The sequence below is a fragment of the Protopterus annectens genome, chromosome 2.part2 (assembly GCF_019279795.1).
Source record: "Protopterus annectens isolate FY-2018-M chromosome 2.part2, PAN1.0, whole genome shotgun sequence".
Classification (NCBI taxonomy): domain Eukaryota; kingdom Metazoa; phylum Chordata; order Ceratodontiformes; family Protopteridae; genus Protopterus; species Protopterus annectens.
The window spans coordinates 164,711,311-164,783,399 of record NC_056730.1 but is presented as its reverse complement, the minus strand read 5'-3'; positions in this window follow the sequence as shown (position 1 = coordinate 164,783,399).

Here is a 72,089-nt window from a genome sequence, read left to right as displayed (position 1 = left end):
CATGTTGTTTAAATAAAGAATGTAGCTGGGAAAGTGTGTTATATGTAAGTTTTACTTTAAATGTTTTAGTTGATTATTTTTCCTGAATTGTTATTGGATAGTTGTATTTGTTTTATCTGTACTTATGGCTTTGTAATTTTTGTTTAAGTTATTCTCCTTTGAAGGCACTAGGCAAGGCACTAGGGTGTATGCATATTTTACTATAAATTAGTGCTTGAACTATAGTCATTTTATTCATTATTTTCCATATTATTGTGAAATCAACCAAAACATCTATGGGTGTTTAATACACCAAACTGGATATCTATCTTTCTATATATAAATATATATATACATATATATATATATATATATATATATATATATATATATATATACGGATTCACTTCATAACACGGAAATACCAAAACACCGAAAATGAGAAAACTTCATAATATGGAAGCCCAAAATACTGAAAACTCAAAATACTGAATGTCAGAATACTGAAAACAGATAACATACATATACTGACTGTAAACAACACAAAACCTAATGACATTCCTTCAAATATAAGCACTTAGTGTAGTGAAGTGTAATCTTGTAGTTGATATATTTAAGTAGCAGGGGGTGTGGGGGTGCAGGGGGGCTTGTCACCTTCTTATATTTGGTGGAAAGTCATATGATTTATCTTGTTTAAACTCAGTATATGTATGCTGTGTGTTTTCATTATTCTGAGTTTCCGTATTGTGAGTTTTCAAGATTTTGAACTTTCAGGATGTTGGTTTCAGTATTCTGAGTTTCAGTATTGTGATATTTCAGTGTTATGAAGTGAATCCATATATATATATATATATATATATATATATATATATATATATATATATTTTTTTTTTTAAGTAGTGGATTCTAAAATTACAAAGATTAGCTTATTATTGTAAGATAGACTCCTGTTGGACCCTCATTTGGGTGCAAGTTTATTCTCTGAAGTGTTCCAATAAGGCTATATGCTCCAGTGCTCTAATCCACAGAAGTCTTTCAATGTTACAAAAAGTGTATATTCCAAATGTTATTTGTCACTGTTGCTGTTTTTTTAACAATAGTTTCCATTACAATTAAATGCATATCTTAGTATGTTTCAGAAAGGATCATCCCATTATCAATAATCCCAACTTCACGTTAAGCAATGGCACTGATACTTCTAAATTTATTAAGCTTTTTGATTGTATTTGTTTTATATTATTAATGTTTTTTGTTAACCAGCTTTGTCCTACTAGACCTATGATCTTATTTAGGAAATTCCCCTTCTCTTTTCAGTAAGTGACATGGGACCTTTTACATCCACTTGAGCTTCTAGCAACTCAGGTAGATGAATGCTTAGTGCTTAGTTTAAAATAACATCCAAGGGATAGCACCCTCAGTAGTGCATCACCCCTTTATGTTCCTCTGTAGTATCAGTGCTGGAAAATAAATCCAAGTACCAGGAATGGGAGTAGAAATGTTTCTATCCCAAAAAAGATCTTTTGATACCCTCTGCCACTGAATGAGATATCACATTCTGAGACATCATCGGGCACAGCACCACAGTTGGTTTGACATTCTGCATACAAGCATTCAAGTCTTTTGGTTGTTTTGGTAATTGAGCATTTTTTTAAAGTAAAACAGAACAAAAGTTGGTTTTCTATCCAGCATGATGTATTTAGGGTTCTAGATGGTTATTTTGATAGCTTCCATGGACATGGAATCCATTGTTCGCTGTAAAGGTACTGTATTCAAGTGTTATGATCATATATTACAAGATTCAAGTTATTTCCACTATATGAATTTTGCTGATACAGCTTTCATTATGTACACCTGGTAATCTTTGTTGTGCACACTATTCTACTTAGATGGCACATTAGTTTACTTAGTAATTAGTATTAAATTAATGTAAGGAAATCAAGGTTTGATGCTGATATAATACATCTTTCCTGCATTCAATCTGGTCTGTTTTTAATAAAATGGTTTGCTATTCTTCTTCACATATATAGTTATCCTTATTGTTTCTAAATTTCAACTTTAAGTGGTCACTAGTAAATAAAACCTTTTTTGCAATTCCCGTTTGAGGGAGAGAATATAAGTAACAGAGTGCAAACCATCTCAGCCTAAAATAGTTTTGCTATATATATATATATATATATATATATATATATATATATATATATATATATATATATATATTCCTGAAAAATGTGCAGTCTGCCTTTCAAAAAGTGCATGAAGATGACATTCAACGATTTGCTAATGAAAACCCTAGAGGATAAGAGAATAACTGTTCAAGGCTTGAAAGAGTAGGTCTGTGTCTTAGTTCAAGAAAAATGCCAAGACTGTCATATGGCAAGCAGATTGGGAAATTTATAGTAGTAACAGATGCAATGCTTTATTTAAATTAGATGAATGTGATGCTCTCTGCTTTTAATACATATTGTTAGTGCATTCTTGATACTATGCATAGTAGCAAGAAGAACTAGTATCTAATGGATGCATTTCCTCAAATATTTGCAAAAAGTTTTCATATGGACAAAACGTGTGTGGAATTTTATAAGTTTTGCCTAAGACTGAAAGAATGTGCTGGCTCCATCAATGACACATAATCAGCCTGAAAGGGATACTGTAGTGAACCATTAGCTAAATGGAATGATAGACAAATGAAGTCCATCTTATTGAAGACCTGTACTACTTTAAGTGGCAGCAAGTGGCTGTTAAATGGACACAGAAATGTTGCTATTGACAGTCACATCTGCTTTTGTGACTCTGGATGACTACTTTACTTTATTTATACTAGCAAATGCCTTAAATGGGGCATTGAGGAGCTGAGGTGGATGTTGTCTGATTTTCTATCAAGGTCACCAAAAAATCTATAACATCTGTATAATGTATGGTCTAATACTTGAGAATGATGCCTGCTATTTTGCTGGTGCATTCTAGAAAAATGTGGCATTGCTATGGGGGCAGCTGTAGCCTCATGTACGTCTTTGCATTCATGATTTTGGAAGCTACAGTATGTTTTTTTTATGAAAAAAAGTCAAGGAGTATTAACAAATGATATATGCAGACTGTTTTGTGTGTAGAGGTACATGGACATAGATGGAAGAATGTTTTGCTTGTTTGCATAGTAGTGATAGGAACATCCAATGGTGACTGTTTACTTTAGGGTACACCGCAGTACTTTGTGCAGGTGTGGGTGGTACCAACTTGATTGACAGCCCAATGGGGTTGTCAGTTAAGTGTTTGGCCCATTTTTTTAATTCTGTATTTTTTTGAACATTAAAAAGTTTTCAAAGGTTGAAGAATATAAATTGAAACTCTAATGGGCATTACTGACTTAATTTCAGTGAAAGACTTCCACCCCCTGCATCCCCTGCTTTAGACAGTTTTATGTGCCTTACAGTCCTTTGGGGGGGTGCAGGGAGCATAGCTATCAATGGATGTTAAGCTGTTTTTTTATCACATCTTCTTTACAACTTGATTTACAAGAACATTTATTTCTTGATAAACAATTCTGGTATTATAAGGCCAGATGTCACACCATGAGTGGAGTTTGCTACTGCCCATCATGGTGTGTCTTAATATAAACAATCTCTCATCCAGTTATGCACAAATTATAGTTTGAATTAAGTCAGTTTTTTAGACATCGAATTGTAAAAGGTTGATTTGCATATTATATTTAGATATAGGGAGCAGGCTGAATGAGCCACATATGTACATTTTCAAAGTGATGATCCTAGATTTATGGCAGTAATATACTTGTTAGAGCTTCTAGAAAAACAACTCTTGGTAATGATTTTGATGAAACATTAGGCTATGCAGGTATATTATTTTCATTGTTCATTTATCCTAATAACGTATCCGGGATACAGTATTATAAATCAAATCAGAATAATATTATCATGGAAAGTGCAAGCCTTAGTTGACCTAACCGGAACAGTTTAGCAGGATTCAGGTGTTGACCATTTTGGTTCAGGTCATGATTGAAAATGTCCTTGGACCAGTTCATTTATACAGTTCACAAAAGGTAAATAAAAATATATACAATTACATGATTTTGTACCTTTCAGCATGTCATGAAATATACCACTAAATCATAAAATATCAGCAGGGTTATTTCAAAACATCTAACACCATAAAGAAGAACAGGATATTGCAGAATGTCTTGGCCCATAGCCAAAATTTCTATACATAAAACAGCATAACCTCTTATGTAGTTCCACAGAGTCAAGTCAAATTTATGCTTCCAAAATGCAAAACTTTAAATCCAGATCATTTGAACAGTTGAGTTTATTGACTAAATCACAAAAAATAAAAAGACTGTTAAGCACTTTCATCCCTCAACAACAAGCAAGGGGACTTCATCAGAACAGCCATTACACTTCAGAACCTTCCTTTTATACTGAATCAATTAATTGGTTGTTACACCCATAACAACATTTAAAGTGACCAGTACTTTTTACAAGAAACATCACACATAAATTTGAATGCAATGTAAAAAAATCACTTAAAAAGTATGTTACTATAAAATGTTACTAAAAATGTTACTAAAAACCTAATAAAAGAAGCATATGCTGTTAAGATATAAAAATAAAATGTTAACACAATGTTGAAATGTGTAATATATTAATAAAATATGTTATAAAATATAAAATAACATTTTATTAATATATTATTTGTTGTTGAGGGACAAAAGCACTTAACAGTCTTTTTATTTTTTGTGATTTAGTCAATAAACTCAGCTGTTCAAATGATCTGGATTTAAAGTTTTGCATTTTGGAAGAATGAATTCAACTTGACTCTGTGGAGCTACACAAGAGGTTTTGCAGTTTTATGAGTATTTCCGTTTATCTCTTTATTTGCTGGTAAAATTTCTATACAGGTAGAAAAATATTCATAATGTTGTAGCCTCCATTGACACGGGTACATGAAGTAAACTTGAGGTGAGAGCATTAGCCACCAGGGGATGCATGACACTGATGTAGGTTTGAATCCTACAACTTCCAAACAAAATACCATTGAGTATGAAATGAACTGGAACTATGATCTTTGAATCCTTCCCACTTTCCAAATGATATCTGCAGACCACCAGAGGAATGTTCTGTATTTTCAAGTCACATCACTGGTGTTTAACAGGTTAAAGTAAAAAAGAAAAGGGCACATAAATCTAATTTAGTAACCAGTTCACTAAAGGCAACATGTCCACAACAGCATAAAGGAAATATGCTCCCAATATACACACCTACACTACGACTACACAATCATCACTTACAGAGATGAGTCTTTAGCTTAGCACCGGGTCCCTTTTCTCACCACTCTTTCTGTAAATCAACACTTCTTTACAGATAAATTATTTTCACACACACACACACACACACACACACACACACACACACACACACACACACACACACACACACACACACACACACACACACACACACACACACACACACAATTCCTAGAGAAGGCTGACAATTCAATTTTCACTGAAGATTTATTTTGTGACAACCTTTCCCCAGAACCTGGGAATTTAACCCAGCTAATTCAGCAGTTATCACAGGGGATCTCCCAACTGAACCAGGGCTTGAAGGAGTTGAGTTCCCCTTATCATTTCAAGAGCAGGGAGAGAGTGGCAGCTGTTGGTAATGTAACTGATCCAGTAAGACCTGTGGTTAACAATACTGAGGATTGTAGTGATGATTTCTCTTCTTCAACTAAAGTGGTTTCATGGCTAGAAAGGACTGAACTTCCTTTGGTGAACAATTATGTATGTTCAGAAGATGGGCATTATTTAAAACTGAAAGAGCAGTTATCACACTTCTACAAAAATTTATTCAAGTTTAAATGTTTACAATTGGATAATTATTTTTTGTGGACAGCTTAAAGAGATAACATGTTCCCAAGGGGTTACAGATTTGGAAGTTTCCTCAAGACTTGAGCCTGGCTCAGTGTTTCACCATGAACTACTTGCGTTTTTTGATGGAGCGGGCTTGGAGCTCACCCAGCTATTAGTGAAAGAGAATGAAAGACGTGTGGCAAGGTACAAGGAAGACAGTTCAAAACTGGTGGAATCTATTACAAATGACTTGGAGTTTTTTTACGTACAAGGTGGAGTTTAACAAACTTTTTTTGTCCATTGATAAAAAGTTGGTGTCTATCAAACAGAGGAAGGACAAACACTTCTAAGTGATGACAATGATTATCAGAGAAAATGTGTATATCTGACCACACCCAGTTCCCTTTCTATATTTAAAGAGCAAGGTGGCATTAGTAACGGCAATTAGGAAAATCAAGTAGATGATGAAATCCCTTTAGACGCAACAATGGTGAAAAGATCACAGAGAATAGCCAACAGGTGGGGTCAACAACAACAACCAATGAAACAAACTGTAACAAAGAAACCGAACAAAAGGAAGGTTACGATGAGGCAACAAGTTTAGACCAGAGTTCTGATTTTGTTAGTGTTTTTGGATCTCCCAACCACTTGTACACTCAGACTCACCTTGTATAATAATTTCAATATTTACAATTACACTGGATTAAACATTGGTCCACAGCATCATAGTTTATTTTTAAAGGGTTTCAATTTTATTCCACTCTATGGTCAGAGTGGAAGACGTTATTCTAGACTTAAAAAATGTTTACCTGGAAATTGAATCTTCAAGTCATAAATGGTAATAGCAACAATGACAACATCGGGAACATGCTTCATAGAAGAAGTACTTTGAATTGTGTCCTGCCATCAGTATATTTAAGAGACAATGTGAAAAGGAGATACATAATATCTTAGCTGGCAAATCTAAGAGATGCTACAATCTAACAATATTGGAAAAACAGTTGTTGAATGAAATTAGGGCTAATAAGGAAATAAGATACATGAAACTGGATAAGGGTGGTGATCGTGTCATCATGAATAGTGTGGACTATTTGGGACAAATACATTTTGTTGTATGATTACCAGGTTTATGATATAGTTTCTCTTAATGAGATCAGTATCGCCAACAGGAAAATTAAGCTGGTTTTGGATGAGCTGTTTGCATCAGATGCTATTTGTCGAGATTTAGATGACTTCTTGAGAGTTGATCATCTGGTCATCACTAAGATTTTTGGAATCCCCAAGATCCACACAGATGTTCATGATCCCCCCTTAGACTGATTATGTCAGCCAGAGAATCTGTCACGGGACCAATTGTGAAGTATATTGATTTGAAACTTAAGCATTTGTTTCACCCCTTTATACATATTCTTAAGGATTCGTGGGATCTATTAGATGAATTAAAATCCATCCCTTTTCTTGACAAATATTCGTTCATTCCTTGTGATGTTAAAGAGTCTGATCACTGTAATCCCACATGATTTGGGATTAATTAGGTATGAGGAGGTGATCATAAACATAAATGGTTAGCAGACACTGAAGTCGGTATGGCATGTGATTTCATGGAACTTCTTTTAAGTAACAACTTTTTGTTTTTTGAAGGGGAGTACTTCCATCAGAAAATAGGGGGTGCCATTGGTGCCGCCTGTGCACCATTATTTTCAAATGCTGTTATGCTAAAAAGGGAGGACGATTTTTTTTATTTAAATTTCCCTTATTTAAGCATTGCAAAGCTTATTTTAGGTTCCTTGATGACCTTTTATTTATCTGGGAAGAAACATCCAATCAGTTTAAAGTGCTGTTTGATCAGATTCAGACCAGTACAGGGTTTCTCAAGTTTGCTTTCCACATGGACGAGAAGTCTATAGCCTGTTTGGACGTAAACATTAGTAAAGGTGAAAACCATCAGTTTAGCACCAGTATGTTTAGAAAGCTAGCATTTTACAATTCCTTTTTGTATTTTTCCAGCTGTCACCCCTTTCATTAAAAAAGAGTGGTGGTCAAAAGTCAGCTGATTCATACATCTAGACTGACATCGGATGATGATGAATGTCTACATCAGTTTGAGGTGTTCAAGCAGATGTTTTATGAATGTGGGTATCCACGGGAATTGCTGGATTGTTAAATCATGAGGTTTTTGAAGCTAGAAAGGATAAATTTGCTCCCATTATAACATGCAGATTGCAGCAGATGAACTGAAGGGACAACGGTGGAGTTCATTTTCAAAACAACATGATACTACATTTTACTTTGGACATGAAGAAGATTGAGGACATTGTTTGGAGAAATTGGTCACTTCTACAATGTGATGACAATATTAAATGGTTTACCTTTATTTTGTTAAAAGCCGTATGTGTGACATTCAAAATGTCGAACGTAGCTGCAAAGAACTACAATGCCGATTTACCATGTGTTTGAATGGCAAATAAGCGAATGCTTTTTTCCCATGCAAACACATGGATCAAATGTCAGAAATGGTTTTCCAGCAAACCATTTTCAACATTTGATCCTTCAATGTTGTCTGTATTTTGGCATTATGGTTCGCAGAAATGACCGTTCGCATAAATGCAATTCAGTCATTCAAAGGTAAACCTATTAAACATTTGTTTTGTGCAACACCTTCTTTTATCCATAATAATAAAAAAAAAACTTTACTCAGCTGCTTATATTTTTCTGTATTTGTGTTTCTTCCTACTACTCTGTTACTTCATCTTGCTTTTTCCTGCTACTTGCTGCTTGTTCTATAAAGTGTTCAACTGCATTTTTTCTGTTGCATTTATTGCTGCTTGTTTATAGCCTGTCTAAATTGTTAAGTGTTATTCTAAGCCTCTTAGTTTTGATTTAAGCTCTTGGGCTTTAGGTCCACCCTTTACCTCTCCGTGGCCTTTCTCCCTCAGATTCTGACAAATATTGATGGACAATTTCCTACAGTTTCTCCTGCCAGTCTGGCTGATATGGGCATCCTGAGACAGTGCAGCAACTGCCTCATGTACATGGACAACAATCTACTACTACCACCTAGGAACACAATTTGTGAGAGATGCAATTACATTAGGAACCTAGAGTCCATGAAGTTCTGTACTTCTTCCTGGTGGGTACAGCTGCCTGTATGCAGTTATTAACATGCTTGTATTGGGTTTCTGTGAACAATTCCATGTAGGTAGCAGTATTCTCAGGGTTTATGGGGGCTTGAAAATGTTGCTAGGTTATCATTTAATAGTAGGAAATTAGCTTTACAGTAGTTTCTGAATATTCTAGGGCTAGTTGGGGTTCCAAGTTTTAGTTTTACTTCAAATGAGACCATTTTGTGGTCTAACCTTACCAAAGAAGACATTACACTAGGGGGTGTGCAGCACTCTCCCATATTAGTGAGGATCAGATCCAGTATGACTGCACCCCTGGTTGGTGTATTGATAACCTTGTTCAGAGAGTTTATGTTTATAAAATCCAGGAATCTCTCTGCCTTTAATTTGGTGTTGTATATAATTCACAGTTAATAGTGGGGTAATTAAAGTCACCTATAAATATGGTATTGTGTTGGAGGGTGAGGGTTCCCAATAAATACATGGTATGGGTTTTCTGTGTCAAAGAGGAGGACCTATAGCTTGCAATGACGTGGTATGGGATTTTGCCTATGGTGATTTGAACATAGAGAAGCTCAGATCGATCATCCTGTTTGACCAGCCTTGAAGTATGTTTATTTTTCATGTAAATTGAGTCACCTCTACTTTTAGTCCCTGTCTGTGTAGTAGCTGGTCTAAATGTATGGAAGGCATTATTACCTTTCACTGTCAGTGTGCTCTCTGTGGCTTTAAACCATGTCTCAGTGACTGCACGTAAATCAGCATTCTCCAGGGTGAAGAAATCTTACAGGCAGTGGAGTTTTTTTGTTTAGACTCCTAGCATTGAGCAATAAAACTTTTAGATTTTCTTTTTTTTTTTTATTTGCTATGTAGGAAGTGCTTTCATTTTGGCATTGCCTGAAAAAGGCACAGTGGAAGAGGATTAGGTTCTAGTTAATATCTGAAAGCCTAGAGGGGGAGAGGTGCAGATCATTCCTGCCAAAGCAATGTGGTCTGTTAACCATCTCCTTCAATGCTGACAAATATTGAACCTCCTGAGAATGACACCAGAAACTTAAGTCAATTATAAAGGTCAATCATTTTTGCTCATATTGTGGCATCATTCTTGGTGAAGGTAATATGCTGCTCAATGCTACACTCATACCAGCCTGGACCACATATTCCAAGAGCTTCACAATGTCTCTTTTCATATATTTTAGGGAGGTATGTCTCAGGTCATGTACCCTAATGGGCTATGACTGTGTTATACTGGTACCTATGGTCCAGTGACCTGAGTGCATGTGTAATGTGGCAGATGATGGCCCCTGATAAGCCACTGACTGTGACTTTCTCCTTACTCACCCTAGTGAGAGTGATATCAGAGTGCCTCACAATGGAGTCTCTAATGACCAGAATGTTGGATTGTGTGGTGGCTTGACTTATTAGCTTAGATGTGGCTGTATGTGTTGATGTGAGTGCTGTTTTTGCATTCGGGGCTGCTGAGGGTATTTGTTATGTGTACTTTGTCTAGGAGGTCTTTGAGGTTTAGGAAGGTTACATTTAAGTGCATCAGCAAATGTGCGTCTTGTGTCTGCTTTAGACTGTGTGTGATGGGTGCAGAATGTGTACTGCTGACAACCTTATTGAGAGCTTTGCCTCCAGTGACATTGTGTAAAAGCTTGTTTGACAATTAACTGGTTATCAGTAAACATGAGGCAATTTCTTTATCGGCTCATGATGCCCATATTCTCCAAGCTGGTAACTGAGGTAGTGGGAAAGTTTATGTCCGTGGCAACAGACCCTTTTTTAATGATTAGACAGTTGGAGTGAGAATGTAAAGTAATGTCAGGAGTATCAGGTTTGCAACTCTGGGGGCAGTGCTTGTCACTGAAACCTAGTTGTGCTGTGTGCAGCTAGGTATTGGAGAAATTGTAGTGGTGCAAGGAAAATTGTTAACTCATGGTGTCTGTGCCTATAAAGGGCACTGCCAAACATTTGAAGTAAACTAATAAGTAGACCCTAATAATTTATGGATGAAGTATTTAGGCAGCTATACCGAACTTAGGTTAGGCACCAGGAAATCAAGTAGTATTTACAGAAAATAAAGAATTAGCTTGTCAAGAATGATAAAAAGAGAGGAGTTGCCTGAATGGCTACTTCCTGGCTAGTGCTAGTGCTGGTCTCACCACAGCAGATGCCTCCATTCCTGTAGACAGGACAGAATATCAGGGACAAGGGCTTCTTAGGAATATGAATTGGGGCATGAACCCAAATATTTTATGGGTGCAGAAAGAAGTATAACAGCAGACTTTAGCAAAAACAAGGTGAATATATTTTTAGAATACCAACCCCCAAGGCTGGAAATCCTGTTTCTTTGTCCTAAGGGATGGAGGAACACAATGGGAAACAAGAGACAGAGAAAGAGAGCAAGGCACTTAATGTTAGTCACTATTACCAAAGGTCTGATTATTATGGAATGGAAAACAAGTATTTCTACCCTAACTGTTTCAAAGTATGCCATGTCTTTGAGATTCGTAGGTAAAATGCTAATTTTACTCAAGGAGAAAGATTTATTAGGAAATCTAACAAAAAAACAGGGTAATGTTTTTGAAATTAAACTTCTTATGGGATGGTATGAGAGCTCGGAGTGTAATGGAAAAGTGAAATGGAAGTACATAAGTCAAACCCAGTCCTTAAGGGCAGGGTTTGACTTCCGTACTTCTTCAGCTTTTCACACACACACACACACACACACACACACACACACACACACACACACACACACACACACACACACACACACACACACACAGTGAAGAGTTAGAGCGAGGGAACATACACACACACACACACACACACACACACACACACACACACACACACACACACACACACACACATGTGCACTCACACACTGAAGAGTGAACGAGCAATCCCATGCACACACACTGAAAATATGGCTTTGCCTTCGACTAATTTTATTTTTAAAAATTTAAAGGGTGTTTGTGAGTGTGTGTGTGTGGTGGGGGGTAGTTCTTTTTTTCAACAGAAATGCTCAAACATTTTTGCCAAAATCAGAACGTAATGAAGAAAGACTTAACAAAAAAAAAAAAAAAGGAATATCCATGGTCGCCACGCACGGTAGAGGTGAAACTTGTGTAAGGAAGTGCAAAGGAGCTTATACTGCCCTTTGCATTTCCTTAAAGAATTTTCATTTCTACCGCACGTTGCAACCATGCACATATTTTTTTTGTTAACTTAAAATATGGATGAAGTTATAATGGTATGCAGTTAATTATTTTATAGCAACATTAACTAGCAACACATGCAGTAAGTCTTTTGCATATGAAACTGAGTGTATTTATAAGTTCCTTATGCTAGGCATTCATCATGGATGAAGTTGTAATTTTACATATATCCAATAACCCTATACCAGCATTATTAATGACCTTTCATGAGTATAAATAGAAGGATCTCTCTCTCTCTGTATATAATATATATCTACTGTATATATATATATATATATATATATATATATATATATATATAGATATATTTATGTTCTTTCATCGAAAGTACTGTTCATCGAACTGTACTTCTGCAAACTGACTTCCATAAAAGTGCATTTTGTTAAAAATAAACTTTCGCAGAATAAATAAAACAAAAACAAACATTAAAATAAAAACACAGAAAACATTAATATGCAAGCCCCCTGCACCCCACACCCCCCTACTTTAATATTCTCACTCCGAGATTGCACTACAGTGGGGAAAAGGGAATATGAAATTATCATATGAAATGTTCAAAATTTGAAATTGTGATCGGTGACTTCATAGTTATGCACAATAATACCATATCCATGAGACTGGATAAAAGCAGGGTGACAGTGAGCTGTCTCTCAGGAGCCAAGACTGCTAACATTACAAGGACCCCAATGACTCTTAAACCAGATAGATATGATTACAACATGGTGGCAGTCCATACTGAAGTATACAACCTGGCCTGCAAAATTCTGAGGGATATACAGAGAGACCTTAGTTTTGAGTGGAATACTTCCTTCACCAAGAATGATATCAAAGTATAAGGAAACGATGACTGGCTTTAACAATTGGCTAAATACATGCTATTATTCTAGGGGGATCAGTATGCATCAGCATGGGATGAGATGCTTGACTTATTTAGACCTGATGGAAACTGTGGTGATGGATCAGTATTTGTTAGAAACCACATTATGTCAAGACAGATACACAAAGACCCACAAGCAGAGCTTATAGAGATTCAGATCACATTAAATATGATTAAAACAAGGTACAGAACCCTTTTCATCTGAAGAAAAATCATACAATATTCCTACATATTCCTGATGACCTCCGTATAAGTATGAATGCTGTTACCCTCGGTGATTTTACCTAACAAATGATAATAGGGAGATTTATACCACCAACACAGGCTAGAAACAATTTTTGGATTATACAGACAATAAATCACTGAATTGGATTGTTATGGAACACACTAGAGGACATAATATACTTGGATCTGGTCCTCACAAACTTAACATATGTATGTTTCATCCACAAAGTGTTTCCAGACCCAAATTGGTAAAGTCAGGCCACAAACAAGTACTCATCTTCATCAAAATCTTCAAGTTGTCAGAAGGAAATGTCACAGAATTCAAACACTTCAAACCTATAAATTTCCTGCAATGCTATAATGAAGTTTCCAAAATTGAGTATAACAGTATCACCCAAAATGTTGATATTGCAAAGAGTAATGCAAAAAGTCCTACTCGCATATTGACAGAGGTATTAACATGGCAGTTCCAACAAGATGTAAGAAAATAAGAAAGCTTAAAAGCAAACATGCATGGTGGTTTACAAGCATTAATAAATTGCATAATAAAAGGAACAAATCCTTAACCTATATAGCACAACAAAAGACCCCAAAATTAAGGAGAACATCAAACAGCTAGATAAGAAATTAAAAAAGGATATCAGAAAAACAAGGCTGCCTAATTAACAGCACTACACAAGAAATGGCAGCTCCACTCCTTAACATCTTTCACCAGAACCTAGCAAATGGCTTTGTCCCACAGACATGGTGTACAGCTGTTGTAATGCCACTCTACAAGTGCGACCCAAGTACTAACTCCAGGAATTACAGATCCATCAGTCTAATCATTTTTGCATGCAAAGTAGTAGAATGTATCATAACTAACCTAATTAATTATGATATCAAACATCTCATCAGACTAGAACCCCAACAGTTTGGCTTTCTCAAGGGTTAATCTTGTCTGATGAATCTAGTGAACATCTTAAAAAGTGTTCCTTAGGCTCTATATTGTAGGCAAACTGTTCACACAGCACACCTAGACTGCACCAAGGCATTCAATACCATACTACATGTTAGTATGATAAACAAGAGGAATAAGCTCCAAACTGACATGCATGTAGTTAGGTAGACAGGCAACTGACATAGTGACAAATAGTGGGGTGTGCATCCTCCCACAGCATGAAGGTGACTGGTGGAGTTTCTCTGGGACTTCTGTTATTCAGATCTCCATATATCAAATGACGCTCTCTGGATTTACAAAGTTTGTAGATGTTTGTAAGCTGGGAGTCATTATCATGACCCCCCCCCCCGGCATGCAGGCACTCAGTAAGCAATCACTAGCTCCATCTTATAGTATAGACAACACACTACTTCAAAATGAAAAGGTAATCACAGGGTCATAGTATCATACGAAGTTACTAAGCTATCGACCTGGAGGTAATTTCAAGCCTAGCCATTTCATCCCAATGTAATACCAATAATACTGTAGTCAATACCCAGGATTGTAATTAGTAATGACTGCCCATGTCCAGGAGGGTTGTGGGCACTATCCCCAGTAAGAAGTTATGGTGCTCCATCCACTTACCCAGGGTCCTTTTGAACAGTGTTATAGAGGTGCTCTGCTTCATATGAACTGACAGTCTATTCCAAAGACACAGGGGTTGCTGGGAGACCAATCTGTCTCTCCAGCATGTTCTTTTCAAGTTGCAGTCAATATTTAGGTCCCTGGAACAGGTGTCTCTAGCTCCGTTTGATTTACGGATTTGCAGCAAATTCATTAGGTTTCGGTCAGAGATTGCTCTATAAGCCAGGCATAAGTCACTCTTGGTAGCTCAGATCATTAAACTCTAAGATTGTATTAGTTAAAAACCTAGGTCCTTGGGTAGATAACTCCTTTGCATTTGACCATCATGTTGTGATGGGGTGGTTAGGAAATTCTTTTACCTTGCACAGCTCATAGCAAAAGGTGTTTCCTCTAGAGCAAAATAAGTCATCATCTGCTTGTACTCAGCACTGATTAGACCCATCATTGTATAACGCCCACTTTGGGATGTGCCTTAATAAGCATATCAAGCAATTAGAAAGACCCCAAATGTTTTTAACTAAAATGATCTTAGGCTTAAATGATCTGAGCTACCAAGAGTGACTGGAAGATTTATCTCTTTATTCATTATCATATAGACTCCTTGGGGTGATCTGTACCACACCAAAGAGCTATAAGGCATCTGTCCAAGAGCTCATAACTCCAAAATCAGACAATTTGACTAACATTAGGGCCAGAGATCCAAATTTACAACAACAAATAAATAGGACAAGATGGTGGGATAGATTTGTCATGCAGTGCCTACTCTTTCTCTGGAACAAACTTCATCTCCATATTAAGTAGGGTGACATGGTGTCTATCTTTAAAGAAGAGATGGACAACTGGATGAGTACTCATAAATCACCCCTGGTATGGCTGGCCTGAGGCCTATTGAAAATGGAGCATGACTTAATCACGGGTACTGGCAAGGTGATAATGGCCTCAGGGCTCAGTTGCCTTGTAACTCCCATGATCCTATTAATAGGACTTTTCTTTCACTAGCTGAGTATCTATCTCCTTCATGCATTGCTCAGCTTCCTGTTGATACACCACACGTGATGCTCCTCACCTTGATTGTCTTGAAGTGGCACTGCCTGCAAACCTACCTCTGACACTTCAGTATATAAAACCAAATAAAATAAAACAGTCAAGAACAGATAAAGGCATTTAAAAATATTTCTAACCAAAACAAAGTTATGCCAGTATTTTTAGAACAGTATTGTTGTCTTCATTGTTAAGTAGTTTTGTTCATTACCTGAACAAAGACTTCATCAGAGCAATCAGCAAACTATAAAACCAAGTTTGTTTAAACTATTGCAGCAATCATATTACCAGCATCAGATGTTAGATATTATGATACATCCTGTCAATTCATTCATTAATAAATATGTGTGATTTTTTGACTATGGCACATAAAAACATAAAATACTTATATAGTAAAAAATATAAACACTATCAATAGATATAATTTAATCTTGGAAAATGCATAGCATTCAGCATCAGTTGCCAGATAGTCTCTCTCTACATTTTAATTTATTCTGGCATCTACTTCCTCTGATCATTGGTTGTATATCTCCAATAACAACGAACAAAAAGTTATCAAAATGTTCACATAACAGAGAATGTCTGTTTAGCACATTAAACTGTCTTTTTAGCACTGTTAAGTTCATATATCCAGGAATGCAACAGATGTTTCATTTTTTCTACGTAAAAAACATGACAGGTCATAGATATAAATCAAGATCGACTTCTCTACCTTGTGACCCAAGTGAACTCCGCTCCATCCGGCTGCTTCATTCTATGATGTGTACTGAGCACATAGTATGTATGACAGTTGTTGATGAAAAAAGTTAACATAACCACACTACCAAAGGAATTTCTACAGCTGAATGTCACCTCTAGTTAAAAAGGCTCAACATATATAATACCTTCAGTCATCAAACTAAACTTGTTTTCCTTTTCTTCTGCATTAGTGTGTTCTGTACTGTAGTGTTGAATCTGCTGAAGGGACACCCCACCCAGACCCACAGGCCTTATACTACTGAAGGTGAAGCTAAATTAACACTTTAGCATATTTACTAGCAGTGTAAAGATCTCTGGAAAGGCAATACAAGCCCATAAAATTAAATGCTGAGACACAATTCAAGTATTTAGAGTACAAAGACCTTATCTTTGTATTCATACACATTGTGCCTCACTGACTATTTGTTTTTGGTGGTAAACCATCTGGAGGGAGTAGCTGCATTCCATTGAAGTACATGATTCGCCATCCCTTCATCCCAGCTGCTCTTCATTTTGGCTTCAATTTCAAAATCACTTCTCTAACCCTTGACCTGAGTGAACTTTTCCATATCCATCTGCTTCACTCTACAATAAGGTACATTGCATTTCTGAATTTCTTAACAGATAAGGTCTATTTCATTCTAGTTTAGCCTTGTACTAGAAATAATTACAAACAAGCTTCTACTGTGTTAAACTGCGGCTAAATTTTGTCTTTAGGTTCATAGGGTCATAGGTTCATACTAGGCTATCTGCCCTAGGGCATTTATAAGCCTAGCCAGAGTGTGTTTGGCTTTCGCCACCCATTTTAAATGAATTTTACTATGCCCTTTTTCGAGGTTAGTATACTGTGCCTCTGTCTAACAGTGACACAGAAGTGATACCCGGGGTAAACCTATGATCTCCCATCCACTCATCAAGATTCCTCTTGAAGAGAGTCAATGAGGACTCTGCCTAACCTGGACTGGGATTTTATTCCAGAGTGAAGGGAGCCTCTGGGTTATGAATCTGTCCCTCCAGCATGTCCTATTTATTTCAGTGCTGAGGTTCAAGTCTCTCGAGCGCGTAGCTCGATGGAATTTGGATTTTCTGAGGTGCAGCATGTCCATTAATTCCGGGTTGGACATGGCTTTATACATCAGGCACAGATCGCCAATGAGCAGGCGGTATGCGACTGAGTAGAGCTGGAGTTTCTTTAACCGGGCAGCATACGGCATCTGTTTGAGCCCTTTGATCCTCTTGGTGAGGTACTTTTGGGGTCTTTTCAGTTGCAGGTGTCTGGTAAGGTAGATCCCAAAAGGGGCATTGTACTCAATTATGGGCCTGATGAGGGATGAGTAAAGAGGCACAATGACCTCCCCTGATCTAAATGTGAATCCCTTCATGATTTGGTGGGCTATATAAAATGTTTTTCTAACCACTTTGGCCACGTGGTTTTCAAATGAGAGATTGCTATCAACTTGGGTCCCCAGGTCCCTAATTACTTCTTCCATACTTAATGGATAACCACCCATGTGGTAATTTGTGGGCACTTTGCTTTTGCCAGAGGGGATGACTATAAACTTTTTGGCGTTTAGCTTGAGACCATGGCTCTGGCACCAGTTGTCTGTTTCTATGAGGCCCTTTTGTAGGATGTTTGTGTCGGCTGGAGAGTCGATTATGGCGCCTAGTTTGCAGTCATCTGCGAACTTGGTCAGCCACAGTCCTTCTGTGTTGGCCTGTACCTCAGAGAAATATATACCGAACAAGAGAGGTCCCAGGACTGAGCCTTGTGGGATGCCACTTGTAACTAGTTTGGAGTCTGACATGGCTCCAGCAATTCTAACCATGTGGGTTCTGTCCTTGAGACAGTTTGCAACCCATCTAGTGACATAAGGGTTTATATTTAAGCTGGTGAGCTTATCTATAATGCTCGAGTGGGGTATTGTATCGAAGGCTTTTGCGAGGTCCAGGTAGGCTGTGTGGACCACCTTCCCCTCGTCAATGGCCTTGGTGACTGTTTCAAAGAAATTGACCAGGTTTAAGAGGCAGGATCTGCCCTTAACAAAGCTGAATTGGGTAGGATCCAGTGTCTGTAGGTCCCCAATATCTTTATTTATGAGGTCCATGATGATCCTTTCCATAGCTTTGCAGACCAAGCTAGTCAGGCTTATGGGACAATAGTTTCCAGGATCCGTTGAGGCACCACCTTTGTGGAGAGGGACCACTGTTGCTGTACGCCACTCTTTGGGTACATATCCTGTAGTAAGGCTGAGATTGAACAGTAGTTTTATGTTTGGGTTTAGCTCTTCTTGGAGTTCATGTAGGACAGAGCCTGGGACACAGTCTGGTCCCATTGATGCTGTGTTTTTTCCTTTGGAGAGGGCGGCTCTTACCTGAGCATCTGAGATGTCAGGGGGGCAGCACTCTGCTGGGATAGATATTTGCCCTTTTGGTGGGAGGGAGAGTTTGCGCTGAACATGTCAGCTAGGATGTTGGCAATGTCTGTGGGTTCGGTGTATTTTTTGTCATTTTGGACTAATTCTGAGCATATCTGGGAATTTCCACCCAGGTTCCTAACATAACTAATGAAAGCCTTGTGATTATCCTTAGTGTCCTGTGCAATTTTTCTCTCGAAGCTGGCCTTAGACAATTTTATGAGTGCCCGTAGTTTTTTGCTAATACTGATCAGAGATGCATTCCCTTTTTGAGATTTTGCTCTATCATGTAGTAGCTTCCTCCTTCTATTGTATAGTTTGTTTATGGCTGTGGTCCACCAGACAGGACGCCTGCCATTGGAGGATTGGGTCTTGGTTTTATTTTTGATTGCATGATCCGTGCATTCATGAAGGTGTTCATAGAATGTGTTTATAAAGGATTTTGTGGTCTGGGCCGTATTTTCCACAGGCCCGGGGGCTTTGAAGGATTCCACCTCGGTTTTGAGGAGTGTGAAATTTGCTTTAGAGAAGTTTTTCACTGTGGTTTTCTAGGCAGAGGGTGGGGTTGGGATGTGAATATCCAGTGAGATTAGTTTATGGTCTGATCTTACCAGTGAGGGATACACTTCTGGTCTGGAGCATAGAGCCCCCATGTTGGTGATGATCAGGTCCAGTATGTTTTCCCCTCTTGTGGGAGTGGTATCAAGTTGTTCCATAGAATTTGAGTTTATAAATTCTAGGAACCTTTGGGCTAGGGTATTGGAGCTAGAGTAATGCTCCCAGTCTATGTTTGGGTAGTTGAAGTCGCCCAATATAATGGTGTTTCGAGAGACCTTCATATTTTCCAGTTTTCTCAGGAAGGCGGAGTAGGATTCCTGGGTTTGGGAAAGTGGTCTGTAGCAGGCTATAAACTGGAAGGCAGTTTTACCCACTGTTAGTTGCACATGGATAGTCTCTGATGCTTCATGCTGTGCCACCAACCTGGAGGTGTGGGTATCTTTGACGAATATTGATACTCCCCCTCCTTTTGTGGCTCTGTCCAAGTTTTGGGGCCGAAAAGCATGGTATGAAGTATAACCTGGTTGTGCTAATATATTTCTGCTGTTAACGTGTAGCAAATATATTAGCAAGTTTTTACTGGAATTTTGCTGTAGGATTCAGTGAAAACACCTAATTTTTGCTTTATGTACTGCACAGTTATAGCAAGTAAGTTTGTAGTGTGTTGCCAACAAACCCCCGGATTCTCTATGCATTGCACGGCATGCAAGATCGGTGCAGGAGCTCTAGCAGGCAATATGTCTGCAGTGTGATCCAGGAACAGCCTGCAGGGGTGTGCACAGGTGCTCCAGCATTAGTCCTGCACGGACTAAGCCCCTGTATGCAAATCATCCCATTTGCAGGAAAAATACATGCAAATGAGGTGAATCTGCAATCCAAGACGCTTGCAACTGGCCGTGCAGGACTAGTGCAATCTGCAGAAATGTACTCAGTTAGTAACTGAGTACATTTCTGCAAACTCCAAAACGGAGGTATGACAACTCCAAATAAAGGCTGCATATCATGTAGTAAGCATGCCAATGGTCAAGTATAAGGCCACTGGCACTGCACACAGTGAAAAAAATACAAAAATCAACTTATATTTTTTTTAGCCGAACTCGGCTGTTTAAGCGTAGGGCAGCGGCAAGCAAACGAGATCAGGGGAAAATAACAAAATAAACCTAAATCAAGCATTCTAACTATTTATTTCATTTTTATTTATTTATTTCAGTTTGATTACCAGGGAAGTCCACTGGGCCACAAGGTACCCATTTTCAGTGGAGGCCCGGGGAGAAAAGCTCCAAAGGCAGTACAATCAAGGTTACAAATGAAAGATAAAATATAATAGAGGTACAATAGAAGTGTCTCGTATTAATTATACATAGTAAGAACAGTGCAACAAACTAAAATAATGTTAAAAGTTCTAAAAATGTTCTAAAAACAATCTAAAAGATTTTTTTTTTTTTTTTTTTTGTGCAATGTTTTCCTCTGTACAGTCAACTGAGAGGTAGCTTAGACATTTTGGGAATTAGAAATGAAATCAGAGAGCAGATATGAGAGAGGGTAATTTATGTAGGGTGAAAGCAAGAACATTTCCATTTAGATGATAGGTATGAGTGGAGTTGGGTCTTGAAAAATTCCGTGTTAGGTATAGTCCTAAAATCATCTAAAATCATTATTCTACCAAACTGGCTCAGTCCCTTCCTCCAGTACAGCAGGAGAACGCCTCAAATAGTCACAACTAAGTAATGGTACTCATACGAAATAAACGTAACCAGATGGACAAACTCACTAGACCAGGTCGTAAAAATCTTCCAAATTGCAGTTTTCTAAGTTTAACTAGTTTCTGGTCAAAGGCATTAAGTTTGAAAGAAAGATCATTACCCTCAGGTATATTAGGAGCTGAATCAACTGATTCGTGGCCAATGGACAACTGAAATGGCCGGCTCAGCCATTGGTTCAAGTTGGGGTATGCATATGCTAATACAACTCCTCTGTCCCCATTCATGATTCCATTGGCTTGACCCGTATCAGCTCCTTCCGTCCCCTGGCATTGGAAAATACCTGGAGCACCTGGGTCGTCCATCCTGGAACCTGGTTCCCCACTCAATGGAAAAAGAACCTACGACCCTAAATGGTCAGGGCTAGTGGGCCTAGGGCCCTTCGGAATAGACCCCCTGTAAGGCTGCTATCATCCCATCCAAATGTTGAGATAACATATCCACTTTTTGTGTTAGCAGATTAATGAGCATAGTGAGCTCACTCGGATCCGTGTTGTCTCTGCTGTCTGAGGTGGAGCTAGGCATCACGTGAAAAACAACTGAAAAACCAAAGGGAAAATAAACAAACTGCTACCAAACTGAATCAGTCCCTTCCTCCAGTACAGCAGGCGAACGCCTTAAATAGTCACAACCAAGTAATGGTACTCATACGAGATAAACGTAACCAGATGGACAAACTCACTAGAGCAGGTCGTAAAAATCTTTCAAGGATCAAACAAATCTTTAAAATATTCCAAAAGATAAAAACCAAGACGCCAATAAACAAAACCACAATTTTATTAAGCACAACAATTATTATTTTTGTCGGCACCCTGCACCAATTTCTTCAGATTTAAAACATCGCGTGCTTATGCGCTACCACATTTAAAGCCATTACAAGTAAAATTCAATTCAAACACACGCCCCCTAATTGTTTCCTTAAAGGAAAGGAAACTAAAAACTACATTCTAATGAAAAACACAAATGGAGAATCTTATTCTATTAAATATAAAATGCAACTATACACGTATATATACGACTGCATAAAAAAGCAGTTAAACAAAGATGCAAAATAAAAAATAAAAAACTTTGCTTTTAAACTATGTATACATATTAGAACAATGCATAATAAGTAATAAAACATAATAATAAACAACGCTAAATGTTAAAAATGCTAATAAGAATATATCCATTCTCTCACCATGTGTATGTATATATATATATATATATATATATATATATATATATATATATGGGTCTATATGACATGGTCGACAGTTCAAATGATCGACAGTTTATTTGGTCGACAGTTCATTTGATCGACAAGCATTTTAGGTGGGGGGCTTCGCCACCCCCCCCTAACTATATATATCAACTCCAGGGTTGCACAACATTGGGGAAGGGGGCAAATCTGCTTGTCGACCAAATGAACTGTCAACCAAATGAGTGTTGATCATATGAACTGTCGACCATGTCATATATATATATATATATATATATATATATATATATATATATATACACATAAAAAGACAGATGTATAAATGTACTTATGCACCCAATACCAGAACCGAAATAACTCAGCTGGTCAGACACCCCAAACTATCCCCACTACTAACCCTACCTTTCCAAACTCCTCAACTTGAGGACACAGCTAATAGATAACATGCTATTAAGGCCAGGCTGATGGTAAGCTTCCAGTCTCAACTGCCACAATAACTCCTTCATTTCCAACTTCAGGGATTCTATCCCTCCCCAATTATCATGGCTTAAGTGGTCGATGATCATGAAAGTGAACCCATGTCCAGGATTGTCATAAACATGTTTGGCAAGGGCATTCTCCAGTTTAACCTTCTTCATGGCATACAAGTGTTCATACATGCGTTCATTTAATCTCCTGTCCGTCTTGCCTACATAAAAGGCTGGACATGATGAACATGAAGCGAGATAAACCACATGTGTACAGGCACAATTGTATCTCCCTTTGATGAGGTACTTGATGTCCCTAATCATAAAAAATTTGCCTGATTTCACATGTCCGCAATATTTGCACATATTACACTTGTACATGCCAGATCTGGGAGTTATATTGTTGCCTTTCCACTCTAACATGGTTTTAATATTGAGGCCCCTCCTGAAAATAATCGTCAGGGCCGACCCTAAATCAGCAGGCCCTGTGAGTTCAACTGGCAGCAGACTCCAATCCTTTTGGATGATAGATGCAATGGCCCTAGCATCCAAACTGTAGGTAGTGATAAAACTACAATGATATACTCCTCTGAATGGGCCATCACCCTTCGAGTAACTATTCTCCAAAACAGAGTGACTCAGGATGGGCTGAAAATGACCCTTTACCCTTTTAGCTTTAACTTCTAAACACATGTCCAATAACAGGTCCTCAGGGTAATCTCTGCATAAAAACAAATTCAATATGAATCGACACTCCTCCTGGAAGTCACTATCCCTCAAAACCATCCTAGCCACCCACACAAATTGGCCTTTGACTATAAATCTCTTCTGATAGGCTGGATGTTCACTGTTAAAATGTAGGTAAGAATTGGAAAAGGTGGGCTTGCGGTGAATTCTGCCTAAAAACTGGCTCTGGTTACTGCCCTTAAATAGTTCCACATCCAGATAGGCTATCCTGTCAGTGGCAAAAGTAGAGGTAAATTTCAAAAAATCTGTAGAATTATTAAACATCTCTACCAGCTCATTAGCCACCACTGAGTCGCTATTTAATATAATAAAGATATCGTCCAAAAAGCGAGTATATAGGGGGACTCTTTCTAATATGATCGTGTTGGTAAACACAAATTCCTTCTCCCAATGGGCCATAACCAAGTTGGCCACACTGGCCCCACAAGGTGAGCCCATAGGAACACTACCAACTGGTGGAAGCATCTGTCATTAAAGGAGAAGTAATTACATGTTAAGATTTTTGGCTGTTGGTGAAGCACCCACCAAGAGGAGAAAACGCTGAGAGAAGAAAGGAGCCACTTTTGAGATTTTAAGTATTTTGCTTCAGATTCTTTGTTAAGTTTTTCTGCATTGCCGCCTACTTTTGAGCATTTTCTGGCTTGTTAAACTTGATTTATGTGTTGGTACCTGTATTTAGAACACAACCTAGAGCTGATTACTGAATTTCCTGCCTGCACTTATTTTTAAAATCGTTTTTTTTCTTAAAACTTGCATTTTATCTGTCTCTGGCCTAGCACTCAAGTGTGGGGTCATTTACTGCACTGTTCTAACTTGTTGATACTTGTGAACCTCTACTTTCCTTAAAAAAAAAACAAAAAAATCTTGCTTTTTTCCCACTTTTCTGAGATGTAAAAAAGTTCAGTTACAGATTTGCTGTTCTGAACTGTTTGTAAGTTTCTTGGAGGCCATTGTTTGCTTGGGCTAAAGGGAAGTCTCTGTGTTCATCAGTGGCAGTGATAAACATTGACCAGCCTGCCTGCCCCTGTGGGAGTGGTTACTGCCTTGAAACTGTAGTTTTATTGGCCATTTTGGGTCAATTCCAAACTCCTTGATCTCCCTCTCTTAAAACCCGATTGCCTCGTGGTTTTGGCGTCTTTTTGAACTTGTTGGCTGTTGGTGACGCACCCACCAAGAGGAGAAAACCCTGAGAGAAGAAAGGAGCCACTTTTGAGATTTTAAGTATTTTGCTTCAGATTATTTGTTAAGTTTTTCTGCATTGCTGCCTACTTTTGAGCATTTTCTGGCTTGTTAAATTTGGTTTCTGTGTTGGTAACTGTATTTGGAACACAACCTAGAGCTGATTACTGAATTTCCTGCCTGCACTTATTTTTAAAATCGTTTTTTTTCTTAAAACTTGCATTTTATCTGTCTCTGGCCTAGCACTCAAGTGTGGGGTCATTTACTGCACTGTTCTAACTTGTTGATACTTGTGAACCTCTGCTTTCCTTAAAAAAAAACAAAAAAAAAAAATCTTGCTTTTTTCCCACTTTTCTGAGATTTAAAAAAGTTCAGTTACAGATTTGCTGTTATGAACTGTTTGTAAGTTTCTTGGAGGCCATTGTTTGCTTGGGCTAAAGTGAAGTCTCTGTGTTCATCAGTGGCAGTGATAAACATTGAACAGCCTGCCTGCCCCTGTGGGAGTGGTTACTGCCTTGAAACTGTAGTTCTATTGGCCATTTTGGGTCAATTCCAAACTCCTTGATCTCCCTCTCTTAAAACCCTCTTTTGCGAGGTTTTTCGCGTTTTTGCGCATAGCGCAACATCGGGCAGCACCTCCTAATTGGGTTTAAACTATTCCTGGCTCCACAAAGTCTGCTCTTCACTTTTTCCCTTAGAACTGCTCAATCTCTAAAATTAAACACCATATTCTCATTATAAGGCCCCTCACTGGTCCAAATAAGCAATCTTACAAGTTAGCACTAATAAACCATAAGCACTACTTACTCTTATACTCTCTATGATTACATTGTCCCCTATTGGCCCATTTTAATTCAGTTCCCTATATTACTCTAGCATGTCCAAAGGTCAGTCAATGGTTTCCTCTCCAGTCCAGCTGGTGAATCTGGGAATTTTGAGGCAATGTTACAACTGTCTCATGTACACGGACAACCCTCTCCTCCTCCAAACAGGTTCAAATATATGTGAGAGATGCAACCATATAGCCAAACTGGAGGCTGAGCTCTCTCATCTCAAAACTGGTGTAACCAGTCAGGAGGAGAAGGTAACCTCACGCAACACAATTCCAGTATCACATAGTCCCACCACAATAGCGAACCAAACACATAAAAACACAAAAACATACTCTGAGGCTCTAAATAAAAATCTACCTAAGCAACAGAGACCTCCAAAGCAGACATCCAAGCAACTGCTACCCCAAAACAAAACACGTACATCACATAGCACACAAAGTCAGTGTGCCAAGCAGTCACAGCCCTTAAGGCTGAATAACACACCTGATACCCTTGTAATAGGTGACTCTATTGTCAGACATACTGACGTCCCTCTCACCAGGCTGAATAAAGAGAAGGTCACAGTGAGCTGCCTGTCGGGCGCTAGGATCCGCCACATAACACAAGCACTCAGGTCACTCCAAAGCAAATACAAATATGACTCAGTCATTGTGCATGCTGGCATGAATGACCTGAGATGTACCTTCCTTGACTACATGAAAAGCAACATAGAGGAGCTCTCTGATCATGTAGCCCAGGCCGGTATGACCCTGACCTTGAGCAGCATCTTACCCTCACCTAGAATGATGCCACAGTATAAAGACAAAATTATCGATTTTTAACAATTGGCTAAAATTTTGGTGTCATTCAAAGGGAATCCAGTGTCTGTCAGCCTGGGATGACATGCTCGACAAGCCACGTTGCTTCGCTAGGGACGGCTTGCATCTGTCACCCCTGGGCATTTGGATATTGGCAAAGACTCTTGCCACCCCCATAGTGCCTTTTTTAGGCAAGGCTCAAAAGTCAAACCCACCTCTATAGACAGCACAAGGAACAAGAAACTAAGGGTAATGCTGCTAAATGCCAGAAGTCTTAACCTCAAGATGCATGCACTCGAAGCTCTCCTCAGTATGGAGAACATCGATATCTGTGCAGTGACAGAAACCTGGTTCAAGGCTCCAGAGAGCACCCCAGCACTACCAGGTTATACCTCATATCATGCTTTTTGGCTCCAAAACCTGGACCGAATCAGAAAAGGAGGGGGAGTTTCCATATTTATCAAGGATATCCACAGCTCCAGGTTAGTGGCAGTGCACGAAGTATCGAAGACCATCCATGTGCAACTGACAGTGGGCAAGACTGCTTTTCAGTTTATAGCATCCTACAGACCACCCTCTCAAAGTCAGGAATCCCACTCGGCTTTCCTGAAAACATTGGAGAACACTAAGATCTCTCCAAACACCATTATATTGGGTGACTTCAACTACCCAAACATAGACTGGGAGCATTACTCAAGCCCCAGCACCTTAGCCCAAAGGTTCCTGGAATTTATAAACTCAAATGCTATGGAACAACTAGTCACCACTCCCACAAGAGGGGAAAACATACTAGACCTGATCATTACCAACATGGGGACTCTATGCTCCATACCAGAAGTATATCCCTCATTAGTAAGATCAGACCATAAATTAATTTCACTGGATATCCACATCCCGACCCCACCCCCAGCCCAGAAAACCACAGTGAAAAACCTCTCAAAAGCAAACTTCACACTTTTCAAAACTGAAGTGGAATCCTTCAAGGCCCCAGGGCCAGTGGAAACTATGGCCCAAACTGCAGAATTCTACATAAACGCATTCTACGGACATGTCCAGGAATGCATGGATCATGCTATCCCAAACAAAATCAAGACCCAATCATACAAAGGCAGGCGTCCAGTCTGGTGGACCTCAGCCATAAATAAACTGTACAACAAAAGGAGGAAGCTACTACACGATAGAGCAAAATCCCTAAAAGGGAAGGCATCTCTGATCAGTACTAGCAAAAAATTACAATCCCTCATAAAATCCTCCAAGGCCAGCTTTGAGAGAAACATTGCACAGGACACTAAAGACAATCATAAGGCTTTTTTTAGTTATGTTAGGAACCTGGGTTGAAACTCCCAGACTTGTTCCGAGTTGATTCTAAATGACAAAAAATACACTGAACCCACAGACATCGCCAATATCCTGGCAGACAGGTTCAGTGTAAACTTCTCCACCCCCTCCCCCTCAAAAGAGCAAGTATCTATCCCGGCAGAGTGCAGCCTCCCAAACATCTCTGATGCTCAGGTGAAGGCCACCCTCTCTAAAGCAAAAAACACTGCTTCCATGGGACCAGATGGCGTCCCGGGTTGCGTCCTACATGAACTCCAAGAAGAACTAATCCCTCAAGTAAAACTGCTGTACAATCTCAGCCTCACTACAGGATATGTGCCCAAAGAATGGTGTACAGCAACAGTGGTCCCACTCCACAAAGGTGGCGCCTCTGCGGACCCTGGAAACTATTGCCCCATAAGCCTGACTAGCCTATTATGCAAGGCTATGGAGAGGATCATCATGGAACTCATAAACAAAGACATTGGGGACCTACAGACACTAGATCCTACCCAATTTGGCTTTGTCAAGGGCATATCCTGCCTTTTGAACCTGGTCTACTTCTTTGAAACAGTCACCAAGGCCATAGATGAAGGGAAGGTAGTCCACACAGCCTATCTGGATCTCGCAAAGGCATTTGACACTATACCCCACTCGGGCATTATAGATAAGCTATCCAGCCTAAATATAACCCCCTATGTCACAAGATGGGTCACAAACTGGCTCAAACACAGAACCCACAGAGTCAGAGTTGCTGGAGCCATGTCAGACTCGAAACTGGTTACAAGTGGCGTCCCACAAGGTTCTGTCCTGGGACCTCTCTTGTTCGGTATTTACTTTTCTGAGGTACAGGCCAACGTGGGAGGACTATGGCTCACCAAGTTTGCAGATGACTGCAAACTGGGCGCCATAATCGACTCTCCAGCTGACACAAACATCCTTCAAAAAGGTCTCGCAGAGACGGATAACTGGTGCCAGAGCCATGGTCTAAAGCTAAATGCCAAAAAGTGTATAGTCATACACTTTGGCAAAAACAATGTGCCCACAAATTACCACATAGGTGGTAACCTATTAAGTACAGAGAAAGTAATTAGGGATCTGGGGACCCAAGTTGACAGCAATCTCTCCTTTGACAACCACATTGCCAAAGTGGTTAGAAAGACCTACATAGCCCACCTCATCATGAAAGGATTCACATCTAGATCAAGAGAGGTAATCGTGCCCCTTTATTCATCCTTCATCAGGCCCATCATAGAATACAATGCCCCCTTTGGGATGTACCTTACCCAACACCTGCAGCAATTAGAAAGACCCCAAAAGTACCTCACCAGGAGGATCAAGGGACTCAAACAGATGCCATATGCTGCTCGGTTAAAAAAACTCCAGCTCTACTCAGTTGCATACCGCCTACTTAGATCTATGCCTGACATATAAAGCTATGTCCAACCCAGAATTAATGGACATGCTCCACCTCAGTAAATCTAAATCCCTTAGAGCCACGTGCTCAGCGCTCAAGGGACTTGAACCTCAGCACAGAAATAAATAGAACACGCTGGAGGGACAGATTCATAACCCAGAGGCTCCCTTCACTCTGGAATAGAATTCCAATTCATGTTAGACAGAGTACCTCACTGACTGATGAGAGGATGGGGGATCATAGGTTTGTCCTGGGGATTACTTCCGTGTCACGATTAGACAGAGGCACAGTAAACTAAACTTTAAAAAGGGCACAGTAAACTCAAATCAAGGGGTGGTGTAAGCCAAACACAATTGGGCTAGGCCTATAAATGCCCCAGGGCAGATAGCCTAGTATGAACCTATGAACCTATTATATCCAACAGGTCCTTAAACATTGAAGTCTCACTAGCTGGTGCTTGTTTGGCAGTCATTTCCAACTCAATCCACTCCACTGCCACATCATGTGGAATGGATGAATACAGGTCGATAACATCAACCGTCAGAAAATGGAGATCAGAACTAAATGGGATTTCTTTGACCTCCCCCAAAAAGGACCAAGAATCTTTGGAAATGTTTTTTTCAGTGGCTACATATTTCTTTAGGATGTGGTCTACAACTTTGGCTGCTGCATATGTTACGCTCCCTCTGGCACTGACCAGCTGATGCATGGGAGGGTCTCGGATATTTTTGTGGATTTTCGGGTTCCCAAACAAAACAGGTATTCAAGGTGTTGGACAATGGATAAAGTTGAAAACATCTTGGTCTATAAACCCGTTGATGAACATATCCTCATAGTAGGACCGAACCCTAGCCACATTACCATTCAACTCATACTTAGACACCTCCTGGTAAATTCCTGAAGACAATATTGCTGGCATTCTATTATTGTAGTCATCTGTATCCATAGCAACCAAACCGCCACCCTTGTCTGGCCGCATGAGTCTCACTGAGGAGGAACACAAATCATTCAAATACTCCCTTTCCTCTTTAGTGATGTTGTAACGCATCACAGATCTAGAACGTAATAAATGTCAAATATCCAAGTCGCACATTTGTTCAAATACCCCCACCATGGGGTGTAAAGGTGGGTTGTATGTGCTAGGGACATGGAAAGGGGGCTGATGATAATCTTGGTACCCCATTAACAGAGATATGTTTAATTTCCTAACAAAAAGTTTAAGATCCAGAATGGATCTAGCCACACAGGCTCTCCTAGATGGAACATAGGAAATTCCTTTCGCCAGGAAATCAACCAATAAATGGGGGAATTTGAAACAAGAAAAATTATAAATATGAAAGTCCCTCCCCGAATTGGAGATGACTTCAAATGAAACCAGCTCAGAGCCAAAACACCCTTCACCAATCACATATGGTTCCTTCTGGTCTTGTATCTGAATCTGGTCTTCCGATTCGAAGACTGTTGGGGAGAAGAGGCTGGTTCCTGAAAATTTGCCCCATTTGACCCAGAAATGGGGCTCCCTGGATTGACAGTCGGGGCTGACGAACCTCGTCTCCTCTCAGGGTTGGCAGGTTCAACTCTCCTGCCATCAGCCCCGTCCTCTAAAACTGAGCTACTAGGCAAGGTAAGCTACCCCATCCTTGTATGCCTTCATATCTCGATGTAATTTTTTAATCTTAGTTGAGGTGATTTTGGATATATACTCATCGATACTGCTGTATATCCTCTCATAATCGAATTTATATCTGAGAAAATTATCATTCAATTTGATCATCTCATCCAAGTCTGCAATTTCCCTGGTTAGTGTCGAAATAGCTTCCTGATAGTGTGTGCTGATAAGCTCAATCAAATTGGACCCATGTCTATCAAACATAGTAAGAAGGTCCGAATGGAACTTGGAGCCATCCTCTAAACCCGTAGGGTACTGTCAAGAACGTAGCCCCTTGGATACTATCTTTACACGCCGGCACTCTCCAAAGTACGAAACCTCAAATTGCAGTTTTCTAAGTTTAAGTAGTTTCTGGTCAAAGGCATTAAGTTTGAAAGAAAGATCATTACCCTCAGGTATATTAGGAACTGAACCAACTGATTCATGGCCAATGGACAGCTGAAATGGCCGGCTCAGCCATTGGTTCAAGTTGGGGTGTGCATATGCTGATAATACAACTCTTCTGTCCCCATTCGTGATTCCGTTGGCTTGACCCATATCAGCTTCTTCCGTCCCCTGGCATTGGTGAATACCTGGAGCACCTGGGTCATCCATCCTTGAACCTGGTTCCCCACTCAATGGAAAAAGAACCTGCGACCCTAAATGGTCAGGGCTAGGGGGCCTAGGGCCCTTCGGAATAGACCCCCTGTAAGGCTGCTAAGATTCGGTCATCCCATCCAAACGTTGAGATAACATATCCACTTTTTGTGTTAGCAGATTAATGAGCATAGTGAGCTCACTCGGATCCATGTTGTCTCTGCTGTCTGAGGTGGAGCTAGGCATCACGTGAAAAACAACTGAAAAACCAAAGGGAAAAATAAACAAACTGCTACCAAACTGAATCAGTCCCTTCCTCCAGTACAGCAGGCGAACGCCTCAAATAGTCACAACCAAGTAATGGTACTCATACGAGATAAACGTAACCAGATGGACAAACTCACTAGAGCAGGTCGTAAAAATCTTCCAAGGATCAAACAAATCTTCAAAATATTCCAAAAGATAAAAACCAAGACGCCAATAAATGAAACCGCAATTTTATTAAGCACAACAATTCTGCTTTTTGTCGGCGCCCTGCACCAACTTCTTCAGATTTAAAACATCGCGCACTTATGCGCTACCACATTTAAAGCCATTACAAGTAAAAGTCAATTCAAACACATGCCCCCTGATTGTTTCCTTAAAGGAAAGGAAACTAAAAACTACATTCTAATGAAAAACACGAATGGAGAATCTTATTCTATTAAATATAAAATGCAACTATACACATATATATACGACTGCATAAAAAAGCAGTTAAACAAAGATGCAAAATAAAAAATAAAAAAGAAAAAACACACCAAACAGCCAGTATATCGCAGCAAAAGTCTCCTTTATCTCCACAAGACCTGGTACCTCGGCATTTCGCCTTCAATGGGTCACAGTTCATTACAAAACAGTAACAGTCTTTATATGCACATCAATTGCATCAATTATTCTATTAATTATACAATTCAATTCAAAAAATGAAGGGAAAAAATTTTTTAAAAAAACATATTATTATTTTTTAAATGCATATTTTATAAGATGATATCTCAATATTTTTACTGCAAAATTACTTAAAATTATTATGAAACTTTATGTATGTATATATGTATATATAATAATATATATTAATAATTTATAATATATTTCATAATATAATTTCTTACATATTGTGAAATGTAATGTGAATATTATAATTATATTCAATATATTCAATGATTAATTAATTCGTCAGATACCTAATTCTAAGTTTAAACCAAAAGGCCTTAATGTATTAAACTTCAAGATCATCCTTGTTTCAAGTTCTAATAATTTGTCACAAATGTTGTCACCCCTAGTGCAATAAGGCTTGCCTAATATACTAAATTTTAAACAATCTGCTTTTCCCTCATGTATCTCAAAGAAGTGCTTAGCAACTGGACTTGATAAATTTAAATTTTAATGTCTCTTAAGTGTTCTAAGATTCTTACTCTTACCATTCTTTTGTTTGCCCAATGTACCACATATTATTGCAATTACACCTAGTATGTAAACAACACCAATAGATCTGCAATTGAAATAATGCATAGGGTTATGATTAATGTTATTAATAGATCTAACATTAATAATTCTGTCACATATGCTACAAGAATTGCATCTAAATGAACCCACATTAACAGCATGGTCAGTTCTTTTTATGGAGAGATTATTATTTAATATTTCTTTTAAATTCTTTCCCTTTTTATATGAAAATGTGATTTTGCGTGGAAAAAGCTCACCTATGAGCTCATCCTCACTAACCAAATACCAGAATCTTTTTATTAAAGAAACAAATATTTCAGAAAAGGCTGTGTATTTGGTTACAAAAAATATATTTTCCACATCACTATCTCTTTCAACCAACCCTGAAAATTGCTTATAAGACTTCCTAAAGCTTCCATGCTTGTTCATGACACCATTCATGTTATCCAATAGTAATTTTTTATCATAACCCCTTTTGTACAATCTCAAAAATACCTCATTTAGTTCATGATTTAGTTCAGATTCCATACTGGTATGCTGATGTATTCTTTTAAATTCACCATAGGGCAAAGCTTTTAATAAATGGGGAGGATGCATGCTCGTTGCATGCAAAAACATGTTTACTGAAGTATCCTTTCTATAAGGTCTAAATTCAATGATATTATTATTTATAAATAAGGTTAGGTCCAAAAAATTAATTTGATTTCGATTGACCTCATAAGAAAAAGAAAGATTATGTTCATTAGCATTCAATGATTCAAAAAATTCACAAAATTCATAAATGTCCCCTTTGCATATAAAAATCAGGTCATCAATAAACCGTTTGTATAAGATAACCTTATGTTGAAAAAATAGTGTTGGATATATGAACTTTTTCTCAAAAGAGTCCATATATATCACAGCATAATTGGGAGCATAAGCAGCTCCCATTGCTGTTCCCTTTGTTTGTAAAAAATATTCACCATTGAATGCGAAATAATTATGGGTCAAACAAAATTCTAAAAGAGAAATCAAAAAGTTAGTCCTAGGACCTTCACCTAACATATTTAGAATTGCATCAAGTCCCCATCTAATGTTAATGTTTGTGTATAATGATTTAACATCAATAGTCACCCAATAGCAGTCACTATCCCACGTGACCTTATGTACTTCATTTATTAGCTCTTGGGTGTTACTGATGTGAGCACTAACCCTATTGATGTAAATTTTTAATTGAGAATCCAAGAAAACATTAACATTTTCCAAGAAAGACCCAATCCCCGACACTATAGGCCTACCAGGAGGCTCATTAAGGTCCTTATGAATCTTAGGTAAGGCATATAGTACGGGTGGGACAGGGTCCTTTATGTGCATTTTCTTAACATCAACATCAGAAAAAAATCCTAATCGTTCTCCCCTTTCCAGAAGATTAAGAAGTTCTTCATTATAAGATTTTAATGGGTCCCTACTGAGTTTAATGTATTCTTCACTATTGCGAAGCAATTTGTTAACCATAACACAATAATCAGATTTATTTTGAATAACCCAATTTCCCCCTTTATCAGCACATTTAAATATATAATTATTCTTGAGTTTCCTGAGATCTTGTAAGGCCTGCCACTCTTCTTTTGTAAGATTAAATTGTTTTTTTCTTTCTGAAACTGCTTAAACATTAACTCTGTTTCCTTTAAAAGCACTTTCTGAAACACCGAAATGGCTGGCACTGATATGGTAGGAATAAACCTGTTTTTAACATTTCTAAATTTTGGCATATTTAATCTACCATATCCTGTCAAGAAACTGATATTGGAGGCAATATCGGCATTGCATTCAGTAGAGCAAACATCACTTTCTCCAAAAAGATCATCTTGTTCATCATTTTCATCATACTCATAATTATATATGGACATATTTAATAAACTGTCATCAAATTCAGTGACATTAAGAACTTCATCTTCAATTTCATTTTCAATACAGTTAGAGACATTAGTATTATCATCCGCTTTAGTAAATTTCTTAAAATAAACTCTTAACAACAATTTGCGAATGAATACTTTCACTTCTAAGTAAATGTCAGCAAATGAGGGAAATATGCTGTGATATATATGGACTCTTTTGAGAAAAAGTTCATATATCCAACACTATTTTTTCAACATAAGGTTATCTTATACAAACGGTTTATTGATGACCTGATTTTTATATGCAAAGGGGACATTTATGAATTTTGTGAATTTTTTGAATCATTGAATGCTAATGAACATAATCTTTCTTTTTCTTATGAGGTCAATCGAAATCAAATTAATTTTTTGGACCTAACCTTATTTATAAATAATAATATCATTGAATTTAGACCTTATAGAAAGGATACTTCAGTAAACATGTTTTTGCATGCAACGAGCATGCATCCTCCCCATTTATTAAAAGCTTTGCCCTATGGTGAATTTAAAAGAATACATCAGCATACCAGTATGGAATCTGAACTAAATCATGAACTAAATGAGGTATTTTTGAGATTGTACAAAAGGGGTTATGATAAAAAATTACTATTGGATAACATGAATGGTGTCATGAACAAGCATGGAAGCTTTAGGAAGTCTTATAAGCAATTTTCAGGGTTGGTTGAAAGAGATAGTGATGTGGAAAATATATTTTTTGTAACCAAATACACAGCCTTTTCTGAAATATTTGTTTCTTTAATAAAAAGATTCTGGTATTTGGTTAGTGAGGATGAGCTCATAGGTGAGCTTTTTCCACGCAAAATCACATTTTCATATAAAAAGGGAAATAATTTAAAAGAAATATTAAATAATAATCTCTCCATAAAAAGAACTGACCATGCTGTTAATGTGGGTTCATTTAGATGCAATTCTTGTAGCATATGTGACAGAATTATTAATGTTAGATCTATTAATAACATTAATCATAACCCTATGCATTATTTCAATTGCAGATCTATTGGTGTTGTTTACATACTAGGGTGTAATTGCAATAATATGTGGTACATTGGGCAAACAAAAAGAATGGTAAGAGTAAGAATCTTAGAACACTTAAGAGACATTAAAAATTTAAATTTATCTAGTCCAGTTGCTAAGCACTTCTTTGAGATACATGAGGGAAAAGCAGATTGTTTAAAATTTAGTATATTAGGCAAGCCTTATTGCACTAGGGGTGACAACATTTGTGACAAATTATTAGAACTTGAAACAAGGATGATCTTGAAGTTTAATACATTAAGGCCTTTTGGTTTAAACTTAGAATTAGGTATCTGACGAATTAATTAATCATTGAATATATTGAATATAATTATAATATTCACATTACATTTCACAATATGTAAGAAATTATATTATGAAATATATTATAAATTATTAATATATATTATTATATATACATATATACATACATAAAGTTTCATAATAATTTTAAGTAATTTTGCAGTAAAAATATTGAGATATCATCTTATAAAATATGCATTTAAAAAATAATAATGTTTTTTTAAAAAAATTTTTCCCTTCATTTTTTGAATTTAATTGTATAATTAATAGAATAATTGATGCAATTGATGTGCATATAAAGACTGTTACTGTTTTGTAATGAACTGTGACCCATTGAAGGCGAAATGCCGAGGTACCAGGTCTTGTGGAGATAAAGGAGACTTTTGCTGCGATATACTGGCTGTTTGGTGTGTTTTTTCTATTTTTTCTACATTGTTTGGTTACTAAAAAATAAAAAACTTTGCTTTTAAGCTATGTATACATATTAGAACAATGCATAATAAGTAATAAAACATAATAATAAACAAAGCTAAATATTAAAAATGCTAATAAGAATATATCCATTCTCTCACCATGTGTGTATATATATATATATATATATATATATATATATATATATATGGAATCACTACTTAATACCGAAACTACACAATCCCAAAGCCCACAATACCGAGACCATAATCCCTAAACCCCACATTACCGACATGTTAAAAGCGCGAAATTCAAAATCGCGAAAGTACTACACATATACAGCACACATACAAACATATACACAGCCTCACCCCATAACCAAACAAACCACCCTGCACTAAAGTTAAGAAGGGGGGATTTGCCCCCCTACAACCCCCCATGTGGGGGGCTCTGCCAGCCACACCTCCCGACTTTAATATTCCAACTTCGATGTCGCACAGACATACACACAAGGCAAACTCACACCAACACATTATAGCCCCTCACACACACACACACTAAAGCCCCTCACAAACAAACTTACACACACATACTTACCTGAACCACAACACCAGAAGTGCTAACTCAAAATCCCTTACCATCGGGATTTTGAATTTCGCGCTTCTGGTCTTTTGGTAATATGCGGTTTTGGCTTCATGGTCTTGAGGGTTTGAAATTCGAGATTTCAAACGTTCGAGATTTAGTAGTGTTCCCATATATATATATATATATATATATATATATATATATATATATATATATATATATATACATACATAAAAAGAGAGATGTATAAATGTACTTATGCACCCAATACCAGAACCGAAATAACTCAGCTGGTCAGACACCCCAAAACATCCCCACTACTAACCCTACCTTTCCAAACTCCTCAACTTGAGGACACAACTAATAGATAACATGCTATTAAGGCCAGGCTGGTGGTAAGCTTCCAGTCTCAACTGCCACAATAACTCCTTCATTTCCAACTTCAGGGATTCTATCCCTCCCCATTTATCATGGCTTAAGTGGTCGATGATCATGAAAGTGAACCCATGTCCAGGATTGTCATAAACGTGTTTGGCAAGGGCATTCTCCAGTATAACCTTCTTCATGGCGTACAAGTGTTCATACATGCATTCATTTAATCTCCTGTCCATCTTGCCTACATAAAAGGCTGGACATGATGAACATGAAGCGAGATAAACCACATGTGTACAGGCACAATTGTATCTCCCTTTGATGAGGTACTTGATGTCCCTAATCATAAACAATGTGAGCGATTTCACATGTCCGCAATATTTGCACAAATTACACTTGTACATGCCAGATCTGTGAGTTATATTGTTGCCTTTTCACTCTAACATGGTTTTAATATTGAGGCACCTCCAGAAAATAATCTTCGGGGCTGACCCTAAATCAGTGGGCCCTGTGAGTTCAACTGGCAGCATACCCCAATTCTTCTGGATGATAGATGCCATGGCCCTAGCATCCAAACTGTAGGTAGTGATAAAACTACAATGATATACTCCTCTGAGTGGGCCATCACCCTTCGAGTAACTATTCTCCAAAGCAGAGTGACTCAGGATGGGCTGAAAATGACCCTTTACCCTTTTAGCTTTAACTTCTAAACACAAGTCCACCACAAGGTCCTCAGGGTAACCTCTGCATAAAAACAAATTCAGTATGAATCGACACTCCTCCTGGAAGTCACCATCCCTTGAAACCATCCTAGCTGCCCTCACAAATTGGCCTTTGACTATAGATCTCTTCTGATAGGCCGGATGTTCACTGTTAAAATGTAGGTAAGAATTGGAAAAGGTGGGCTTGCGATGAATTCTGCCTAAAAACTGGCTCTGGTTACTGCCCTTAAATAGTTCCACATCCAAATAGGCTATCCTGTCAGTGGCGAAAGTAGACGTAAATTTCAAAAAATCTGTAGAATTATTAAACATCTCTACCAACTCATTAGCCACCACTGAGTCGCCCTTTAATATAATAAAGGTATCGTCCAAAAAGTGAGTATATAGGGGGAATCTTTCTAATATGATCATGTTGGTAAACACTATTTGCTTCTCCCAATGGGCCATAACCAAGTTGGCCACACTGGCCCCACAAGGTGAGCCCATAGGAACCCCTACCAACTGGTGGAACCATCTGTTATTAAAGGAGAAGTAATTACATGTTAAGAATATAGCCAACAATTCCTTAACCATTAAACTCTCACTAGCTGGTGCTTGTTTGGCAGTTATTTCCAACTCAATCCACTCCACTGCCACATCATGTGGAATGGATGAATACAGGTCGATAACATCAACCGTCAGAAAATGGAGATCAGAACTAAACGGGATTTCTTTGACCTTCCCCAAAAAGGACCAAAAATCTTTGGAAATGTATGTTTCAATGGCTACATATTTCTTTAGGATGTGGTCTACAAATTTGGCTGCTGCGTATGTTACCTTCCCTCTGGCGCTGACCAGCTGATGCATGGGAGGGTCTCGGGCGTTTTTGTGGATTTTCGGGTTCCCAAGCAAAACAGGTATTCGAGGTGTTGGACAATGGATAAAGTTGAAAACATCTTGGTCTATAAACCCGTTGATGAGCATATCCTCATAGTAGGCCCGAACCCTAGCCACATTACCATTCAACTCATTCTTAGACACCTCCTGGTAAATTCCTGAAGACAATATTGAAGAATTCTATTATTGTAATCATCTGTATCCATAGCAACCAAACCACCACCCTTGTCTGGCTGCATTAGTCTCACCGAGGAGGAACACAAATCATTCAAATACTCCCTTTCCTCTTTAGTGATGTTGTATTGCATCACAGATCTAGAACGTAATAAATGTCGAATATCCAAGTCACACATTTGTTCAAATACCCCCACCATGGGGTGTAAAGGTGGGTTGTATGTGCTAGGGGCATGGAAAGGGGGCTGATGATAATCCTGGTTCCCCATTAACAGAGATAGGTTTAATTTCCTAACAAAAACTTTAAGATCCAGAATGGATCTAGCCACACAGGCTCTCCTAGATGGAACATAGGAAATTCCTTTCACTAGGAAATCAACCAATAGCTGGGGGCATTTGAAACAAGAAAAATTATAAATATGAAAGTCCCTCCCCGAATTGGAGATGACTTCAAATGAAACCAGCTCAGAGCCAAAACACCCTTCTCCAATAACATTTAGTTCCTTCTGGTCTTGTATCTGAATCTGGTCTTCCGATTCGAAGACTTTTGAGGAGAAGAGGCTGGTTCCTGAAAATTTGCCCCATTTGACCCGGAAATGGGGCTCCCTGGATTGTCAGTTGGGACTGACGAACTTCGTCTCCCCTCAGGGTTGGCAGATTCAACTCTCCTACCATCAGCCTCTTCCTCTGAAACTGAGCTTCTAGGCAATGGTCCTGAAATGGTAGTACCATTCGAACAACCAGGGGCACCACCGTCCCGCCCTTTTTTAATTGCCTTGCGATTTGGGAGGTTTAGCGTAAGCTACCCCATCATTGTATGCCTTAATATCTCGATGTAATTTTTTAATCTTAGTTAAGGTGATTTTGGATATATACTCATCGATACTGGTGTATATCCTCTCATAATCAAATTTATATCTGAGAAAATTATCATCCGATTTGATCATCGCATTCAAGTCTGCAATTTCCCTGGTTAGAGTCGAAATAGCTTCCTTATAGTGTGTGCTGATAAGCTCAATCAATTCAGACCCATGTCTATCAAACATAGTAAGAAGGTCCAAATGGAACTTGGAGCAATCCTCTAAACCCATAAGGTACTGCCAATCTTAACATGTAATTACTTCTCCTTTAATAACAGATGGTTCCACTAGTTGGTAGGGGTTTCTATGGGCTCACCTTGTTGAGCCAGTGTGGCCAACATGGTTATGGCCCATTGGGAGAAGGAATTTATGTTTACCAACACAATCATATTAGAAAGAGTCCCCCTATATACTCGCTTTTTGTTCAATATATTATATTAAAGGGCGACTCAGCGGTGGCTAATAAATTGGTAGAGATGTTTAATAATTCTACAGATTTTTTGAAATTTACCTCTACGTTTGCCACTGACAGGATAGCCTATTTGGATGTGGAACTATTTAAGGGCAGTAACCAGAGCCAGTTTTTAGGCAGAATTCACCACAAGCCCACCTTTTCCAATTCTTACCTACATTTTAACAGTGAACATCCAGCCTGTCAGAAGAGATCTTTAGCCAGAGGCCAATTTGTGAGGGTGGCTAGGATGGTTTCGAGAGATGGTGACTTCCAGGAGGAGTGTCAATTCATATCGAATTTGTTTTTATGCCGAGGTTACCCTGAGGACCTGGTAGTGGACTTGTGTTTAGAAGTTAAAGCTAAAAGGGTAAAGGGTCATTTTCAGCCCATCCTGAGTCACTCTGTTTTGGAGAATAGTTACTTGAAGGGCGACGGCCCACTCAGAGGAGTATATCATTGTAGTTTTATCACTACCTACAGTTTGGATGTTAGGGCCATAGCGTCTATCATCTAGAAGAATTGGGGACTGCTGCCAGTTGAACTCACAGGGCCCGCTGATTTAGGGTCGGCACCGAAGATTATTTTCAGGAGGGGCCTCAATATTAAAACCATGTTAGAGTGGAAAGGCAGCAATATAACTCCCAGATCTGGTATGGTACAAATCTAATATATGCAAATATTGCCGACATGTGAAATCAGGCACATTTTTTATGATTAGGGACATCAAGTACCTCATCAAAGGGAGATACAATTGTGCCTGTACACATGTGGTTTATCTCGCTTCATGTTCATCATGTCCAGCCTTTTATGTAGGCAAGACGGACAGGAGATTAAATGAACTCATGTATGAACACTTGTACACCATGAAGAAGGTTAAACTGGAGAATGCCTTTGCCAAACATGTTTATGACAATCCTGGACATGGATTCACTTTCATGATCATCGACCACTTAAGCCATGATAATTGGGGAGGGATAGAATCCCTGAAGTTGGAAATGAAGGAGTTATTGCGGCAGTTGAGACTGGAAGCTTACCACCAGCCTGGCCTTAATAGCATGTTATCTATTAGTTGTGTCCTCAAGTCGAGGAGTTTGGAAAGGTAGGGTTAGTAGTGGGGATGTTTTGGGGTGTCTAACCAGCTGAGTTATTTCGGTTCTGGTATTGGGTGCATAAGTACATTTATACATCTCTCTTTTTATGTGTATATATTTTTATATATATACACATGGTGAGAGAATGGATATATTCTAATTAGCATTTTTAACATTTAATGTTGTTTATTATTATGTTTTATTACTTATTATGCATTGTTCTAATATGTATACATAGTTTAAAAGCAAAGTTTTTATTTTTTATTTTGCATCTTTGTTTAACTGCTTTTTTATGCAGTCGTATATATACGTGTATAGTTGCATTTTATATTTAATAGAATAAGATTCTCCATTCGCGTTTTTCATTAGAATGTAGTTTTTAGTTTCCTTTCCTTTAGGAAACAATCAGGGGGCATGTGTTTGAATTGAATTTTACTTGTAATGGCATTAAATGTGGTAGCGCATAAGTGCGGGATGTTTTAAATCTGAAGAAGTTGATGCAGGGCGCCGACGAAAAGCAGAATTGTTGTGCTTAATAAAATTGCGGTTTCATTTATTGGCATCTTGGTTTTTATCTTTTGGAATATTTTGAAGATTTGGTTGATCCATGGATGATTTTTACGACCTGCTCTAGTGAGTTTGTCCATCTGGTTACGTTTATCTCGTATGAGTACCATTACTTGGTTGTGACTATTTGAAGCATTCGGCTGCTGTACTGGAGGAAGGGACTGAGCCAGTTTGGTAGCAGTTTGTTTATTTTCCCTTTGGTTTTTCAGTTGTTTTTCTCATGATGCCTAGCTCCACCTTGGACAGCAGAGACAACACGGATCCGAGTGAGCTCACTATGCTCATTAATCTGCTAACACAAAAAGTGGATATGTTATCTCAACATTTGGATGGGATGACCGAATCTTAGCAGCCTTACAAGGGGTCTATTTCGAAGGGCCCTAGGCCCCCTAGCCCTGACCATTTAGGGTCGCAGGTTCTTTTTCCATTGAGTGGGGAACCAGGTTCCAGGATGGATGACCCAGGTGCTCCAGGTATTCGCCAATGCCAGGGGACGGAAGGAGCTGATATGGGTCAAGCCAACGAAATCACTAATGGGGACAGAGGAGTTGTATTATCAGCATACGCACACCCCAACTTGAACCAATGGCTGAGCCGGCCATTTCAGCTGTCCATTGGCCATGAATCAGTTGGTTCAGTTCCTAATATACCTGAGGGTAACAATCTTTCTTTCAAACTTAATGCCTTTGACCAGAAACTAATTAAACTTAGACAACTGCAATTGGAGGTTCTGTACTTTGGAGAGTGCCGGCGTGTAAAGATAATACTCCAGGGGCTACGTTCTTGGCAGTACCCTACGGGTTTAGAGGATGGCTCCAAGTTCCATTTGGACCTTCTTACTATGTTTGATAGACATGGGTCCGAATTGATTGAGCTTATCAGCACACACTATCAGGAAGCTATTTCGACACTAACCAGGGAAATTGCAGACTTGGATGAGATGATCAAATCGGATAATAATTTTCTCAGATATAAATTTGATTATGAGAGGATATACACCAGTATCAATGAGTATATATCCAAAATCACCTCAACTAAGATTAAAAAATTACATCGAGATATCAAGGCATACAAGGATAGGGTAGCTTACCCTAAACCTCCCAAATCGCAAGGCAATTACAAAGGGCGGGACAGTGGTGCCCCTGGCTATACGAATGGTACTACCATTTCAGGACCGTTGCCTAGCAGCTCAGTTTTAGAGGAAGGGGCTGATGGCAGGAAAGTTGAACCTGCCAACCCTGAGAGGAGACGAGGCTCGTCGACCCCGACTGTCAATCCAGGGAGCCCCATTTCCGGGTCAAATGGGGCAAATATTCGGGAACCAGCCTCTTCTCCCCAACACTCTTCGAATCGGAAGACCAGATTCAGATACAAGACCAGAAGGAATCAAATGTGATTGGAGAAGGGTGTTTTGGCTCTGAGCTGGTTTCATTTGAAGTCATCTCCAATTCGGGGAGGGACTTTCATATTTATAATTTTTCTTGTTTCAAATTCCCCCAGCTATTGGTTGATTTCCTGATGAAAGGAATTTCCTATGTTCCATCTAGTAGAGCCTGTGTGGCTAGATCCATTCTGGATCTTAAACTTTTTGTTAGGAAATTAAACCTATCACTGTTAATGGGGAACCAAGATTATCATCAGCCCGCTTTCCATGTCCCTAGCACATACAACCCACCTTTACACCCCATGGTGGGGGTATTTGAACAAATGTGTGACTTGGATATTCGACATTTATTACGTTCTAGATCTGTGATGCGTTACAACATCACTAAAGAGGAAAGGGAGTATTTGAATGATTTGTGTTCCTCCTCGGTGAGACTCATGCAGCCAGACAAGGGTGGCGGTTTGGTTGCTATGGATACAGATGACTACAATAATAGAATGCTAGCAATATTGTCTTCAGGAATTTACCAGGAGGTGTCTAAGAATGAGTTGAATGGTAATGTGGCTAGGATCCGGTCCTACTATGAGGATATGTTCATCAATGGGTTTATAGACCAAGATGTTTTCAACTTTATCCATTGTCCAACACCTCGAATACCCGTTTTGTTTGGGAATCCGAAAATCCACAAAAACATCCGAGACCCTCCCATGCGTCAGCTGGTCAGCGCCAGAGGGAGCATAACATATGCAGCAGCCAAAGTTGTAGACCACATCCTAAAGAAATATGTAGCCATTGAAACATACATTTCCAAAGATTCTTGGTCCTTTTTGGGGAAGGTCAAAGAAATCCCATTTAGTTCTGATCTCCATTTTATGATGGTTGATGTTATCGACCTGTTTTCATCCATTCCACATGATGTGGTGGTGTAGTGGATTGAGTTGGAAATGACTGCCAAACAAGCACCAGCTAGTGAGACTTCAAAGGTTAAGGACTTGTTGGATATAATCTTAACATGTAATTACTTCTCCTTTAATAACAGATGGTTCCACCAGTTGGTAGGGGTTCCTATGGGCTCACCTTGTGCCTCCAGTGTGGCCAACTTGGTTATGGCCCATTGGGAGAAGGAATTCGTGTTTACCAACATGATCATAGTAGAAAGAGTCCCCCTATATACTCGCTTTTTGGGCGATATCTTTATTATATTAAAGGCGACTCAGCAGTGGCTAATGAGTTGGTAGAGCTGTTTAATAATTCTACAGATTTTTTGAAATTTACCTCTACTTTCGCCATTGACAGGATAGCCTATTTGGATGTGGAACTATTTAAGGGCAGTAACCAGAGCCAGTTTTTAGGCAGAATTCACCGCAAGCCCACCTTTTCGAATTCTTACCTACATTTTAATAGTGAACATCCAGCCTATCAGAAGAGATCTATAGTCATAGGCCAATTTGTAAGGGCGGCTAGGATGGTTTCAAGGGATGGTGACTTCCAGTAGGAGTGTCGATTCATATCAAATTTGTTTTTATGCAGAGGTTACACTGAGGACCTGGTAGTGGACTTGTGTTTAGAAGTTAAAGCTAAAAGGGTAAAGGGTCATTTTCAGCCCATCCTGAGTCACTCAGAAGGAGGCATGCCCAGTATGCCCTGGCCTTGGCAAAGAGGCAGCGCATAGCACATACACTGACACAGGAGGGACCCAGGGAATAACACCTCTCTCTGACTCTTAACATACAGTAAAAGGAATGCCAAACATTACACTACCTGTGCTCAACCATGTGTAGAGAGTGTACTATGGGTATCCGACATAGGCAGCCCTGCAACACCACCCTCAATACTGGGACACCCACAAGGTAAGTGACTCATACATGCCAGTCAGGGGGTTCACATACCCAACAACAGTCACAGCCAGCAGGACAGGTGTAGACAAACATAAATAAAGACTGTGCAATGGCCTCTGAATGATGCCTGTGGGTAACCTCTCCCCCTAGGCCTACACAGACAGACCACAGCAGGTCAGGCAGTGGGATGTTAGTTCTGAAGGGTAGGAAGTCAGAAACTAATATGTAAGTAAATCAAAGCTAAGATCTGTAGTATGCTGGTATGCCTCTCGTCAGCATGATAGGTAAGAATACAGAATGAAATGGAGTACCTAACATACCAGTACAGTCATAGCAAATGTGTACAAATGTCAGGTGTGCCCCCATCCTACGTAGTAATATAATAACAGTCAGGTGTGCCCCCCAATCCAGTGTAGAAATGTAGAAATAGTCAGGTCTGCACCCCAGCTAATGTAGACATGTAGTAACAGTCAGGTGTGCCCCCATCCTATGTAGAAATGTAGTGACAGTCAGGTATTCTCCCCCAAAATCTGTGTAGACATACAGAAATAGTCAGGTGTACCCTCCATCCTATGTAGAAATATAGTAACAGTCAATGCCAAATGATCGACGGATACCCTGCAGAAACAGTATGCTACCTGTAGGGGTACAACACAAAGGTCAGCACTGCAGTACAAACAACCTTGAGCTAATCCACACATTCAATACAGACGGGCATACTGGACATTCTCACACACTTAGAGAAATGAAGGCAATGTCAGTCACCTACATACTGAAAGGTCATACTGGGCATGCTGACACACTTAAACACATGAAGGCCATGTCTGCAAACACCAGTGGACCAGACATATCTAGCAGTTGCAGATGTTAGTGCAGACACTCCTCAGTATGCACCACTCATGCTTTGCACACACAGTGGATAGGAATACAGGCATATATGTAAGGACAACACACCATAATAATCCAAAGGTAGACATACATAGATGTGTGGAAGAGGGTGAGTGTGACAAGGAGCCACCCAGCACACAGCCAAAGGGCTCCAAACACATGAGGTGCAGATGTCACTCACTGCAGATACTAGCCACCGGTATCTATCTGCATTACAGACTATGCGGTGCAAGTGCTAACTGTGCAACATGACTGTACAATGATGTAGTCAACTAGCAGCTGTATACACATACCTGTGCCCACAAGTGGTATGTCAACCTCTAGATGAATGGGTTATGGCCCATGCACACACACTGCCCACCCCATAGCCGTACTATGAGAAGCCTGATGAGGTTATCCACTGTGAAATGCACCGTTGGGAGAGCTGTAGCCCAGTAATCTCTGTGGTGTGTCCCATAACTGCGTACTGCTGTAGTGTGATTAATTAGGTAGGAGTTCTAATGCCATACATGGCAACTGTGTGTGTGTGTGTGTGTGTGTGTGTGTGTGTGTGTGTGTGTGTGTGTGTGTGTGTGCCTGCCTGTCTGTGTAGAGAACAGTGCTTTTTAGGGTAGTCACACTCCCTACAATTCAAATGCTCTACTTTCGTAAGGCTTCTGAGGTCATCCACCTAGAAATATACCTCTGGGAAGGTTGTAGCCCAGTAATCTCCATAGCATGTTCAATAACTGCACACTGCTGTAGTGTGATACAATAGTTAGGTAGGAGTTCTAACCCCAGACTTGGCAAGTGTGTGTGTGTGTGTGTGTGTGTGTGTGTGTGTGTGTGTGTGTGTGTGTGTGTGTGTGTGTGTGTGTGTGTGTGTGTGTGTTTGTGTGTGTCTGTGTGACTGTCTGTGTAGAAAGCAATGCTTTTTAGGGTAGTCACACTCCCTAAAATTTAAATCCTCTACTTTGGCAGGGCTGGGTGATGTCATCCACCTAGAAATACACCTCTCGGAAGGTTGTAGCCCAGTAATCTCTGTAACACATCCCATAACTGTGTACTGCTATAGTGTGATACAATAGTTAGGTAGGAGCTCTAATCCCAGACTTAGCAAGTGTGTTTGTGTGTGTCTGTCTGGCTCTGTCTGTGTAGAGAGCAATGCTTTTTAGGGTAGTCACACTCCCTACAATTCAAATGCTCTACTTTGGCAAGGTTGCTGATGTCATCCACCTAGAAATACACCTCTGGGAAGGTTGCAGCCCAATAATCTCTGTAGCATATTCTATAACTGCGTACTGCTGTAGTGTGATAAAATAGTTTGGTAGGAGTTCCAATCCCAGACTTGGCAAGTGTGTGTGTGTGTGTGTGTGTGTGTGTGTGTGTGTGTGTGTGTGTGTGTGTGTGTGTGTGTGTGTGTGCGTGTGTTTGTGTGTGTGTGTGAGAGACTGTCCATGTCTGTGTAGAGAGCTATTTCTTTTAGGCTACTCATACTCCCTACAATTCGAATGCTCACTTTGTCAAGGCTGCTGATGTCATCCACCTAGAAAAACACCTCTGGCAAGGTTGTAGCCCAGTAATCAATGTAGTGCATGCCATAACTGCATACTGCTGAAGTGTGATATAGAACTCTGGTAGGGGTTCTATTCCCACACATGCCAGTTGTGGATGTTTTGTGTGTGTCTATGTCTGTGTAGGGAGCAAAGCATTTTAGGCTAGTCACACTCAGTACAATTCAAATGCCCTACTTTGGCAATCCTGCTGATGTCATTCACAGTGAAATACACCTTTGGGGAATGGGAACTCCAGAAATCCCCATGGCGTATACTATAACTGTGTAATGCTGTAGTGGGATAAACTACTTAGGCAGGAGTTCTATTCCTAGACATGGAAAGTATGGATGTTTGTGTGTGTGGGTTTCTTTGTCAGTGTATGGAGCAATGCTTTTGCTTTCACAGGCACGACAACCTCCATTGCCTTACTTTGGCATGTCTGCTGATGTCACCAACTGTGAAATACACCTTCGGGGAAGGAATAGCCCAGTAATCTCTGTGGCACATGCTATAACTGCGTCATGCTGTAGTGTGATAAACTAGTTAGGTAAGAGTTCTAATCTCATATATGCAATGGAAAGTGTGTGTGGGTGTCTGTGTTTGTCATTCATATCCTGTATGGAGGTGGTTGTGAGTGTATAACAACTGGACTCAATGTTGAGTGGGTTTTGCTAATTTTTGATATGGTGGTCCTAGTATATATCACAATGTCCACCATACAGGGATAACTGATGTGACATAGGCAAGAGACTGGGGTGCAAATCCATACCCCTACATGTGACATCAACGCCAGGTGAACAATGCTAGCAAACCTTGTATTACCCAGAGAACACACTCAACACATGTGTCACACACACACACACACACACACACACACACACACACACACACACACACACACACACACACACACACACACACACACACACACACACACACACACTTGCTTAGGCAACAGCTGCTATGTTGGTAGTATTCTGCATATTGCCCACTGATAGTAACCATGGTGTGATTGCAGTGGGCTACAGAGGGCATGGCACCCTGTCCATCAGTCCAATAGGCATGTACATGCAGACAATGCACCTTCCCTATGTTCCCCACTAGACACCTGCAACACCTGTGGTGCCATCAAATGTAACCCACAGAGGACATAGCATGCCTGAAAACATGCCCTGTATGGGCAGATGACACTGACACCAGGGAATACCTATATCATGCTATCAATGTAGGTGCAGGGTTAACCTGCTGTCCATTAACAGTTCCCACCACATGAGGCCATGACTGGCATATCTGATAACAATCTGTGTACACAACATCGGCCAGACACCCCAGGTATGGTTACACGTGTCACTGTACATGCATGTGGGAGGTGTGCACATCCCAGACATCATCCATGTCATGGACTAAGGAACACATACATGGCAAGCAAGGCACAGCATTTGCCACACTCAATAGTTACCTAGGTGACTGGATGGTGAATACAATACCCATCCATGTGTGCAAATCCAGACAATACACCCCTGAGCCACACTGCAGACCATTTTCATGTGGCCTGATTCCAGGGTATACCCATCACCTAGCCTTGTATAGTCAACCACTACACACCCATGAAGCAATGCACCCATGCATGTCAGTACTGGCACCCTGTGTCTGTGTTGTATGATGCCTATGACCACATTAACACTCACAACAACTCCCATTGGCATACTGAAGCATGCTGTCTGATGTCAGACACCTCCACATACTGTTCACCCATATAACCTCTGTATAACCCCTGTGGTACATGTGATACCTGCACAGTAATGTGTTGTGGCAATCTCACTAGTGATGAGTTGTATTCCTGGCCCTGCCAAGTGTGTCAATGTGTGTGTGTCCCTGTGAGAGTGTGGTTGTATTGTCACTGAAACCTGTTCATGTGGACAGGCACGTGTACTACAGTTACTGTACAGCTACCATATCCCTGTTGCAGATGTCACTCACCATCACATACATATTCTGAGGGCTCCTCACCATGTAACATATGTGGCACATCCAATAACTGCATGGAAATGTGATAGCACTACATAGTCATCAGGGGTTTGATACCCTGTGCTGGTAGGTGTGTGACACAAACATGTTTAGGTTGTTTTACTCTCCGACCCCTCCCTGACTTGTCTTTGACTCTGTCTGTCTCTTTCACTCCCTCACTGGTGGATGTGGAGACCTATACCTGCTTTGTTTAGGCAGCAGCATGTGTATTTTAAGTGATGCTCATGATCAGCTGATGGCCTCTGCACGAATTGCAGCCCTCCTCTAGCTGATTGCATGTGGAACAGCTGTGGTAACATTCCCATAGCCAATTGCATGGAAACACACTCCAATATCTAGGAACATCATGTTGGTGTTGGGCCTTTCCATTCCCTGTGAGCAGGAACTCAATCTGTAGTTTCACAAACAGCATCTCAGATGGATTGGGGATTTACCTCTAACAACATTCACTGTGGAAACAGGGCAACACACAGGAGGGGGATGTGCCTAACCTGACTACAGGCTGTAACTGCTGCTATACTGCATTTGGAGTAATGTTGGTTTAACAGGGTGTGTGTGGATATGGCTAACCTACATGTTGCAATACCTGCCATATCAGTGCTCTGTGTATGAGGAATCCCCATCTGGAAGGTAATCTGTAGACTGGGCAATGTGTGGTGCCTTTGGTTTTATGTGTTACCCACAGAGCACCTATCTGTGAACTGCTGAAGATAGTGTGAGGATTGCAGTCTGTATGTGGTGGAACCCTGACAGTTACTGACTTCAGATCCCTCATAGGATATATGTTGCAACAAACTCTGTTACAACAGTAAATGTATGAGGGTATCACAGCAACATGTCAATATTGGCCTTGTGTATGTGCTTCCAGCCACACCTCTGTCAACCTTTGTACATATGTCAAGCATTAAGAGGTGCATATGTGCTGTACACCATAATTAGTGACATCATATCTGATAACAAGCCAGTGAGATATCAGACTGCTACACGTTATGTACAGTAGGAGTTATATTTGATGACATAACCTAGACATTCTGTGGTTTTGTGTACAGTACTGAGGTCTGTGTACTTATGGTGAATGTTGACAGTGTGTGTAATGTTAATATGTACTTTTGCCTGTGTACAGACTGTGATAGATGTCATTGTTCTTGGTCCCAGCCTATCTGATGTTACATGCTGCTCCACTGTATGTTACCATATTGGCTTACATGTTTGTAGGGCCATACACACATATGTCCCATACCACAGACAGGCATCGGACCACACTGTGTAGTGGCCCAGTATATGTAGGGTTTGTGTGTGAGTGGCACATATGAGGATGGTGTTGAGCAGATAGTCCATATACTGTAATAAAATGCTAGCGTGCCATATGTGGCTGTGCTCACATTGGATATAGCTATGCACTGTCACACAGGTGTATCTTACCCTGTGCTGTGATATGCCTGTAGATCCTGCTATATATGCAGGTACATGTGCATTCCCCCATAGGAAATGTAGGCCAGTGTTGAGCCAGTCTGCTGTAACCTGTGCAGTGCTTTGTTACATGCCTAGCAGCTTAGTGTACTTACCCACTGTGATGTCATGTCCAGATACTTGCCAGATGTACTGCTGCTGGGCCTCCCTTAACAGTCATGTATGCCAGACAGTGGGATGCTGTACAGATGTATGTCAATATCTAGTGGGTAGTATGTGGCCATGGCACCTCTGTACCAGCGGTTAGTATGTGTCAGGACAGACAGGGGTTGTGAATGCATAACCTATGGGGGCATATTTATACCAGTCATTACTTGTTATACCCATCTACATGGCTGTTAACATCCACATTGTCAGGCTTGGTCCACATGTTTTGCACTAAGGGGTTCTGTGTATACCTCTGGACTGTCCAGAGTGTGTCAGAATGTCCACATATATTGGCCCATATTTCTGCTGTAGTCCACAGTAGCATTACGTGCTTACAGCGGTGCTGTACTATGATGTCCTTAGGATGTCTGTGAGTTGCCAATGGCGCACATGTGAAAAGCAGGTGTGACCTCCCACACACACCATGTCTGTGAAGACAATCACTATTACAGTAGCAATAGTCTACTGATATACCTGCTAGACATACCTGACATCCCCTTGCACTATGTAATTGGGACTATAGGGGCTGAGGTAGGCCTACACTCCATGTTCAGGGCATATGGTGGCTATATATATATATATATATATATATATATATATATATATATATATATAAAATTAACCAGATATCTATATAGACATATACACATATACATATCGAGATATATATATATATATATATATATATATATATATATATATATATATATATATATATATATATATGTATATGTACATATATATACATATACACACCCAGATATATACATATACACAGCAATATATGTCTATACATATACAGATAGTGATACATATGCACATATACATATTGCACGCTGCCATTCCTGCCAGAAGTCCACTGCTGTTGTATCCCCTATATATACGGTGGGGCTGGGGCCATATATGTGAGCTTCACCTACACCATACCTGTGTGCCCATATGCACTCCAGAGGCTAGTGTATGTAACAGTGGTATATGGGCTTGTATTATTGAGTCTAGGGGGGGATGCACCATAAATAACCTAGGCTGTTACAATATGTGGGGGTATCAGGTGTGAGCTTCCTTAAGGTATCTGGATGTACAGTACCATACAATTCACCTGTATTGACATTAATTACATAAATTGGGTTAATGCAGGCCTATTGTACAGACTGTTCTGTTTGTCAGTGTGCTTATGATGGTGTCAGTTATGCCTTGTTATGTAACAGTTACATCACATTTGGTCAACTGAAGTCTTTACCACCTAGTGATTGTGTACAGAGTGTAGATAGAGGCTGCTGAACTATACACCTGCATTACTTACTGTTGATTGTTTTGTATCCTGTGGCCCAGTCTGTCTTTACTATTGTACTATTTTAAGGGCTTGGCCTGGACAGCAACAGTTGTGAACCTTTCCAAACTACTGTATTAGTATAACTGCATTACTCTGTTTATATGGATGTCAGTGTCTGAGCAGCTATATTACATGGCATATAAATATGTAATGCACACAAATAATGGTTTTCCATTTCTGCAGACCTGTGTGTGGTGTTTTATCCTATGACCTCTCTGTGGGTATATGCTGCAGGCAACGACTGTCATTTGTATGGGTGGCTCATCTAGTGTCCAGTCATTAATGTGTTAACTGCAGGCATAGTGGCTGTTCCATATTGTGTGCACCTACTACATGTGTATCTTACTGTACATATCTCTGCATTTGTATGTGTAGTCGCATGTATCTCTCTCTCTCTCTCTCTCTCTATATATATATATATATATATCTGTATCTACATATATGTGTCTGTGTATATCTATCCTGGGGATGTTGATAGCTTCCACTCTTTACATTTCCTATGGGAGCCAGACTGTACTGCATGAAATGTTACCAATACTAGCCTGACATTATACAGGTGGGATGTAGTACTGTTAACATCTTGCACCCATGTCGTGTCAGGTCCTGGTTATGAGATCTGCAGCACTTGGTAGTGTATTGCAGGGCGAACTTGTATGGCTATGGGGGAGTGGATATACCTATTCATACAAGATGTATATTGTTTGGGGCCTTTCAACCCCATTAACAGTGCATGTGGACATATATGTTTTAGTTAATCTCCCATTGATATATATATCTGCTTACATATTTATAGCTATGTCCATATATACCTACATAGATATATATCTGCTTGCATATATGTAGCTTGCTGTGTATATGTAGATGTATAGGTGTAGACATATATATGTGTTGATGTAAAACACACAATACAACTGAAGATGAAGGAAGTCTCTGCTATGATCTTTCTTTAACGCATTCGTGAAAATATGCATTATCCAATTGTAATCTTTTAATTTTTGATAAATAGTAGTCAAAGTCTTCTAAGAGATAATGCAAACTTTTATTACCCGTTCCAAATTGGAAGTTCCAATGGGAGAGGAAATACCTGTTCCCTTGTAGTTATGCTTATATTAGATATTATTGTCAATTTTTGGATGATATGTTTGTCTTGTGGGATGGACAATCTGAAAAAAATCAAAGAATTTATGGACTTTATTGATTCTACTATAGAATTTTTGAAATTTACCCATAACTTTAATTTACATGAGATTTCATATTTAGATATTTTATTAATTAAAGATTACAGAAACTGGAAATTTATATCGAGGATATATAGAATGGAAAATACGCTAATTCACTGCTACACTACACTAGTACCCATCCTCAAAAACAAAAGAAAGCCATAGTGAAGGGGCAATTGGTCTGTGCAGCCCGAATGGTATCTAATATGGAAGACTTTTTAGATGAGTGTGATTGCTTAAAGAATATGTTTCTAAGAAGAGGCTATCCAGTGAGATTTATTAATGATATAGTAATAGAGGTAGTTAATAAAAGAGAAAGGAACTTGTATTTACCCCTATTATCTGGATCTAATATACAGGATGCAATTGAGATCAATGAAGCATCTATGGTGAATGAGATTACTATTAAAAATTATAATACATCCTTTATATCTAGTTATACTGTTGATAGTCTGGATATAAAAAATATTCTTATGAAAAATTGGACCATTTTGAGACAGGAAAAGAGTGTGAGACAATTTATAGACCTGAGCCCTACAATGGTTTTTAGGAAGGGCAAAACTTGGAAAGTACATTCAAAAGATATCAAGGTTTAGATAATAAGAATGTTGGGTATATGAGTAAGTGTGGTATGCGCCATTTTTGTAAGTATATAAAAAAAGGAGGGATGTTTCAAATTAATAATTTTAATCTAAAAATCAAATGTAAATATAATTGTAATTCGGAAAGAGTAATATATTGCACTAAATGTGGAGTTTGTGGATTGCCTTGATTATGCTTTAAATATGTGTAATTAATTAAAGGGGATTTTCTGATGAAGTTCTGTGGTTCAGGACAAAAGTGCTTACCAGCTTTCATGTGTGTTTTTTGAATAAACTTTTCGTGCTTGTGGAACATTTTGCTTTGTTCATTGTGAATAAGAAAGATCATAGCAGAGACTTTCTTCATCCTCGGTTGCATTGTGTGTTTTGCAACAGTTTCTTCATTTATTTTACTTATGTGTTGATGTAGCCATTTGCATGTATATATGCTCATATATATTTATATATATATGTGTGTATATTTTATATATATATATATATGTTGTATCTGTTTAGATATTAATATATTTAGGTTCATAGGTTTATACTAGGCTATCTGCCCTAGGGCATTTATAAGCCTAGCCAGAATGTGTTTGGCTTTCGCCACCCATTTTAAATTTATTTTCCTATGCCCTTTTTTGAGGTTAGTATACTGTGCCTCTGTCTAACAGTGACACAGAAGTGATACCCGGGGTAAACCTACGATCTCCCATCCACTCATCAAGATTCCTCTTGAAGAGAGTCAATGAGGGACTCTGCCTAACCTGGACTGGGATTTTATTCCAGAGAGAAGGGAGCCTCTGGGTTATGAATCTGTCCCTCCAGCATGTCCTATTTATTTCAGTGCTGAGGTTCAAGTCTCTTGAGCATGTAGCTCGATGGGATTTGGATTTTCTGAGGTGCAGCATGTCCATTAATGAAGGGGTTGGACATGGCTTTATACGTCAGGCACAGATCGCCTCTGAACAGGCGGTATGCCACTGAGTAGAGCTGGAGTTTCTTTAACTGGGCAGCATATGGCATCTGTTTGAGCCCTTTGATCCTCTTGGTGAGGTACTTTTGGGGTCTTTCCAGTTGCTGCAGGTGTCTGGTAAGGTACATCCCAAAGGGCATTGTACTCAATTATGGGCCTGATGAGGGATGAGTAAAGAGGCACGATGACCTCCCTGATCTAGATGTGAATCCCTTCATGATTAGGTGGGCTATATAAAATGTTTTTCTAACCACTTTGGCCACGTGGTTGTCAAATGAGAGATTGCTATCAACTTGAGTCCCCAGGTCCCTAATTACTTCTTCTGTACTTAATGGATTACCACCTATGTGGTAATTTGTGGCACTTTGTTTTGCCAAAGGGATGACTATACACTTTTTGGCATTTAGCTTGAGGCCATGGCTCTGGCACCAGTTATCTGTTTCTATGAGGCCCTTTTGGAGGATGCTTGTGTTGGCTGGAGAGTCGATTATGGTGCCCAGTTTGCAGTCATCTGCGAACTTGGTCAGCCACAGTCCTTCTGTGTTGGCCTGTACCTCTGAGAAATATATACCGAACAAGAGAGGTCCAAGGACTGAGCCTTGTGGGACACCACTTGTAACTGGTTTGGAGTCTGACATGGCTCCAGCAATTCTAACCATGTGGGTTCTGTCCTTGAGCCAGTTTGCAATCCATCTAGTGACATAGGGTTTATATTTAAGCTGGTGAGCTTATCTATAATGCCCGAGTGGGGTATTGTATCGAAGGCTTTAGCGAGGTCCAGGTAGGCTGTGTGGACCACCTTCCCCTCGTCAATCACCTTGGTGACTGTTTCAAAGAAATCAACCAGGTTTAAAAGGCAGGATCTGCCCTTAACAAAGCCGAACTGGGTAGGATCCAGTGTCTGTAGGTCCCCAATATCTTTATTTATGAGGTCCATGATGATCCTTTCCATAGCTTTGCAGAGTAAGCTAGTCAGGCTTATGGGGCGATAGTTTCCAGGATCCGTTGAGGCACCACCTTTATGGAGAGGGACCACTGTTGCTGTACGCCACTCTTTGGGTACATATCCTGTAGTAAGGCTGAGATTGAACAGAAGTTTTATGTTTGGGTTTAGCTCTTCTTGGAGTTCATGTAGGACGCAGCCCGGGACACCGTCTGGTCCCATTGATGCTGTGTTTTTTGCTTCGGAGAGGGTGGCTCTTACTTGAGCATCTGAGATGTCAGGGGGGCAGCACTCTGCTGGGATAGATATTTGCCCTTTTGGTGGGGAGAAGTTTGTGCTGAACCTGTCAGCTAGGATGTTGGCAATGTCTGTGGGTTCAGTGTATTTTTTGTCATTTTGGACTAATTCTGAGCATATCTGGGAATTACCACCCAGGTTCCTAACATAACTAAAGAAAGCCTTGTGATTATCCTTAGTGTCCTGTGCAATTTTTCTCTCGAAGCTGGCCTTAGACAATTTTATGAGTGCCTGTAGTTTTTTGCTAATACTGATCAGTGATACCTTCCCTTTTTGGGATTTTGCTCTATTATTTAGTAGCTTCCTCCTTCTATTGTATAGTTTGTTTATTGCTGGGGTCCACCAGACAGGACGTCTGCCTTTGGAGGATTGGGTCTTGGTTTTATTCAGGATCGCATGATCCATGCATTCCTGAAGGTGTTCATAGAATGCGTTTATAAAGGATTCTGTGGTCTGGGCCGTATTTTCCACAGGCCCGGGGGCTTTGAAGGATTCCACCTCGGTTTTGAGGAGTGTGAAATTTGCTTTATAGAAGTTTTTCACTGTGGTTTTCTGGGCAGGGGGTGGGGTCGGGATGTGAATATCCAGTGAGAATAGTTTATGGTCTGATCTTACCAGTGAGGGATACACTTCTGGTCTGGAGCATAGAGTCCCCATGTTGGTGATGATCAGGTCCAGTATGTTTCCCCTCTTGTGGGAGTGGTAACAAGTTGTTCCATAGCATTTGAGTTTATAAATTCTAGGAACCTTTGGGCTAGGGTGTTGGAGCTAGAGTAATGCTCCCAGTCTATGTTTGGGTAGTTGAAGTCGCCTAATATAATGGTGTTAGGAGAGACCTTCATATTTTCCAGTGTTCTCAGGAAGGCCGAGTGGGGTTCCTGGGTTTGGGATGGTGGTCTGTAGCAGGCTATAAACTGGAAGGCAGTTTTACCCACTGTTAGTTGCACATGGATAGTCTCTGATGCTTTATGCTTTGCCACCAACCTGGAGGTGTGGGTATCTTTGATGAATATTAATACTCCCCCTCCTTTTGTGGTTCGGTCCAAGTTTTGGGGCCGAAAAGCATGGTATGAGGTAAAACCTGGTAGTGCTGGGGTGCTCTCGGGAGCCCTGAACCAGGTTTCTGTTACTGCACAGATATCGATGTTCTCCATGCTAAGGAGAGTTTAGAGTGCATGCATCTTGAGGTTTAGACTTCTGGCGTTGAGTAGCATTACTCTTAGTTTCTTATCCCTTGTGATACCTATGGAGGTGGGTTTGTATTTTGAGCCTTGCCTAAAAAAGGCACTATAGGGGTAGCAAGAGCCTTTGCCAATATCCGAAAGCCCAGGGGTGACAGGTGCAAACCATCCCTAGCGAAGCATCGTGGCTTGTCGAGCATATCATCCCAAGCTGACAGGCATTGGATCCCCTTTGAATGACACCAGTACTTAAGCCAATTGTTGAAATTGATCATCTTGTCTTCATATTGTGGCATCATTCTTGGTGAGGGTAAGATGCCACTCAAGGTCAGGGTCATACCGGCCTGGGCTACATGCTCAGAGAGCTCCTTTATGTCTCTTTTCATGTAATCCAGGGAGGTACGTCTCAGGTCATTCATACCAGCATGGACAATGACTGAGTCATATTTGTACTTGCCTTGGAGTGACCTGAGTGCTTGTGTTATGTGGTGGATCCTAGCGCCCGACAGGCTGCTCACCGTGACCCTCTCCTTGTTCAGCCTGGTGAGCGGGACGTCAGTGTGCCTGACGATAGAGTCACCTATTACAAGTGTATCAGGTGTATTGTTTAGTTTTAAAGGCTATGACAGTTCGGCACACTGGCTTTGTGAGATATGTGTTGCACGTGTTTCGTTTTGGGGTAGCAGTTGCTTGGGTGTCTGCTTTGGAGGTCTCTGCTGCTTAGGCAGATCTTTATTTAGAGCCTCCGAGTATGTTTCTGTGTGATTATGTGCTTGGTTTGCTGTCGTGGTAGGTCTATGTGAGACTGGAGTTATAGTGAGTGTGGTTTCCTTCTCCTCCTGACTGGTTATGCCAGTACTGAGTTGAGAGAGCTTACACACACACATACATCTAAATGTTGGAATACATTCTCTGTACTGTTGCATGACTGGGCTGGATGATATGCTTTTGAAAACATCAGAGTTATGTATATCTGGCATGGCTTATTGGTAAATCACTTTGTTTATGGTGTGCAGGGTCCTGGGTTTGAGGCTAGCAGAGGCTGCTTATTTTGTTGCTGGGCAGAACACAGGCCATTGGATACAGAGTGAGGATACAGAGTGATTAAGGCACTTTAAAGCAGTTTTAAGCGGGTTTGCAAGGGTTTGTGTTGAGGTAAGCAATGCTAACTTCCGGTTACAGTTTCTTATACTCAGCTTCTGAATTGCTTAACCTGTCAAGGCATTGCTTACTCCCATGCAAACAGGCTTAAACCCACTTACTGCTACTTAAAAGTGCTTACTCCTGCTTACCACTGTGCAAATTTCTTTAAAAGAAAAGAAAAAAGGGTTGATACGAAAGTTGTGAAAAGGGGCACAAAGAGGGAAAGACCGTAGGAAAAATAGCTAGGGATGTGCAGGATGGATGTAGGGAAGGTCCATAGCTGCCCATTTCTTCTACAGCAACAGCTGTGCATGTACACTGAATTTGGAGGTAGATTTGGACACTCTAACCCCTGGGAGAGGGGTGAGGACAACAATAATAAGTTGTGATGCCAATTAGACCAGACTACATGTGTCCAGTGGACACGTGTGCGAAATGGACAGCTATGTATGTGGCGAGACTTTTTTGTGGGAACAGATTGCCCATTTATTTTTTTATTCAGATGAGAGTGGGATGTTGGGGAGGGGTAGTAGGTATATTTGGGGTGGTAGGTTGGGAAGGTTAACAGACAAGTCAAACAAGATGCATAAACAGGTGGTATATGACACATGTGAGGGGTAAACACCTTGATGGGGAGGGGTGTTGGGATATCAGAAGCCCATAAGCCCCCTAGTGGTAACATTGGGACTGAGGTTGCCACCCATGGGCAGTCACTACTGCACCTTCACTGTCCCAAATGTGGCTGTGCTCGGGGCTGAGCTGCAGAGTCAGGCTGACTCTCTAATCGTGACACACAGCTCTAGAGCTGGCATAGAACATCACCAAACTGCCGGTCGATCACTCTATGCACCATGACCCCGACCTGGCGATGGGTGACAGGTACCTGTCCATGCCCACTCCCGGGAGGGGTGAGCCCCATCCCTGAGGTGGTTCCATCTGAAGGTGGTGCAGGACCAATGAACAGGGAGGTCCGAGGTTGGGCTCCAGATATGCTGGTGCCCAGCACCACAGCCAGCTGAGGTGGGACAGGTGGGCCCGCCTGGACATTATCAGAGTCATCACTTACTAGTTGGGGTGGGTATGTTGATTATTGTTGGAGATACGGTGGGGGGGGATGTCAATTAACAACTAGTATATTCCTGCAGTCCACCTTACATTCCTAATCAGTGCTACCTGTACCTTACAAGTCTTACTACACTACCCTATAGCCTTATTTTGGACAGTGATATGGCTGTTGTCATCATTACACATGGACCGGTTTTATCTGCAGTATACACCTCTTACCTGGTATACCTGTGGAGGTAATGTTTGTTAACACTGACTAACTGTTTGTATACATACTCCCAGATTCCAGGTTGATGATTTGCACTATGCTATCCAACTCTTTCTGCACAGACTCTGGCCATATGTTGACCACATGCTGGTGTGCTTGGACGCATCTAGGATATTGCCCTCTTCCACCTTTAGTGACCTGACACACACATACACATGCTTTCCTACAGAGTTATATTATGTAGCACAGTGTGGGTGACAGTGACCAGTGATACTTTATTATTCAGAGAAACTGCAACATTCACAATTCCCTACAATACCAGAGTGGACAGTACAGGTTATAATGGTCTGTATTTCTCAGCACAGTGTCCATATCCGACTTACCTGTGGGAGCAATGTTTGTTAGCACTACCTGACTGTTGCCACACAAAGTTCCAGATTATACATTAGTATTATACACATACATCTCACTCTGTTACTGTACACACTCTGGTCACAGCTTGACGACATGGGAGTGTAGATAGGACATACTTGCAATATTACTCTCCTAACAGTTTCGGGGGTTGCTACAGTGACAGGTGTGTTCTCATGATGTTTGACAATCACATGTATTCCCTGCTGGCTACATATCGGTGATCACCCCACAGACTTACCAGGGGGACAGGCAGCAGATATGGGCACATATACTGGACATTCTGGCCTCATCTGTACAGTTGTGGGGTATGCATCTGTATGCAGCCTAATTCCACTCCCAGGATTCAGACCATGGCTGTGTCTGCTACAACTTAAACACTGTCCATCACAGTTGTGTCTGCTATATAGCTATTGCTGTATATCTCCTATCTGCTTTCTGTCTTATTAATCCCCTGAGCTTTTGCATTCTGACCTTGTATTACAACACTCATATACAGATTTCCTAGACAGTTATATGTTGTTGGACAGTGTGGGTGACAGTGATGTATAATACTGCATTATTCAGAGCAACTGCATATCATCTTTGTATTTCTGGGCACAGTGTTGGTAGCTGACAGACCTGTGGGAAGAATGTTTATTAGCACTATCTGAATGTTCCCCCACACAGTACCAGAGTCCACATTATTATTATGCACATACATCTCACTCTGTTACTGTACACACTCTGACCACAGCTTGATAAGCTGGGGTGTAAATGGGTCATACCTGGTTTTCTAGTCACATAAGGTATTGGGGAGTTGCTAGTGTGCCAGCTTTGTTCTCATAGCTGTGTGTCAATTGATTGTAGTTACTGTTTGCTGCCTATACATCTGGGATCATCCCACTGATTTCCCAGGGGTACAGGTTGATAGGCAACATATATGGGCCACTTTACCAGACATTCTGGACATATCTGTACAGTTGTGGGGATGATTCTGTATGCAGACTACTACCTCTGGCAGGATTCGAACCGTGGCTGTGTGTGCTAAAAAAAATACAGTTCACATTTCAGTTGCATGTGCTATTTGTTTTTTGTTGGCTGCATTTTCCCTGTTTACTGTCTATGTGTCTCTCAGTTGTACTAAATGGCTTCTGGGGATTACACCTGTCATATACAGGCATTCCTATACATTCAATTTATGGTGCACAGTGTGGGTAACAGTGCTTTATACTACAGTACTATTACATGATTGCATATCTACATTACTGTATGATACCAGGATATACACATGCAATCCAGCAGTTACACCTGTTTTGTCAGGCTATTACACTTTTATTGACTTACAGACAATATGAGACTCTTACTGCCATATCCTCTAGTGTATGCAGTACTTGCCTTGAACAATATAGGTTTTATTAGAACAACTGAAAAATCACCAAAACACGAACCACAGTAACCAGAGAACTCCTAACTCCTTGTAGCTGGAATTAGTTCAATTTATTTGGAATAAAAAGTTCTGGATAGGTAGCATCAAAATTTGTATGATGAAATTCAGCAAAATAGCAGCAAATAAATTCAATCCAACAATATTACTAGAAATAGCTGCAAACCAATCTTGACCATAAAATATAACGAACAGCAACATTAATGTCTCCTAGCGCCTCGGCTAAAACAGCCTTTACAGAGTAATGAACCTATAAAAAAGCTTCCCTTTTTATATCCAAACCAGTTAAATCAATCTATAAAACACTTACCAACAACAGATACAATTAATTACATATGCAAATTAAGACAAATGATTCCTCTACGTAAAAATTATGCATTCTTAAAGTAACATCTCTAAATAAAACTTTTCCAGTTACATTCTCTATTCAGTCCTACAGATTGTAGTGTATTATATTTTAATATTAAAATAGATTCCTTTTACCTAAGGTGATACTTTATCCTATTTTCACTTATATAACTTGAATTAATTTGTTCTAGAACAGATACTTTAAAATCCATAAATTTTCCCCTATGCTTTTTGTTACAATGTTCTGCAAGTGGACTTATTTTATTATTTTTAATATCTCTCACATGTTCCTTGATCCTTTCTCCCAAACTTCTTTTTGTTTCACCTATATAAAATTTACTACATTCACACCTTATGGCATAAATTACTCCTACACTTTTGCAAGTGTAGCGTTCTTTGGTGTCAAACCTTTTGCCATTTATTTGTTCAAAAGTGTCTGTTATATATTGACAAATGGAACATTTGCCACATGCTATAGTGCCATATTCCATTTCTAAATTCATTATTGTTTCTTTTGGTCTTTTATATGTACTATGCACCAAAAAATCCTTTAAACTTCTAGCCCTTTGGTAAGAGAATTTAAGTTGAATTTCTGAAAGTGAAGAAACTTCTCTTCTAATAATATTCCAAAAATCTTCCACCATTTTTTTACAACTTATGTGAAAAAAATTGTATATTTGGACACAGAAACTATTGTTTGTTCTTGATCCCATCCCTTATATGTTTCTATACTGGTATTATCTGAATATCTACTATGGGATTTTTTTCTTTGTGTCCAAATATTCTATTACTTACTATTTTTTCAGTATAACCTCTATCTATAAATATATTAACCACTTTGGAAGCTTCTCTTTTAGCATCTTGCAAATCACTACATAGGTTCACAGGTAGGTGCTAGGCTATCTGCCCGAAGGCATTTATAAGCCTAGCTGGAATGTGTTGGCTTTCGCCGCCCCCTTAGATTAGTTCCCTGTGCCTCTGTCCAGCAGAGCCATTCATGTGATCCCTGGGGTAAACTTTCGGTTTCCCATCCACTCGTCAAGGTTTCTCTCTAAAATACATAGTCTTTTAATTCTCAAAATCTCACCATGAGGCAAAGCTTTTAAAGTGTGTGTAGGATGACAACTAGTCGCATGAAACATGTGACTAGGCTGATGAAACTTTCTATAAATTTGGGTTTTTATTTTTCCATCACTCAACCCTTCCAAAGTTAGAGCCAAATAGTTTACTCTTGTGCCTTCCTATAATCCATCATATTTAATTTGGAATTTGTTGTTATTCATATATTCCATAAACATACTCACTTCATTTCTGCCCTCTTTGCAAATAAATATGAGGTAATCTATGAATCTAAAATATTCTAGAACATAATCTCTATAAAATTGACTTCTGTAAATATGATTGTATTCTACCAGCCCCATAAACAAATTTGCATACATGGGAGCAAAAGCCACCCCCATTGCTGTCCCCTGCAACTGTTGGTATAATATACCATCAAATTCAAAAATATTATTAACCAAACAAAAATGCACCAGTTCTTTTATATATTGAGTTTGCGGGTTGTCCCCCATAAAATAGATTAATGCCTCCATGCCTAAGTTATTTTGTATACTTGTATATAAACTTGTAACATCTAGTACCAAAAAGTACAAGTCCGATTCCCAACGTATCCTTTCCAGCTTCTTAAGTAAATCAAAAGAATCTTTTATATAGGATGGCAATTTAACAAATGTTTTCAATAAGCATTCATGCAGGAAACAACTCAAATTATGTGTAAAATAGCCACTGGCTGACACTATAGGTTGACCTCTGGGATGTGTCATACTTTTATGTATCTTTGGGACACAATAAAATCTTGCAATTGTACTCTCTTCACTAGAAAATTTTTCAGTGACATCTGTTTTTGAAAAATAATTCAGGCGTACTCCCTTATACAGTAATTGCTCATATTCCATAATAGCCTGAAAATATTTATCATCATTTACTGTACAATATACCTCTTTATTTCCCAGATGTTCCATACACATCATAAAATAATCCTGATTTGTCATAATTACTAATTTACTCCCTTTATCAGAAGGTTTAAAAAACAAGTGGCTATTTTCCCTTAACTGTTTCAATGTCAACCATTCTTGCTTTGTTAAATTATACATTTTCTCTGCTTTATTAAATTCAAATAATTCCTTATCTAATGTTAAATTAACTGCTGTTAGAAAGTGCAAAATACTTTCATTTTTACAAGGTGGCATAAATTTACTTTTACTTTGATTTTACTTGTGTCTAATTTACTATATGCATTGCTTTCCATTTCCAATTCACAAGAATAAAAACTGCAGTCAGATATTGAATCAATAGTGTCATTCAAAATATTACTATCAATATTCCCAACACCAAAAAAATACTCCTTGATATGCATTTTCTGTACTAATTTAAAAACATCACTTTTCAATTCATATAGTCAAGGCATAACTGTTGGTATAAATTTCAAACCTCTACGTAGTAGATATTTCATTATCATTCAATATATACCCTGACAAATTTAACACACAGGGGTCTAAATTAATTGACCGTACCTGACTAATATGTCCATTTTCCATGTTTGTTATATGGTCTATAATTCTGTTCTCTATTCACCCCGTGTGCAAACCAAGTTCATTTCTTGGTTGTGCTTTTGGATCCTGTAGGTTCCCTAAAAGTTTTCTGAAAGGAATCCCCTTCTTTCGGAGCCGGCAGTTGTGGAAAATGCCCTTCTTCTTCCCCTTCATCCATTGAGGACGCCACACTCTCTGCCGACGTATAATAACTGAATTGTTGCCCTTTCACTTCCTGGTCTCTTTGGAATCTTATGTGATTACGTGTGGGTTGTTGATTGGTGGACAGCAAAAATGCCTTCTTTCTATCGTAATCACGTTAAGTCTCTTTGCAATTTAGTTTTTTTATGATTTAACACATTTTTCTCATAGGAAACAAGCCTATCATTAATACTACTCAAAAAAGACTCGAGAGCAGTATTAGATGTTTGTTTCACCACTTCTGTACATAGTTTTTTAGTCTCTTATTTCAACAAATTTCTTTTCAACATATCCCTTTTAATTAAAATAGCAACCCACTCTACTGCATCTATGAACTGCCGCTATTCACTGATCATGGAATAAGTGATCTTGCTCATCTGTGAGTTTGAAAGGGGTGGAAGGACTTTTAATAGCCCAAAGTCCTCTGGGCGTAATTTTAAGTTCTTGATATCGTTGTAAGCTATGTATATTATAGAAAACTGATGTCTCTTTGTATACTAATTTTTCTATTTGATTACATAGCTCTTGCACAGCCAGCAAGGTTGACACTTCTGTCTGTTTCCCTACCGTTGCAAGTAAATTTGTGGTCATGCTCATTCTATGTTTCTCCCACTTATTGAGAATACTAGATTGCAAATCAGATGTAATACTTACAGAAGCGCTGATATTGTCCAGTTCACAGTTAACCGTTGTTTTAGTTCCTTGTGGCAAATTATTGTCACCTTCTCGTTGTGACAAATCCATCCCCACTTCCTTGAAAATGTGGGGTAGTGAAATAAAGGAGTCACTGGTCATGGAAATATTATTAGAACAACTAAGAAATCACCAAAACACGAACCACAGTAACCAGAGAACTCCCAACTCCTATGTTGTAGTATATAGTACAACTATGTGTCTCTCACTTGTACTAAATGGCCTCTGGGGATTACACCTGTCACATACAGGCATTCCTAAATATTAAATTTATGGTGCACAGTGTGGGTAACAATGCTTCATACTACAGTACTATTGCATGATTGCATATCTACATTACCGTATGATACGAGGATATACACATGCAGTCCAGCAGTTACATTTGTTTTGTCAGGCTATTACACTTTTATTGACTTACAGACAACATGAAGACTCTTACTGCCATATTCTCTAGTGTATGCAGCACTTGCATTGAACAATATACGTTTTATACTAGCACTTAATTTACTACTACTTTTATTTTTATTTCCTATGACAGTAAATGCGTGAGTATTACTGACCTCCCTCATGTTGCAACCTTGCCAGGTGGCTGATGTGGGTCTCCTGGTTCGTGGCCCACTCTGTTGCAGCTGTGGGGGATATAAGAGGAATATTTAGCCATACCTATCCATGATATATCTGAGCTGGCAATTATTACACGCATACTGGGGTGATACTTACACACAGCTGGAACATCCCCTGCTGCTCTAGCCACTTCTCCAAGAGGTTCCCTTCTGCTGCTTTAGGTCGGCATAGTGGTGCCTGACCTGCTCACCAGTTTGGGGTATGCCAGTGGCACTGGTGAAGTCATGGGCGAGATGGTCCCAGGCCTCCACCTTATATTGGGAGCCCTGGTACTAGCCCTGCAGCAGACTCTGAGCATGGTCTTTAACTAGGAGTCCTGCCATGACCTTGGACTCCTGGATGCACCAGTGCTGCACCCAGATGTGCACTCCTTCTCCCCTTACTGCCATAGTGCCTGGAAGGGGAAGCTACAACCAGTTATGAGTTGTATTCCCACCTCTTGGGTTTAAGTAGGGCTGATTTTTCACACTTTTCCATGACTGGCTGGTTTTGAAAAGACTAAGCTATGGGCAAACCTGCTTACCTAAAGTTGGCATTGTTTAAAGGGGAATACCACTGGCACAATGAGTTAGCTGGTCTACACATTGCTCACACCTCCTAAACTGGCCTGTGCTATGCTTAGCGTTGCTTACTTTAGACTTTCATTATAATGCCTTTTTGGCATTGAGTTATTATTCATTCCACCTTATATGTATGCCTGGTATCCATGATTAATGTGTATGTACACTCTGTGGGGTCCTTGTGTTCTATTGGGGACTTCAACACTCTATTACATTACACCTCACTTCTGGGGTTACTGCTGTACTCCAGTTCACATATTTATGTTACATAGTGGGTTATGGTACATAGCCGCGGTGGTGCAGCGGTAGCATTGTTGCCTCACAGCAAGTAGTTTTCCCATTCGATTCTCGGCTGGAGCGTCTTCTGTGTGGAGTCTGCATGTCCTCCCCGTGGTCGAGTGGCGTTCAAAAGTCATGCATGAATGGGCATGCCTTTGTTGAAGGTTGGACATTGGGCTGGCACCTCGGCACCATAAAAACCTACTTCCAATCATTAGTGAACCGGAGTTCAGCTGTGGTGACCCCTAACCGGGAAAAGCCGAAAGAATAACAGGTGGGTTATGGTACATATGACTGTATACTGATTCCTTTCTCAGGTTCAATTTGGTTATACTATGGTGACGACTTGTTTGCTGCTACCTTATTCTTCTGTACTTCTGTGATGGCTTGGTGGATAACTACTGGGACTATGGTGTATAGGGTCCTGGGTTTGAGACCTGCATGGCTATTTATTTTGTTGATGGGCAGAACAAGGGCCATGGGATGCAGGATGATTAAGGCACTTTTGAGCAGTTGTAAGTGGGTTTGCGTGATGGTAAGCACTGCTAAGCTGCCATTACATCTGCCGTCACAGTGTTAGCTTCAGGATTGCTTAACCTGTGTGCACATTGCTTACCACCATGCAGACAGGCTTAAGTCTGCTTACTAGTGCTTAAATATGCTTACTACTGCTTATTTGTGCTTAAACCTGCTTACTAGTGCCTTATTCATTATGACACTGACACCTCACATGTGCATTTACTGCAGTACTCCAGTTCATCAAAATATGTTATTTAGTGGGTTATGCAACATAAATATAACTCATAACATGCTTTGCCACAGAAAACGGAATCTGCTGCAGTGGGACTCGAACCTGAAATGCCTGCTCGTAAGGTGAATGCTCTGTCCACTACACTATTGCTATGCTGCTTCATTTGCATATATCTTCCTTGTTATCCTCTTCAGCCATTTATGCTGCATTAACTGTAGATAAGCGATGGGCACACCCACACACCTATGGTTAGCATTAATCGAATTAAAAAAAAATAATAAAAGGATTTCTTCATTTCATTTATATATATATATGTTGCTGTTGTACACAAGGGGGACTGAAGGTGGGGATATGGGGACACCTATGGGCGGTCTCACTCATTTCTTACTGCTTTCTGCTGTCCTGCACTCTTACACGCTCCATGTATGATTAGGAGCTCAGACAGCGTGTCTTATCAATAAGCATGGCATGCTGCCATCCTGCTTCTAAATGGTCACTTCCGTGCAGGATTAAGCTAGTCCTTCACCGAAGTTTAATAAATCCGGGTCAAAGTCTTTTCACAAACAGAACTGTCTCATGTTATTAACTGTTGACTAGATTAGCCAGTAACTGTGCTATTTTTTTTCTCTCTGCTTGTAATCTCTAGCATATATATTTGCATGTTTCTCCTGGATTCTACTGAAGATTTCAATTGCAGTACTTGATTTTGTAATTTATGAACTGCACAGTTACTGGCTAGTCTAGTTAACAGTTAATAATACGAGGCAGTTCTGTTTGTGAAAAAGTTTGTTCATTTCCTGTTTTTTTTTCATATAAGTTACAATTCATGTTATTCTAAAGTGCTTAAATGTCACATTTACAGACTGTATGTTGTGTAGCAAAGAGGGGGAACTAACTGAGATAGGTGTTTTATCTGTCTTTCTAAAATCTGTAAACTTCCATTTCAGTAATCCCAAACTTGCATACCAACACATCTCGCTTGTTAGTTACTTTATTTTCCTTCTGTACTTCTAAATTGTGGAAGCCTCCATTGTTTAGTAATCCCAGACTTGCATACCTAGACGTCAAGCAGAAATGCATAACTGTGAAATACATTACATTACTTATGTTTGCCAAACACTACTTAATGCAGCAGAGTAGAGACAAGTAGTCCTTTAACTACCCAATTCAACCATCAATCCTAATTATTCAAACTATCCTAATTATTTTAAGTTCTCTCTCAGTCCCCAGTGTTCATAGCACATAGCATGTCTGACAATAGCTGCTCAAAAAGTTAACATAATCACATACACTACCAAAGGAACTTGTACAGCTGAATTTCAACTCCAGTTGCAAAAGTTCAAAAGAAACAATGCTTCAGTTAAAATATATGTAAGACAGTTTCCAAGAACTAAACTAAACTTGGTTCCTCTCACTTCTGCATTATTGTGTTCTGTACTGTAGTGTTGAATTTGCTGCAGGGACAACCCCACCCCCACCCACATGCATACCCCTCAACCTCTTAGAGCAAGAAATCTGGACAAAGCCATCAATAATGGGGAACAAACACTCCAAAATAGGGACACTTTTGAAATATTACTCTTACAAACAGAAAATTAATAGAATAACAAGTTTTGCATTAGCATGAATTTTCTGAAGGGTATGAAGTCTGAAACTCAAATGTCTCATTATATTCTGACTTTAACCCTCAATAATTTGCCAATGATTTGTCAGAAAACCACAATTTTATGAGAAATGGACCAAAACTATGAGGCAAACATCTGGACATTCTGGGAAAATGTGTACAGTTGAGAGGTACGCAGGCCTTTTACTGCTGAAAGTGAAGCAAAATAAAATTAAATGCTGTGACTCACATGAGGTATTTAGGGTTCAGACCTTGTCTTTGAATACATAAATATTCCACCTCAATGACTGATTTTTGTTTTGGTGGTAAGTCATCGGGGGGGGGGGTAGCTACATTCATGACTGGCCCTCCCCTCATCTCAGTTGTTTCTCCAGCTACTACAGCATTGTTTCAAACCAAAGTCCCTGCAATACTGCCTGTTGCAGTTAACTCAGGTGTATGTTAACAGCAATTTACCAGTGTGTGTCACTGTCTTTAAAATTATCAGGATTATTCTTACCTCTTGTTTTGCTGCAGTTTTACAGATAGTTTTCCTGGTGCTTACTCCTCAGTAGGCTGACCTGCTCTGTTCATCCTTCATTACACTTGGGCTTCACTCTGCTTCCCTGCCCTACCCTCAATTCCCACCACCCTCACTATATCTGCACTTATACCTCAGTCACTCCACCTCTTCTACTTAGCCTCTTATCCTGCACCTAACTTTCTATCCAATCACAAACTGTTCTCTTTATATCATCTCCACTTACTTCTGTTCTAATTTCCTTTTCAAATCTCACTCTGCTCCCTCGCCATCAGAACCTATCTATTCCCCACAATATTATCACTGCTCATTGCTTCACCTCACCATACTGCAAGAGTTTTACACTAACCATGCTGTTTCCCTCCTGTATCACCTTATGCATCCCCTCCTCATTCCTAATATCACCACCAGTAGTAATAATGCATAAGGACACCTCAACCATTACTTCATCCTCACCTATCAACCATCTTCCCACTAGGTACTCAAAAATCTCTTCAAGCTTATTTCCCATAACTCTATTCCACTGCTGTATCCCCAAAATACTAAACAATGTCAGTCTCAATGTTAAGGTAATTCTTCTGTCCATCTCTGCCAAAAATGCCATAATAAACAAACCAGATTTCTCCAGAATACATCAATGTGGTGATATCCACCTCAACCCAAGTCACAGTCAGCTCCCAAACCATAAAAGACATCCTGAATGTTTAAAAATAGTCACTCTAAACATTAGAAGCATATGCAACAAATCACAGATTTTTATGCCTTGATGACCACACATAACCCATACATCCTAACCACAACAGAGACATGGGTAAAACCTGAAATAAAAGATGCTGAAATACTACCCCCAGTTATAATATTATTAGGCTCAACAGAACACATAAAAAAGCAGGTGGAATGGCTATAATGTTCAAAAATATGCTCACAATGCCCTATACAGGCACAATCCCAAATTTTGGAAAAGCAGAAATCTTAATCTCATTCCTAAAACTTAAGAGTTAATAGCATATGCATTGCATATAGGACAGAACATTCCAATACTTGAAAACATAGCTATCCTGGATAGATACAATCACAAAAGAAATTATCCTCCTGTGTGATATAAACATTGACTGGCAGTTTTTATCCACAAATTCAGTGATCAACAGAATGAACCTCTTTGGATTCACTCAACTTATTAATACATCAAGATATGGCAAAAATAGCTCCCAAGAATCTATCCTGGTTGGATTCTGGTTACCAACTCATCTAATTCTCCTACTTGTAATTCTTGAAATATGAATACTGTAAATTCTACATGATGTATTTATGAATTTGTCAACTAATATTGTATTGTTAACGTCTATAAATAATTGTTAATGTGTACTACTTCCTGGAGCTTTTCTCCCTGGGCCTCCTCTGAAAA